Source organism: Melozone crissalis, unplaced genomic scaffold (assembly GCF_028551555.1).
Source record: "Melozone crissalis strain CALT ecotype California unplaced genomic scaffold, PUWL_Pcris_2 ptg000023l_1, whole genome shotgun sequence".
NCBI classification, from domain to species: Eukaryota; Metazoa; Chordata; class Aves; order Passeriformes; family Passerellidae; genus Melozone; species Melozone crissalis.
In genome coordinates, this window is record NW_026535801.1 from 8,987,189 (window position 1) to 9,058,885 (window position 71,697).

Here is a 71,697-nt window from a genome sequence, read left to right on the forward strand (position 1 = left end):
TTAATTGTGCCTTTCCACACCTAGGAGTAAGGATGCCTTTGATCTAGTCCTTCTCAGAGCACTGTCCTTCATTGTCCCTTGTGTGACAAAGGGTTAATTGTCACACGTGCCTCTGGCAGTGGGTGCATCCTCTGCTCCTCTTCGTTCACTGGGCTGTGCATCAGTGCACTCCAGGCTTCCAGGGCTGGGGGAGGAAGCCCAGGGGTAATCTCCTTTTGGGAACAGCTTGCTGGTGCTTTGGGAAGGGGTGAGGGGTGGCACAGGTGCCAGGGGTGCATGGCATCACATCAAGCCATGGCTCTGGGCATGGGGAGCCTCTGCAGCGTGGCCCGAGCGCAAGGGAAGCGCAGGAGGATGAAGCGGTCCGACAGGAAAGGTAGGGCTTTAATTGCTGCACTTAAATGCTGGAACAAAAGACTTGGTGGTGGTGTTGTAAATGTAGTTTTCAGGTGAAGTTTGAACCTCTTTGCTAAGTGCAGCTTCAGTGTTTGCACTTTAGATTCATAAGAAATCCAGTTTGTCGGAAATACTCTGAGCAAATCCATTTCCCAATGTCTTATTTCACTTGACACTCAAAGTTTGGAAGGAGAGGACTTTTGAACAAATATGGAACTTGCTAAAACTGCAACTTTCTGACTTAGGCTGTTTTCTAACAGTTCTGTGTCATCTCTCAGGTTAATGGGATTTTTTCCATATATGCAATTTGCTGAATGTAAAGTGTTGTTAGTTGCTCAATTTCTCTTTCAAGACATATTTAGGTTTTTTCTCAGTAATGAGAATAAACCAAGATAACTCTTAAGGTCTTTCACAACTCTTTTTTGCATGCAGTCAATACCTAGGATATTCAGACAGAAGAAAAACAGGTTATCTCTAAGTTCTCGTGTGCTGTGTACTTGCTATAGCTAACATTTACCTAAAAATCTCTCAAGTAGTCTCCTGTGGAAATAAAGGCAAATTCTGTTGTGTTTGCTGCTGCATTTTTAAGTACTTCTGATGTTCTTTCTATCTTTGGAAATACTCTACAGGAATGAAAGACTTTAAAACCAGGAGAGGATTAATAGTTTACTTTTTCCTGGCTCCAGTTAAATTAGCATACATGTAGATACTGTTTTCCTGTTTGACATGGCTGGCTTTTAATGCATCTAGGAAAAGAAAGGTTTTTTTAGTCAGAACGTTTCAGGGTGTGCCATGCAGATTCCCCTGGCTTCAGTGAGTGAATTTAGAGGAGAGTTGGGTGCAGGTTTGTTGCTCTGTGTTATGAACAAAACAAACATGCAGTCAAACCCTCAATTTACTTTACCAGTATACCTGGGAGAAAACAGTCCCTGTAGCCATGGAGCTGGCTTCTCCCACAGTCCCATTCCACACATAACCTGCTGTAAATACACTGACCCAAATCCCTTTGGATTTATGGCACTGATTCCTTATTGCTGTTCTTGAAAGCTTTGGTAATCTCTGAACAGCAATTAAACTTTTGCCTTTACTCTTAGATTTTTTTTGCCCAAATAAAAGTTTTTTCCAGTGCTGAGAGTGTTACTGTAGTTGTATCCCTTATCCCATAGCAGGATTTTAGGAATGAAACTCAGGAGTTTATCATACCTACCTTGGTGTCCAAGCTTCAGTGAAGTCCTTTTGGAAGGTGTCCTTGCTCAGATGCCTCTGACCATTACCCAACCTCGTGAGGTGTCTTTTTGTCTGTAGGACCTGAGATGTTCCTGGATGTCTTTTACTAAATGGGTTATTTACAGGCAGGGAATGTGTTTATTTATGCAGTTTTGCTGCTTGAATAAAAGTTTGTAAGGTCAAAGAAGCCAGAAATGCTGTTCCTTTTTCAAAGTGAAATGATAACTGAATCACTAATGACTGCAGAATAATCAAGCATGCCTTGGCAAGAGAGGAAGCTTTTTTTGTAGTGAGCAGCCTGGGCTCAGAGTCCATTTGGTGAAAACATCTCCCCTGTCTTTCTGAGGGCATACATAGGTCCTATTTTATATGGAAGGATTTGAACAACCTTTTTTCTTATTATCAAATACTCTACCTTTGAGAGCCAGGTGGAAAAAAAAAGAAACCCATGGATTACAGTGGGAGGAAGTTTGGAAGATAGATGTGTGTACTGAGTTCATTCTGTCTGCCCAGCTCAGTATTGTCCCTTACACATTATTCACAGAATTGTAGAAAGTTAAGGATTGGAATGAACCTTACAGATCATGCAGTACCAACTGTGGGCAGGGGCACCTCCAACTACACCAGGTTACTCAAGGTCTTATCCAGCCTGGCTTTGAACAGTGCTGGGGTTGGGACATCCACATCATTTCATACTCTTTAAATACCTGATTCATTCTCTTCCAAGTATTTTTGATTTGCAGTGGGTGGTTGTTAGAAGTTAATTGTAATGGAAATCAGTTACTTGTATGAAACACACTGAGTCTTGTAGTGCTAGAGTAAGGGAGGCTTAGCTTTGGGAAGTGGTGGAATCACTATCCCTGGAATTGCTCAGGAAACAAACAGACATGGCATTTCATGCTTTGGTTCAGTGGACATGCTCATATTCAGTTACAGGGTGGACTTGATCTTGAAGATCTTGAAGTTAGTGGTTCTGTGACTCTGCTGTTCTTTACCAGAGAGATCTGCTGGTGTAGTTGTGGGGACTGGAGGGAGGAGTGAGTGCTGCTAACTGGACTCATGCATTTTTTTATAAAGAAAAGATTAGAAAAAAAAGTGATCATTATTTATATGCCAGGAGTAGTCTAACTCTTAAACACACGTGGTTAAAGCTTAAAACAGAGTGTTAGTGTCATTTGGCTGCAGTAACACTGTAGGATTGCATCTCTTAGGTGCCTTAGGGCTCTTCTGTCAACTATCTTTGGCTGTTTATCTTCCTTGATGCTTTCAGAATCTGTTTCAGCACAGTTACTGAAATGATTAAAAAAATGCAAGTAGAGTATCTGTTTGCCTCTGCTTTTAGCGGGCAGGAGCTTGCCTTTTCTCTCCTTCAGGCTGTGGGTGAGGTGCTGAGCCCAGGCTGATAACCCAGCTCCTCAGGAGGGTTTGTGCATGGTGTGGAAGTGTGCGGCAGCTCTACAGCTTTTTTCACTTCTATCTTGGCTCAGAGAGCTCACTGATCTCCTTGGTAGAAGTTAAACCAGCAATTTGTCAAGTCCTTAATCCTTGAGTACAGAGTGGTGCTGCAGGAGTAACTGGAGCTGGTGTGATGTGCTAATTGAGGTGATAATTATTTACAAGTCCTGTTGATTACAGTCAGCTAATTTCCTCTTGTTACAGTGGAGTGTGCTGATGTTGTGTAATGCAAACTGTCTCAGGGGTTATAAGTAGGTGGGGTGACATCAGGTGTGTGTTCAGTCTCAGTGGGGTTTCACATGGCTCTATCCTTGTCCCTGTGCTCTTCAACATCTTCATAAACAGCCTGGAGGCAGGAATCAAAGGAATGCTAAATAAGTTTGCTGCCAGTACTAAATTGGAAGGAGCTGTTATCTGCCTCGAGGGCAGAGGGGCCCTATAGAGACACCTTAATGATTTTTAGGGGTGGACAGTCCCCAGTCATAGGAAGTTTAATAGCAAGGGCAAGTGCTGGATTCTGAGTGTGTATAGACCAGGCCATGAGAGGAATGAGAGGCTGGAGAGCAGTGCTGTGGAAAGGGACCTGTGGGGTCCTGTTTGATGGCAAGTTGAGCAGGAGTCAGCAGTTCCCTGGCAGCCAGGAGGGACATCAGGCACAGCATCCCCAGCTAGGCAAGAGAGGAGATGGTCCCACTTTGCTCTGGGCTGGCATGGCCTCACCTTGAGTCCCGGGGACAGGTTTGAGCACTACATTGTAAAAAAGACATGAAGCTGTTAGAGATTGTCCAGAGGGCTCTGTGAACAAAGTGAAGAGTCTGGAGGGGAAGCCATAGGAGGAGCAGCTGAGAGCACTTGACTTGTTCAGCCTGGAGGAGACTGTGGGGAGATCTCATTGTGGTCTTCATCATCCCACTCTGGCCTTTGGCAGATTGGGGCTGCTTATTTCAGTCACTGATGAACATTGCAGTTTTAGGAGGGATCAGCTGGGTAAATCCCATTTTGGTCAGGATTTACCCAAACAGCCCAATGCTAAGCCAGGGCCTGGGCTGTTGATTTTAAAGGATGTTTTAAACTTATTAACAATAAGTTTTAAACCTAGTAAGTTGGTACCTTAAAGCCTAAATATCCCCCTCCCTGTTTTGCAGATAGAAGCCGTCTCCGCCAGCCAAGAAACCAGCAAAGATATTTCACAATGGATGTAGATGATGAAGAAAACATGAGTAAGATGTGTTTATTTTACACAGTAATAAACTCTCTAATAATTTCTTAAAGTCATTTTTTTCTCTCAAGCACAGGGGCAATTGCAAGGAAACCTCAGGTGCAGAAATGAAGATACTTTAAAATTCAGTGAAGAAGAGTGAATTAGAGCTTTTGCATTAACAGTGTTTTTAATGTGCTCATATAGTTATACCTTCTGTATTATACTTTATACCTTGTATTTTTTCCTACAGCAGGTGACTAATCAAAATATTTTCCTGCCTTGAACCAGCAGTGAAGGAGGGAGGGATAATATCAGTAGTGCTCATGCCAAGGGTAAAGTACCAGTAGGGAGTGAGAGGTGAGGTGAAGGAGATGGAGTTGAAGAGTACAATATAAAGAAGGGAGAGCAGAAAAGGAGAAAGGAAAAAGCGAGATGGAGCTGGAAAAGCTCTATGCAGGTCTCACATGGGCTGATGATTCTCTTTAGATGGTGATGGTCCCAACCCTGAGCTACTGAATTATTGAAGTGATTTTAAAACACAAAAATAGTCAAAGTGATCATCTTGGTGTGTACTTGATGCAGCCAAGTGTGTGAGACTGCTAACTCTGGGGTATAATTAAGATCCAATAACTTATGAGAAAAGTATTCTTCTTGAACTGTTCTGAAATATTTTTACTGTTATTTGCTTTTCAGCTGTCTGTTTTTCCTGTGACTCACAGAATTGTTCTGTTGCTTCTATGCTGTGCCTGACTGTAAATAATTGTACATTATGTTATAACAAATGTGCTTCTTTTTCCCCCAAGTGGCAGTGGCTAAAGAGTGCATCTGGCAAAGGTGACAAAGCCCAGCACTGGCTTTGGAGCAGAAGAATTGTAGTTCAGTCTGGAGAAGTTAGAGGAATTTTATAAGGAGATGAGAAAGTTAGATCATTATGTTAAAATAAACCAATCAAACCTAAAACAAACATCCTCCCCCCAAAAAAACCCAAAACCAAAGGGAAAAATATTACCTGAAATAGAATGAATCTTTTTTCTTTACTGAAACAGTGAACTCAACTGCAATATGCTTGGTGTAATTTTCTTTTCCCTGATAAGAAATTACTTCACATGGATATTTTAACTGCTTCTAAAGGTGCCTTCCCTATAGAGGCCTTCAGAAAGTGTAATTGGAAAATTTTCATCATTTTTTTTGATAAAACATCCCTTTCCTCTATAATGGTGTAGCTGAGCATGAATAGAAGGTGCCTTCTTGAGCTGGAGAAATATAATCTCTTTATAGGGGCATTCTTTAATTCTGTGTCATTAAGAAAAACACTAATTTTTTTGTCTGCTTCTGGTTTTTTTGTGTGTTAGTGCATCAGTATGGGAAGCCATTCAAGGAATTTGTTATTTTGTCAGGAGCTTGGCTCCATGGAACTGTTTAGGGAATGCATTTGTATGACTTCAGTTTTGAGATGTCAGAACCTTGGCTGAGCCCAGTTTATATCAAGTGCAAGATGACCTTCATTTGTGTGCCCACACAAACATCATGAATTGGAAATGTTAAATCATCTGATTTGGAGAGGTCAGAAATCAAAGTTTAAATTCTTAAGTTCTTTGCTTTGATTTTTGCAGAGATATATTTTTTAACTTTTTATATCTCTTTACTTTTATATCTCTTAAAATTTTGAAGTGGCATGTTAGAAATTGCCTATTTAATTTTTTATTATTTTATGTAACTGCTTTTGGGGAAAGGTTCTTGAAGGAAAGGAAGGTGGGCTATGCACTCTTTGTAGCCTGTGATTGCATAACAAGAATTCTTCTGCAGAACCAGAATTAACATGATTTTTTTTTTGGGTTCAGATGAAATATAAGACAGTGATGATGTCTTACGTTAATAAATTAATATCCCTGAGAAAACAGTGTTTCAGACTTCAATTTTTACTGTTTTCCTTCTTTAACCTTTGGTCATAGAGACGCTACAAGATATTTGGGGAAAGAGATGGTTATTTAGAATGTTTTTATTTGGTTTTGTTGCTTTGCATGGCTGGTGTGTCTGCAGCACTCTGGACACTTAAACACAAGCATGTGACTCTCCTGACCTTTATCTTTGATGTATTTGCTCCTTTTTTTAAAGGGTGCTCTGAAGAGAGCATGTGTGTTTTGCTTCTTGTTTTTGAATGGAAAAAATGGCTTATTTAGAATTTCCCCAGGCCACTAAATGAGAACAGCAATGTAAGAGGTAGCTAGAATCATCTTTTGGTTCAGCTAAGAGTTAAGTTTAATTAATTGTGTTCCAGATCAGGCAGAGCAGAGGGAGTGTTGCCTCTCAGCAAGCTGGAATGGAAGATCCCAAATGGATAAAGCATCTTAATGGCAGACACCTTTTAATTACAGGGAATAAACCCAAAAATAAACCAGAGCATCACCACAGAAGATTTATTTCTTTACTGGCATGAAAAATTCCCCATGCCTTTTTCCTGCTTCAAATGTCCTTGAGTTTGTAAGTGAAATCTGAAGGGCAGGACTGTCCTTCTGCTGAAATTGTTGGTGTCAGCTATGATTTTTACAGAGGTGGCCTCCACAGATGTAAGTCAGATACCTAGTTGAAGCTGCCAGTTATTTTTAATGACTAGAAAATATACCAATCTCATGAAAAATATCCAGTTTTAAAATCATGGGTTGTATAAATGTTTAAGAAAACAGGATCTCAGTCATTAAGTGTTTATGTATGTACTAATGCTGCTTTAAAGCCTTAAATACACAGGAGATGTGATGGACTTCAAAGGGCTCTCTAAAGCATTCATTCCTTGAAGAATTAAATTTAAAGAATGGAAATATTAGAGATTTCTGTAAAATCATGCACAACATGGGGTGTTTAATATTAGAACATCAGACTTTAAAAAATAGCAAATAAACCCCAGTAGATGCAGTCAGACTAGCAGGTGGAGGATCAAAGAGAGAAATGGGAGATGTTTTCATTTGTGATGAAGTGGTGAAGCACCTTGCTCAGGACATGGTGGATACCACAGGTTTATGGGGTCTTTCAAAGCCATTAGAAGACTTTTTTGGGGGGAAAAAAGCTCATGTGGCTCCCTGCCATGATCTCTGGGAGAGGCCAGAGCTGTGAAGCTGCTCTGGGCAGGGTCACTTATGTGTCCTTATACTGGTGTGATGCCCTCTCCTGGGGTCTGTTGGTGGCCCTGTCACCTGTGGGGAACTGGGCAAGGTGAGGAAGAGCCAGGAGGGCCATTCCTGACTTCCCTGGAAGGGTGGCATGCCTGGAAAAGGCATCCAGGGAGATGAGTTGGAGGAGTTACTCCATGTAACTCCAAGATGGGAGGTGACCTCTCTGATTCAACAGGTTATATTTTGACTAATCTTCCCAAGCCCTCAGGTAATTAGCCCCAACCTGGGCTGGGCAGGTTGACCAAAAGGACCAAAAGCACACCTTCACCCTTGAGAGAGGGAGGGACCTTTCCTTGCAGTGTTGCAGCTCTGTGGGTTGAAACAAGCACAGGTCCTTTTGGTTTGCACAGAAAGTCTTTCACTTTCCATCACAAATTTGGATTTGGATCAGCTCCACAGTTACCTCCTTTCCTGGTCTCTTGGTTTGACTCAGGATCAGCTCCCTGTGTTCTTCCTCTCCAAGTTTCTTCCACCCTGCAGGTTCTCCAAAGCTAACAAAGCCTAGTAGCTCTCAGGCAAGGAGTAGTTTTCTTCCCTTCTCTCTTAATAATTCCAGGTAAGCCTGCAAGTTTATTTCCTGCTCCCTCCAAGTCCCTCCTCTCTGTCAGGAGATTGTTTCCCCTGCTTGATGGAGTTCCTCCAGCTGACATGCTTACATGGAAAAGCTTTTAATGTTCAGCTGAAGTCTGTTCAACTCCTATTTTCCTCCACAGGCACTGGTAGTGGTTTTCATACGAAAAGAAGTGAAACCAGAGACCATTAATTAGTGTTAAGTCAGTGATTTCTGTATTTCTGTTTACCCTGAAAGTCTTGGTGGTTGATAACAAAGATGTGGTGCCACCAGTAAGGGCAGTGTTTTAAATTAGAAACCCACTGTAAGGAAAGATTTAAAAATTTCTTCTCTTGTCCTTAGACTCCTCTACCATAAATACCTATTTTTATAAAGAGTATATGCATGAGCACTGTGTAGTGAAAGTTGTGGCCTTATAGCCTTCATTCTCTAGGCAATATGTATATTGCTGAACAAGAGATACTAGATTAAATGTACAAGATTTCTAGCAAAGAAATGCTTCAGAATTTTGATTCTTGACAGAATTTAATTGACTTAATTGCATAATCAGTACTGTACAATTCTTTGTTGTGCTGCTGTGATTTAACAAAATGTGTTCCTGTTTTGGCTTTTTCTTTTCATCTTTTTTTTTTCCCCTTCCTTTTTTTCTCTTTGAGCACCGAAAGGAGTAACCTATCGAGCTTTTGCTGGAGGATGTTATAAATGAAAATTTAGTAACCATTCCATCAGCTTTGTAACTTGGGTGAAGTGATGTGTGCATGGTAGGGGATTTTTAGGGAAGCCTGAAAGCATGACTGGAATTTATCACTGAGAGAGAGCTTCCACCTGGTTTGCTCTAATTTCAATGACCATTTACCACCTTGAGTCAATGTAGTTATAATACAGATATATTGAAGTTTTGGAACAGGAGAATTAAAAATAATTGGTCTATTACATTTGCCTTTTCATTCACAAATGCCAGTAGAAAACACCAATAGTTAATTTCCTTAGTTTCTTTATCAGGGTGAAGATGAGGTCTTTGAACTTAGAGCAAATTCAATTCCTTATATATATCTCTGACATATTACCCCAGCTTATATTTTTTGAAAACAAATCATTACATTATTATTATATTGTCTTCCCTGTACTCCCATTAAAATATTCTCACAATGAGTGTGCAGCTTTTGTCACACTTCTATTCTACATGGCCTTAGAGAGGATCTCTAGTGATTTTTGGGTTTGTAACTCCATGACAGCAGTTTCCTTGACAAGGAATTATGCTTGTAAATGATGAATTAGAGATTGTTTAAATAGAAGGCTGTGTGGAAATATATGGTTTTGTGGTCCTGCTGGCACAGTGGGCAGCTGTAGTTCCTGAGAAAATTGGGATGAGATGAGATGAAATCAATGTTTAGAAAAGACATAAAAAACTCACTGAATTTGAAAAGTATGGAATAGCTAAAGAGAAATAAAAGCATTCAAACACTCTTCAGTCATGGTACCTACGAAAGAGCTGCCTAATTTTTCATTGCTCTGAACAAAGGTTTTATTTATGTAGTTTTTCAGTTTAAGCAACTAAAATTACTGTGGGGGAAAAAATGACATGACTAAACTGATGATGGAATAGAATTAAATATCTGGCTCAGAGTTGTGGTCTTAGGCATCCATTTTTACTTTGCTAGTGGTAGTTGTTTGTTTTGTGAGCACATGTTGCTATCGCTTATATTGTTGATTTAAAGTATTTTGGAGGCTAAATATAACTTAGAAGTAAAAGTTTTGTTGTAGCATAATTAAAATGAAAAAAAAGTTGTAGTGATTTTTTGCTGTGCAGTTGTATCAGGTGTGTGGTTTGAAGACTGAGTGTGTTATTTCTTGAATTATTGAGAGGTTGTGTTACATTATCATCATCTCCAGTTGCATTGCCAAAAGTATTTAACCTGCGAGCACACATCACTTAACCAGTTACAAAGAGAGATAAAGGAATCTATAAATTTTGCATTTACAAGATCCTGCACCGAAGGCATTGTAAGTTACTCTTTCTGGGCACCGCAGGTTCGAGCAGCACCGACATTAAAGAAAACCGCAATGTGGACAACGTTCCCCCCAAGGACAGCGCCGGGCAGGGCCTTGGCGAGGGGACCCCGCTCTCCAACGGCGGCGGCAGCAGCAGCAGGAAGAGGCCTCTGGAGGAGGGCAACAATGGCCACTCCAAATTCCGCCCCAAGAAGAGGAAGAAAACGCCCGGCCCCGTTCTGCCAAAGAACGCCCTGATGCAGCTTAACGAGATCAAACCCGGTTTACAATACAAACTGCTCTCGCAGACGGGGCCGGTGCACGCCCCCATGTTTGTGATGGCGGTGGAAGTCAACGGGCAGGTGTTCGAGGGGTCTGGCCCGACAAAAAAGAAAGCCAAGCTCCACGCCGCCGAAAAGGCGCTGCGCTCCTTCGTGCAGTTCCCCAACGCCTCGGAGGCCCACCTGGCCATGGGCAGGACTCTGTCGGTCAACACGGACTTCACGTCCGACCAGGCCGATTTCCCCGACACCCTCTTCAACGGCTTCGAGACGCCCGTCCCTTCCGACGCTCCCTTCTACCTGGGCTCCAACGGGGACGGCTCCTTCGGCTCGGCCGGCGACTACGGGCTGCCGTCGTGCGCCGTGGCCAGCGGCCTGTCCCAGTCCCCCCTGCCCCCTGCCTCCCCCTACCCCACGGCCAGCGGCAAGAACCCCGTCATGATCCTCAACGAGCTGCGCCCCGGGCTCAAGTACGAGTTCCTGTCGGAGAGCGGAGAGAGCCACGCCAAGAACTTTGTCATGGCCGTGGCCGTGGACGGACAGACTTTCGAAGGGTCGGGAAGGAACAAAAAGCTGGCGAAAGCTCGGGCTGCTCAGTCAGCCCTGGCTTCCCTGTTCAACATGCAGCTGGACCAGACTCCATCTCGGCAGCCCATTCCCAGCGAGGGGCTCCAGTTACACTTGCCACAGGTGAGAAACCCTTTGGGTGTTTGTGTTGTGTTGTGATAGCTTTGGCTAACGACCAAGAGAAGTCAGATTGTGTATTGAATCAGTTTGAACAGCATTTCTGCTTCTGTAGATATGTGTGTCTATATATATGTATGTATATCTGCATTATGTGATTTATACAATTACAGCTTCTGACAATTTGTGTTCTCTTGCACAGAGCAGAGGCTTTGTTTCTGATGTTTTCAGCCTTGATTCTGTTGTGTAAGAGAGCACCAGTGCCAGCTTGAATTACAGTTTGTGCTGAGGAGAGATTGAATCACATCTTGCTCGTCTCAGGCTGCAAGACTTAGATGGGTTTCAAGTGAGAATCACTGCTTTAAGTGAAGTTATTATTTGGTACAATAGTTTTTAGCAGAGAAGAAAATCATTCTCTCCTGCAAACACAAATTGTTGTGAGTCAAGGTCAGATTTAGTGAGGCTGTTGCAACTGCCACTGATTTCCGTGTGCATGTATCCAGGATGTGTGCTTAAATGGCTCTCCTCTGAAGGGTTGTGCTCTAGGCAAATGAATTAATATGCATATGGAAGTTACTTAGGCAAGTAAATATAGCCAAGAAATAATTTAATTCAAATAGTTAATGAACTATTTGAGGGCAAGTATCCAACATACCAGACACAAATCAGAAATTTGAAGTCACTAGAATGGAGTAATTTTGAGGTTTTTAAATGCTGAAAAATTCTTCCTCTTTTCTTGTCTTTGTTTCTTCCCAGTCTAACTACACTAATAATTGTTTGACTGCTTTCTACTGCATCTCTTGGTTCTTTTTAATGATACCATATGCCCATCTTATTTAAAATATTTGTCTGTGAATTCTTTTGCAACTTTCTGTTTATTACGAGAATTTCAGGGCTTTGACCTTTTTTATCTCAAAACCACTGTTCTAGATTTCATTAAAATTCTAACATAGTCTTCTACTTTGATAATGTGGGGTCAAAGAGTATAAGTAAATGTGACTATTTTGAGTATGTGGTTTTTGCAAAATATATGGACATTATGCATGTTTTACAACTTCCTATATGGTTTCATTTTAATGTTGCACAATTATGTGTTACTGATAAATATCTTCTTCATTTTCAAATCCAGGATCACGCTGCTTTGGGTAGTTACAATTTCTGCAGTAGATTCAGTGATTTTAGACTGTGTTCTCTGCTATTAAAAGTAGATTTGACCCCAGACACCAAAAAAATTTCACTGCTAGTAATTCATGTGTTTTTAGTTCTTGCATCAGTAAAATGGTGAAAACTGAAACTGGAAGAGGAAAGTGTGAAAAACCCAAGCTGAGCTGGGAAAAAGATGGTACATAGGTGCTGCCTCACTTAGACCCTATTTCAAGTAATTTTTTTTTTCAGGGGCTTTTGATCAGCTTGTCATCAGGATGTCATCAAGCACTTCACTGTGTTGCTTTGCTTTGAATTATAATTAGCTGTTAGTGAATTACATTAGGTCTTTTGCATATTAGTGATTTTGGTCTGGTATGTATTTAATGATTTAGGCATTTGTGCTGTTTTTAGGTCCTGCTTGGTTTATCTTCTTTTGGAAGTCTGTGAGTTGTTTAATTACTTTAGACATTGTTTACTGTGTAAAAAAAAATGTTAGGTTCAGAGATAATCCTGAAGTGAGTGAAATCACAAAAACTGAGGAGTGCAGGAATGATGCAAATGAGGATAGGTTTTGATACAACCAGTGGAAAAAATAAAATATTGATGAGGTTGGAAAAAATGAAAGGTAGAAATATGTGAGGGGAGGAGAAAACCAAATACCAAGTGCTTAGGGGAAATAAAAGTACAGTGTGGTTTTGCCAGTGAAGATGGAATTGACTGTTGGGTGGCAGGTCCAAACCTGCCTGTAGCTCATTTGTGGTGAGAAGAATGGAGTTGAGATGTTCCCTGAGATGGTGATGGTGGTGGGTGTGGCTGGATGTCTGTCTGTGACCCCAGCAGAGCTGCAGGTGCCCCAAAGAGAGTTAAATGCACAAACAAAGGTGCAAAGTATCAAATGGTACAGAAGGGTTGCTGTAATCAAAAATTGATTGTTGTGAAATGGATGTGAGAATAATCTTATGGTCTGTACAGGGGTTATTGAGGTGCTGGTGCTGTGGTTGAGTTCAGGCTTGTCTGCTTGCTCTCAGGGATGAGGGAAGGTTCCCTGCAGTCAGGAACATCTCTGTGCTGGAAAAGTGAGTTAAACCCAGGAACACACTCAGTGTGTGCCTCGGAGTGGGTAGAAATGTCCCAGTGAGAAACTCAGCAGTTGTGCATTTAATGCACCTTGGCAGTGGGTGTGCTGGTGTTGAACAGATTGTCACACTTGCATTAGAGGGGTTTGCCTCTCCAAAACAAAGGAAATATTTTTATGGTTAGCTCTGCTTTGTGAACTGATCAAAAAAAATCAAGGAATAACAAAATAGTTTGGGTTGTAAGAAACCTTAAAGATTATCTTATTCCCACTGCCTGCCATGGGCACAGACACCTTCCACTGTCCCAGGATGCTCCAAGCTCTGTCCAACCTGCCCTTGAACTCTTCCAGGGATGGGGCAGCCACAGCCTCTCAGTGCCATGGCCTCACCACCCTCACAGGGAAGAATTTCTTCCCAGTATCCCATCTAAAGCTGCCCTTTGTCAATGGGAAGCCATTCCCCCATCTCCTTCACTCCAGGCCCTTGCCTCAAGTCCCTCTCCAGCTCTCCTGGAGCCCCTTTATGCACTGGAAGGGCCTCTTAAGGTCCCCCAGAGCCTTCTCTCCTCCAGGTGAACACCCCAGCTCTCCCAGCCTGGCTCCAGAGCAGAGGGGCTCCAACCTTGGAACATCTTGGTGGCCTTCTCTGGAGGGGTCTCACACCTCTCTCAAGGATGGCATGGTGCTGTCCCTAAAAGAAGTTCACAGGCCAGTACCAAATGCTTTGGAGTAAAACTGAGAGAAGAACACATTGGTAGCAGTAATTCCCAGTAAATGCTTCAAAGCTGCAGCAGTCCAGGCTGCTGGGGTCACTCAGGGACAGTTTCCATCAGACACTGGGATCCTGCTGCTTGGAGGGATCACCTCTTCAGGACACTAATGGCTTATGTTAGAAAGCTGATATGGAGGTTTTCCTGATGTTATTTCCTCAAACTGTTTACTTAAAAAGGTAACTGATTAGTCAAGGTGTGCAGAGAGCTGGAAATTGAAGTCGTACACATGGAAGTTTAAAAGCATTTCTTTAAATTAGAAAGCTTGACTGTGGTGAGAGAAAGCAAGTTGAGGTGCACAAATGAGCAATGTAGTTGCAAATGAGATCAGTTTGAAAAACATCACTAGAGAGAGTGTTTTTAATCATTCACCTAACTCAATTTCTTCTTTCTGTAGTTGTGGACAGACATTGAAACAAAATGTTAAGCAGGAGAAATGGGGTGAGAAGCAGTTCTGAATGGCTACTTCTACTTGATGTGGTTTTTTAGTCCTGGTTCCATGTGGGGCACGGGGAAGTATGAAAAATTATTCAAATTTATAAAAGACAAATAGTTATGAGCATGATTGGAGATCTGGGAAAGCTGCTTCTGGAGAGGTACTGAGGAGTTCTAGGCAGTTCATGGCCGTGGATTGCTGAGTGTATACAGAAGAATAAGGAGATGGATTCAAATCTGGGAAAAAGATACTTTGAATATAGTTATGGGAATATCATACATTATATGTTAGAATAATTGCTGTGGAGTTGGAAGAAATATACAAGATACATCAGCATAAACAGCGACAGACTCTACAACCAGGCAGAAGTTTCTTTAAATCATTACAGGAAACTTCTCTGAATTGTGTGTGCTGGTCACTGTTAAAAAAGGAGGACCTTGATTTTACCCACAGTGAGAAGTTTACATGAGCCATAAACTGTGAAGATAAGCAAAAAAACTAAAACAAACCAAGGGAGAGCATTTCTGCTTGAGAAGGGTCCCTGGAGATCCAAGAAGAGCACAAAGGACTGAGATGTTTTGGATCAGTTCCTATGAGAGCTGTGTGCTCTTGCTGCTGCCTCTCCCACCATTCAGGGCATCACCAGCATTCATCTTGGGCAGTCTCCAGGGCCTTCCAAGGTCTTCTTCAGCTCCAGATTGACCTGAACTTCATCAGCTCCAGGATATTTTTCAAATGTGAAGGATCAGGGTGGTTCTGCTACAGCATTGCTGCAACATCTGTATTTAACCAAACCCTGTGTGTGTGTGTGTGTATGGAAAAGGAGTGGATTTACTGTAAATTCATCAGAGAAGGGAGCAACGCACCCAAAATAATTTGGAGCTCACATGCCTGACTGAGCCAACTGTCAGCTATTTTGGGTCTTTCCTTTTTTGAATTACTCAGCTTGGAATAATGATTTAATGCAGAAGCGGGGGTAGAGAAACTGTGTGTGTCAGATGTTAGGGCATTCACAGGGAAGGTGAGACATGAGTTCAGTTTCTGTTCCAATTAACATTTATTTATATCAAAGGCAGTAGAGCAGAATGTGATGTGAAAGATCCCTACTCAGCTTCAAGTCCATGGTTTTGAGATGGGGACAGCAGGATGTCATTTCTGGCCAGTAAGTCTTGTTCCTGGTGCTGCCTTATTCCCTTCTCTTCCCTGCCCTTAACTATGGCAATGTAATAACCTGCCTGGGAGAGAGGGATAATTTTTGTGATTTCTTGGGGAAGTGTTCTTACCAAAGACCAAAATCTCAGTGCCTACATCTATAGGCATTTAACAGTGTTTATTCCTCATTGCCCAGCTGTTGTCACACAATTTGTGTATCAAATAGAAATAGGAAAACTTTAACATACCTGCCTGTTTTTTGGCAGTGATTTTTTTTCCTGCTCTCCAGTTCATCCTGGATTGGATCTCCAAGATTCATTTTGTATTGCTTGACTTCTGCTTAGTCCTTCTCATGAGTCCTCCCCAGTGTCCCGCTCCAAGTTCATCCAAGCATTTTTAGGTTTCTTTGCCAACAGCTTAGCTGCAGGCTCTGTGAGATGCAGCTCCTGTTCTGCTGTGCCAACTTCCATCCTCCTGGAGGAACTCACTGCGTGCTCCTTTTTGTACCAACACCACAGTTTACTCTGCTTTTCCTGTTATGTGAAAAAAGCAGCTTCTTCTGGAACAAGCTCATGGATGCAGCCTGTATGCAGGCTCACTACCCAGCTGCTGCTCAGGGAGCCTTTTGTCAGTGGCATTAGCAAAGTGGCCTGGGATTTCTTCCCAGAAACACAGGACAGTTTCAGTTCCCAGAGTTGGGGGAGACTCCTCCAGGTACCAATCACCACTTCTTTAGAAAAGGTGAATCACATGGTTTATTCCTGGATGCCAAGCCTTTTCCAGCAGGTTTGAAGCCTCTATTAAACATAGAATCATAGCATAGTTTGGGTTGGAAGTGACCTGAAGCATTTCCTATCTAGAATAGTTTGTTTCTGTAGTATTCCATCACAGTGTCATTCAGCATGATTTTACTCTGTGCTGTCCAGCACATCACAGTGTAGGGCAGAGTAGAAAATGCATGGATTACAGAAGTGAGAGCATGAAACTTGCAACTGGGAAGCAAATATCCATCACTACACAGTGAGGCTAGGGATAAAACACTGCAATGGGGAATCTGTCTTGGCTATACAGTGATCTGCCCTCATGGCTGCAGGGAGCTTAATTTAGGCCTTTTGTGTATTAATTTTCCATTTCTAATACCAGAGTGATTAAAAACCACTCAATTTTTTGCCTTTTCTTTTGTGTATTTACCTTAAAGTTCAGCTTTCTGCATTAGGTAAGTACTAGGACAATTAAATGCTGATTTTAGCTGTGTGGTTGTGGTGCTGGCAGAACATGGGCTAACCCAATTTTGGGTCCAGCAACAAAAAGACTGTGTTTGAAAATCAGTGCCTGACCAGACATGTTCATGATCTCTGAGCTAGATTGTGTTCCTGAAAAATATATGGAGTTTGAGTTGCAGTCCATTCAAATGTTTCAAGAAAATTGGTGTTTGCAATGTCAGGAGTCATCTGATTCCACAAGTTGAGCAATTGCAAAACATGGATGAGGCTGGTGCAGCTGGGACCTGACTGCTGGTCAGTGTTTTCTGTCAGGCTCTGGTGAGAGCTGCTGAGCTCTGTGATCATGACACCCAAGCTTTAGTTATTTCTTGGCTACTAAAGCTTTTCCAAAAGAAAGTTAACACTGAGAGCATGTCCACAGCATTTCTAGGCTGATTGGTTCTCCTCAGCCTTGTTAAGGAAATGAGGATCAATGGGGCTGGTGGTCTTCAAACATTTTTCTTCTCTTATTTCTGTTTTGTTTTTTTCTTTCCCCTTTTTCCCTTTGGGCATCTAAGATATCTGTCTCAGAATGGTTTGGGTTGGAAGGGAGCTTAAAGCTCATCCAGTCCCACCCCCTGCCATGGGCAGGGACACTTTCCACCAGACCAGGTTGCTCCAAGCCTTGTCCAGCTTGGCCTGGAGCACTTCCAGCAATGGGGCAGCCACAGCTTGGCTGTTCCAGTGCCTCACTCAACATGTGAATGGCACTGGTGGGTGTGACACAATGCCTGCGTTCTGTGGCATGTGCAGCTGTGGGCCAGGTGTGCACACCTAGGACATCTCAGATACTGCTGGTTATCAATGCGTGGTTGCCTTGGCTTCAGCTTCTTTTCAGGTGAAAATTCAATAATTTGGTCTTGACTCATTTTTTCCTAGCAGTTACAGTTGCAGTTGCCTTGAAAACAGCAGGTGAGATTAGCTGCAGTGCTGAACTGGATTGTCTGTCAACAGGAGCAGTACTGCTATTTCAAAGTTCTCCTTCCTTTTGGAAGTTAGCCCCACTTACAGCCTGACTTAAAGTTCAAGTTTTCCTGAAAGACAGAAATCTTTCCTAATTTTGAGATAGCTTATTTGGGGTTATACACTGATATTTTCTATTCCTAACTTTGTAGAGGTCTTGTAAAAATAGGAAGCATTACACTAGGGTTGAAAACAAAATTGTCCTTATTTATATAATACTTAGATAAGGAATAAGATTGTTATAAATGGTTCATTTGAGGGGCATGGAGTTTTATTTCAATCTTATTGTCAGGTTCAATGGTGAGGATACAGAAATGATGTGTTTTGAAGTTTGAGCATGAGAGAAATAGATTTATCTGTCTATCCAGTTCTTCTCCCAAGCCTCAAATGTTCATCAGGATCATGGGCATTAGGTGCTTCAGTGCTTTGCTTAGCACTGTCTGACCTTGTTTTGGTAGACATGGAGCACTCAAACCTCTGCTTCCACTTGCAAGGGACACCTCAATGTCAATTTTTAAAGTGAACAATAAAAACTCACTTCATTTGCCTGTCCAGTTCTTTAAAAGTGGAAAACTTTATAACCTAATGCTCCTGTAACTTTAAAATTATGTTTTTAATGTGCATTTCTGTGTGGTCCTACAGGTGTTAGCTGATGCTGTTGCACGCTTGGTTGTAGATAAATTCAGTGATTTGACAGAAAATTTCTCATCTCCACATGCACGTAGAAAAGTCCTTGCTGGGATTGTCATGACAACAGGTAAATTAAAAAAAAAGTAATATCTTGAATGCTTAAATATGAGAGCTCTGTTTGCATCTAGTAAACTCTTTTCAGTCAAGCAGTATTGAAATGTATTTTTACTGTTTAATCTTGAAGGTGGACTAAATATAGTAATGAAATCTCAAGTACTTACAGGAAAATTAGACCTGCAAATACTTCTTTTTCCACAGTTCCTGTCCTCTGCCCGAGACATCTGAGTAGCTCACAAAATTCAGGTTTTAAAGTTAATCATGAAGCTCTGGGAAAATAAATAAAATTCCCCATTGGTATTCCTGATTTGGGCACATTATGTAAGAATTACACTTCTTTTCAAGGTTTTAAGATTTTGCACTTGTTATTCTTGCTACATTTTATTCTTAGTGCTCTGTGTTAGTCATTTTAGCAAAAATATCTGAAGAGAGCAGTTTATGTTTTGGCAGATGGCAGGGGTGTGCACGTGTCAGCAGTGGTGTCGTGGCTGACACGAGATCTCTGCTTGTCCAGATCACCCAAAACAGTGAAGTTCTGCCCTAAACTCATCTGTGGCCATGCTGCTGCTGATTTTCCTCACATTGAGGTTTCTCTTGGTCTTCAGTCCATGTGAACCCTTGGTGGAATGTTCATTTTGGGGCTGTCCCCTCTGTGTCCCCTCCTGATCTCTTGCCTTCCCACTCACACAGGCTTTTGGGAGGTTTGGGAAGCCTAGATGCTCCTCAATCTCTGTTGAGCAACAGCCACACCTCCATCTGCTAATAACACTGTTTTAGTCCCAAATACATGAGGAACACGCTGTAGTTTTGTTTATTTTGTTTTGTGACATATATTTGTGTTCTGTGATATTTAACAGGTTTTTATGCTATTTACAGCCTTGTATGTGCAATTCCAAGAAGAGTCATGTGCCAAAGAATTAAGACTTAACTAAACATGTGGATGCCTTTTGATTAACTGAAGAAATAGTTTTACATAGAATAAGAAAATACCTTGCCATGAACATGTGTCTGGGGAACACCTGGAATTCAATGATTCCATGGCACAGCCTTGTGTTACAGCTTGGTGCTTCTTCTCTGGCCCTTTGGGCAGGAGGGCCCAGCTGGGTTCAGGTTCATTTTAACTTTTTGGGGTTTTTTTTTAACCCTGAGTGTTTTGCTAAGTGCCATTTTGACCCATCTTTCTTAGTCCTTCATCCAGCTGGGTTTTTTGAGTGATAAAGGCAGTTCTCTGCTTAGAGAACACCCACCCAACATACTTTTGCATGGAATGGTTTAATACCAAGAACTACACATTATACTGGTAATCTTTACAGTGATTTAAGCATTTATATTTATTTTTCCCCTAGTCTTGCCTTTCCTGTATCTGGCACAATACCTTTCCATAACATTTTGCTGCCTTAATAAACCAGAGTCCTTCAGATTTCTGTGAATATCTGCACAGGTGACCAGAAGGGAAAGCTGCAAGTTTTAGCTGCCTGAATCTCAGGAAAAAAGCATTTTGGATCTCAGGCTTTAATTATTCTTCTTGAAGCAGCACTTTCTACCTGCAGGTTTTCAATTTTTAACTTGTCTGAGCTCCAGCATGAAAAGAGTAGTTCTCATAAAACCACTGATGGTGCTGGTGCAGGGAGGTATGGCTGAGTGAAGCTTTTGTTTGTAAATAAATTATGAGAAGAGAAAACATTTCTTTTTTTTTTAAAAGAAGCAAACCACCAAGAAAAAAAGCCTTGTTTGTTTGGGTTTTGCAAGAAGATCACTGAGTGCTTTATTTGTGATGTTAATTGCTTCTCCTTTGTGAAATTTTGTTTTGCAGGTACAGATGTGAAAGATGCCCTGGTAATAAGTGTTTCTACAGGAACAAAATGCATCAATGGTGAATACATGAGTGATCGTGGTCTTGCATTAAATGATTGCCATGCAGAAATCATAGCTCGGCGGTGTCTGCTGAAATTTCTGTACACACAACTTGAGCTTTACCTAAGGTGAGCTGGAGGGGAAAAGATGCTGAGCTGATCCCACAGAGCTGAAAAGGTGTCTGTGGGAAACATCTGTCTTCATCATTTCTGTGTAAAGCACTTGTCCTGTTTCATTAGGATGTTGAATTTGGAACTCGTGCCCTTTGCCCTGAAGTTTGAGTAGCTCAAAACATTTATTCAGTGAGGTGTCAATCATGAGAGGGGAGGACAAGGAAAATAATTGGCAATCATTTTGTAAATTGTAAATGTGTAAATCAGAATAATATGAAGTGAGCTAAAGGTTGCTGATGTTTCATTTAAGTGTCTGAAAGCTCTTGACATCTGTGATTGCCACAGACTCTTTTTTCCTGTCTCGATGGTCCTTTAATTTTGTTAATTGTCAAAACTGTTAGATTTATATAATAGAAATTTCAGCCATCCTGTGTTTGTTTTTAATGCCTGTTCAGTCTGCCCAGCTTATGTCTATTTCCATGTTAATGTCAGTTTTGATTCCAGCTTTCTTCTCTGTTTCAGCAATAAAGAAGATCAGCAAAAATCCATTTTCATCAGGTCAGAGCAAGGCGGGTTTAAGCTGAAGGAGAATGTGCAGTTCCACCTCTATATCAGCACATCTCCTTGTGGTGATGCTCGGATTTTCTCACCCCATGAGGCAGCACAAGAGGGTATGGCAGCAGTCCTCCTCTTCCACCCAAGGGAGCTTAAATTATTCTTGGGGCATGTACAAGTGGCACGGTTAAAATTTAGGTGTCTTCTTTCCTTTTAGCATAGAAGTGTGTTAGACAAAGATCTCTTCCAAAAAATTCTGAGCTGTTCTTCCTCTGTGGTAGAAGTTCAGTATAGAGTGATGAGCCCTGTGGTCTTGAAGAGGCTGATGCTAACTGAGATAAGCCAGTGAGTCAGCAAGTATTCCTACAGAACTAACCATCCCCTTTCCCTGTTTCCATCCTTAACAGCAGTTCTCTGCCTGCCCCTTCCACAGTCTGCCCATTAACTTCATTTTAACTCTGTAACACACAGAATAGAGCTCCAGAGCTGCCTGCTTCCTACTGCTCCTTTGGTGAAAGCTTGGTTTAACTGCAGGTGTGTTTTGGAAGGCAGTATTTGTGAGAGGTGTCTGATGCTGTAGCTGAGTTGCCAAGAGCAGTAGGAACTGTGGTGCAAACCAGCAGTAACTGCAGGCAGAGCCCTCAAGTCAGTCCTTCTTATTGTGATTCTAATGTCAAACCCTTGGAGAAGGTTCCTCAGCTGATGCTCAGTGTTTTTTGTCCTTCAGACCAAGGGGACAGACATCCAAACCGCAAAGCCAGAGGCCAGCTCCGGACCAAAATCGAGTCTGGGGAAGGAACCATCCCTGTGCGCTCCACCACCACCATCCAGACGTGGGATGGGGTACTGCAAGGGGAGAGGCTGCTCACCATGTCCTGCAGTGACAAGATAGCCAGGTGAGACTCTGAATGCTTGGGTTTGTTGCTGTTATTGCTGGAGGAGGGCATGGGACAAGGGGGAATGGCTTTAAGCTGAAGCAGGGCTGGGTTGGGTGGGATATTGGAAAGAAATTCTTTGCTGTGAGAGTGCTGAGGCACTGCACAGGGTGCCCAGAGAAGCTGTGGCTGCCCCATCCCTGGAAGTGCTCAAGGCCAAGGCTGGATGAGGCTTGGAGCAACCTGGACTAAGGGAAGGTGTCCCTGCCTGTGGCAGAGGGGTGGAATAAGAGAAATCTTTAAGGTGCTTCCAATCCAAAACCATCCTGTGGTTCCGAGGAGGCGTGCTTGGTACCCACAGCGAACGTGCAGGGAATTGATGGGCTTATCTCACTGCTTGGATATAGTGTGAGGGTGGCTGTCACCCCTGTGATAAAGCTCTGATTCTTCACCTGCAGTTGATGTCAGAGGCAAGGTGTAGCCACTCTGTACCATTCCAGCCACATCAAGTCATGACAGCTTTGCTTTGTATTTCTGTCACTGGGGAATAGCAGAGGAATGGTTTAGACTTTTTTCCCCTTAAAGTAGTATAGCACTAGGAAAACAGTACAATAAGTCTATTGCATTACTTATACTTAGATGACTTCCTCTGGTGATATATGCCTTTGCCCCATCATTGGAAATGTTCAAAGTCAGGTTGGATGGAGCTTGGAGCAGCCTGGTCTAATTGAAAGTGTCCCTGCCCATCCACAAGGATGGAAGAGGATAAGCTTTAAAGTCCCTTCCAACCCAAACCATTTCAGGATATGAAAGATTCCTACATTTTCCATGAATAGTTTAGATTTTTATTATTTTTTTATGGTGAAAAGTGTCCCTGTTAAAAAAATCCTAATTGATGGGCACTTCCAGTTTTCACTCTAGAATTGTAATTATAGTTTACATATTTTATTGAACTATTTCGTTTCCAGAACAATATTTTAATTTATATTTCATCAAATTCCTTTTTTGGAATTTTTCCAAATTCCTTTGTTCTTTTTGACAAAGATTGAAAGATTTTTCTTGTTTGTTTTCAAAATCATAAATGGACAAAAAAAATCAGCAGTAGCTTTGACAAGCATTGGAAGGATGGGAGAGTTGCAACATCATAATTTTTTTAAATGAGTCTGCATGTTTGCAGTCTTTGTGCTCTTGCAAAGTAGATGAGGAATGCCAAATTTTTCAGCTAATGATACTTTGGTTATTTTCACTGATATGTATGCTATATCTATTTTAATTAAAAGAGCTTTGCTGTTTTCTCAAGTCACTGTTAGCCTGATTTAAAGTTTAATAAAGATATTAAGTTGGAACTATTCTTGTGAACTGCATATGCCAAATGAAAAATAGAGGAGGAAGGTTATATAATGGTTTTGTTCCTTTAGTCTTGTCTCAAGTAATCAGCATCTCTACTGAAGAAAGACATTTTATTTTACCTTAAATACCCCTAACATAATTGAATAGGGCCTTTCAGAAGCTAGGACAGGCAGCTGGGGAAAGGTAATTCTACAAAAACGACATTTTGGCTTCCTTTATAATATTTTCAGTAAAATTCACCAAATAAATCCCCAGGTTTCATGCCAGGGGCTTTTCCCAACCATGTTCTTTTATCACATTGTCATTGCAAATATATTTAAAAAAAGCCAGTTGTTGGGCTAGAACACATTTGACTCTTTTGTTGATTTTGTGTGATGCAGAACAGAATCCATCTCTCGCTTCCATAGCTAGCTGTCACCTCTCCTTGGGGCTAATGGGAATAATTTTGTTTGTGCCAGTGAAGGAAGCAAATAGAACCCCTTGACACAGAACAAAGACTTTATGACGGGTAAGGAGGCCCAAATTTTCCTTTTCTTTTTTTTTTTTTTTTTTAAACATTGCCCTGACATGTTTTATCCATTGACATTTGAAAGAATGCCTTGCTCCATAGCGTCCATTAGTCCTCCAGAATGCCTCAGACCCTGGAATTTCCACTGAGCTTTCCCAAAGGTTCACAAGTCACAGCCTGGGAAAGATGTGGATGAATTTGGGGGGTGGGACTGCAGTTATATCAAACCACTTGTGCCTCATCTGTGTGGATTATCTGGATAATCCAAGTTGTTGTTTCCAGCTTTTGGGTGCTTTGCTGCAGTGTGCTGCTCAGCACCCTTCTAGACCTGGTAGGAACATCCAAGAAAAGTTCTGAGAAATATTTGAGGGCCATGAGTGTAATCCCACTTGGACTGGAAGCATTAAAACAGGATTTTATTTTCATTAAAACAGGATACTCTTTTCCTAATTGTACTCTTGTCCTGGTGTGTTAGAGCTTGGTGGCTCTGCACTAAGGTGTTAGGGTGGTTTCTAACCAGAGTTAACATTAATATACATGCATTTGTTTTAAATTATCCTGGCCTACTGCCATGCTACTTCACAATGTTGACTTTGGTAATTTTTCTTTTGATGTGTTTTTCTGCCCATATTTTTGGTTTCACATCATTACTTACCTTCTCAGTAAACATTCCAGCTAATGGCTGATGTCCTGCTGAGAAGCACAAAATTCCTTATCACAGTTTCTTAGAAAAGCTCTAGGAGCTGAGAAAAACTTTTCTCAGTTGAGTTGTTAAAAGGGAAGTCATTGTTTCTCTTCTACTTTAAAGAAGAGAAAATATTTTTCTGATAAATTTTTGTGTAAAAAAACATCACACACCCATCCACTGGCCTTTTGTGCTCATTCAGACATTTGGGAAATCCAAACAGACCTTTGTAACTCAATCTTTCTCTTTTTTCCCCAAAAGTGAGCATTTCTCCTTGCCAGTTCTTAACCCAGTGGCAGTAGCTGATGTGAATTGCAGTGCATGGTGGCTTTGTGGCACTGGGGTGAAATACCTGAGGGCAGGTGGTGAGAAATGACTACTCAAGGTGTAACATTATGGAACCTCTCAGCTAAGCTCACATGTGTTACAATTTGGTTTAAACCAAGAACAAAGAAAACTAAGTCTCTGTGTGTAAAAGGGGCAGAACTTTGAATGTTCAAAAAATACCCCCAAAATGTGGTTAAAACCAAACGAGGTTAGATCTTGGTGCCAGAAAATTGATATGTTTTATTTAGTAGTAAAAGTGGCAAAGCGAAAGAAAGAGGAAAGAAAGAAATAGAGAAAGAAGTGTGTATGGGGTGTAGGAGAGAGTGACAGGGGTTAGGTAGGAGTGTATCACCCTTCTGAGGGTCCCAGTGATGCCTCATTGCTCCCCTCCATCTGGTCCTGGTGGTGAGGGTCCCCTGCAGCCCTGAGAGGTGCAGAATGCAGTGGATGAATGTCAGGTTTGGGCAGGTGGGCATGCCCAGGTGCCTCCCTTGCAGGGGGCCAGTTGGACACTGTTCCTTGCAGGACTCTGGATGTGCTGCAGCATGTGCAGTACTCTGGTGCAGGGTCTGGGGACCCCTCTGGGGGGCCTTTGATGGGCCACGACACCCCTCAGCTGTCCTGCAGCTTCTCCTGGGGTGAAGGGCTCCACAGCTGAGCTCTGCACAGCAGAGGATGGCGTTGCTGCCTCTGAGCAGAGGCTTTTTCACCACACAGCCAAACCTCTCCTCCCTCCTGCCTTGGGTGCAGGGTGTGTGCCAGCCTGGCAGCTGATGGCCCCAGGGCTGTGCCCTCCACCCCCAAGCTGTGCTGAGCTTGATCCCTCTCTGGATGTATTCTTCACCCCCCAGCCCACACCTGAGTCACTTCATCTTATCAACATGCACTCCAGGCCCCCATTCAGGGTTCTGGTGGTTTTCTCTGCAGCTTGTACACAGTTTTGCTGTAACAGGCAAAGGTCCTTCATGAAGATGTTGAAGTCATAAACTATAACACTTCAATCTCCAACAACATGCAGGCAGCAAATCCAGGCAATGCCAGAAAAGCTGGGACAAGTCAGAGCTGTGTGGTTGCCTGCCTCAGTGCAGCTACAAGGGGAGGAACTTTTTCGTATCTGCAACTGCAAATCTAAAATGTTGTTTGTGAAAAGAGCTGCTGTCAAAGACCAGAGACTTCCTGCACTTAGGGTTTGTAGTGTGGGCTCCTGACCCAGCCAGTTGATTTAAAAGAAGCTCTCACTCCTTGTGAAGATACTGCTGCCTGTTTACAATTCTGGCTCTTGAAGAGCAGTGGTCACAGAGAATTAATCTCTTTAGGAGACAAAGAGAAATCAGGTTTCAAGTTGTGCCTTCTGCATACCAGAAGGAAAAGTGGTTTCTGGGATAGTCCTACATGTTCCACAGTGACACCTTCTCTCACTTGCCATCAGCTGCAAGTAAAAACTTGTGATAAATTAAGTGCCAACTAAATAATTTTCATTTTTCCACAGTTATTGTTGTTGATAAATAATATTGATATGGAAGCTCTTTGAACTGTAAACACTTGTCAGGTTTTGCCTTTGTTTGAGTAGTTGCAGGACTTTTATTTTCCTGAGATGAATTTTGGCACCAGTTCCATTGGACACCATTGTGGCTCACACATAGTGAGTCCCCTGCCCTATGCTCCTCTCTGCATGAAAATCAGTAACTAAAATGTTTGATATTAAATCAAGTTCTATGACTTACTCCTGTTAGGCCTCCCTCAATTCTGCCTTTTGTCAAAAATAATGTGAATAACAGAATTTCTGTGCCTTTTGCATTTGGGAAGTTCAGAGGAGAGTTTTTACCTTGCACATTTATTTTTAACTGGTTTTATTTTTGGCAAGAGGTGCTACCAGCACGCTGTGAAAGGGCTGCTGAGAGTTAAATTTTGCTTACCTTCTCATGTGTCAAGAGCTGTGAAATCAGCTGCATTTCATGAAGAAATCCACAGACCTTTTAGGAATCCACTGTAGACACCCCTGAGCAGATAGTGGTCCAACATTGCAAGGAGGAGAAGACTCCCCTTGATTTGGTGTCAGTCTCTGATTTCTCCACCTTCTTTTTTAGTGCAGTGTGCTTGAGAACAGCAGAAAGGTTGAGGAAGTGCATCCATCCTCCAGACTGTTATGAACAAGATATACAGCAGTGCATATAGAATAAGAAAACCAGTGAGCGTGACAAATGTATAAAATTCAGATTTTTCCCACTGAGGTGCTCGTCTATAACGCATCAGGTGGGCACAGTACACAGAGTAAATAAATTCCTCTGTGTAAATGGACAGGAGTTGAACACAGCCCATGTGCATTGATCTGCAAAGGTGTTGGGATGTACTGGTTTGAAGGAGCATTTCCCAACACTGTCCTTTTACTCCAACAGTGAAAGAATCACAGTTAACTGTACCCCAGCTCAGATCAGGGCACCTCTGTTTAAATGTTAGCAGTTGGAATGTAAATCTTGTGGCTGTTTATACCCATCTAAGAGCTTGCACTTTAAATGTCATTACTTTAAGGTAAAGTTTTTGGAGGTTGTCAGAGAAAATTCTTGTAGTAACTTAAAACCAGAACACTCAGAACATGTTAAATACTGTCATAAGACAATTTTTTTTGCTTACCTTAGACAAGCATTGCGAGTGTTTCCAGTGAGAAGGTGTTCATTGGGAGAGTTTCCCTGGGTGTTCTTTCCCATCTGTAACTCTGCTTTACATGCCTTACTTTAGGCATTTCAGTATCTATGTATGTGATGCAGCATTCCTGTGTTCTGCTCATGCTCATTCTTTAGCACCCAGGTTTGTGTTTGTAAGCTTTAGGTCACTTCACTTAACTCTTCTCTGATGCTATTTTGAATGTGAAGGAAAAAAAAAATCAATCGTTTAAATGCTCCACTGGAAAGACAACACTGACTTGAAGTTTCCTGCAGTGCATTTTTCTGCTCTGCACTGCATGGTTTGTAGTGAAATAGAGCATTTGGCCCCTTAATTCCAAAAGAAATGTTGCTTTCAGTAAAGGTTAATGCTATTTTGGCAGCAGTTGTTGGTGTGAGTTCTGACAGTCTGTGTTTGTAAGCTGGAGGATGAGGCAGTTTTACCACTTCTGGAGGTGATGCCTGTGGCCTTTTGAAAACTGATGTGTGGTGGTGGTTCCTTCTCAGTTTATATTCATAAAAGTTGTTGGAGTGTACATGCTGATGGAAGTGAGATATTACTGTTTGACAGAAGTACAGGATAAAAAAGGAACAAGAAGAAAGAAGGAAAGGACTGCAGGGAGACTTTCACTCTGCTGTGATCTGCAGCACACAACCATAAATCTGCCAGGGAGAGGCTTGAGGGATCTGGGGGAGCTCAGCCTGAAGGAAAGGAGGCTCAGGGGTGGTTTTCTTGCTCTCCACACCTCCCTGGTGGGCGAGCAGAGGTAGCTGAGGGCTGGTCTCAAGGGACAGGACCAGAGGAAATGGCCTCAAGCTGTGCCAGGTGAGGTTCAGGTTGGATATTGGGGAAATGTTTGGCCAGGCACTGGAACAGGGTGCCCAAAGAAGTGGTGGAGTGTCCCTGGAAGTGTCCAGAAGGTGTGCGGGTGTGGCACATGGGAACAGAGGTGAACAGGATGGTGCTGGACAGGGTTAGTGGTTGGACTTGATGATTTTAGAGGCCTTGTCCAGCCTTAGTGATTCTGTGGTTCTTTTGGGTTTCATGTTTGTCTCTGCACTATAACCAGTTCCTGATACAAGAATACATTTCTGTAGAGTAGCAGATGTTCTTCTATTATAACATGAAATTTACAGCTAGTTTTATAAACCTGATCACCACCCAACCCTGCCTGCTGAATATGAAGAGTTTTGGTTGGTGAGTGGTTTGTGCAGTGCTTGCACAGGCCCCTGCTCTGAGCCCAGCATGAGTGTGTGCTGGGGGCCAGAGGGGATTCAGCACAGCCCAGAAAAACAGTTCATACATAATATCACTTCATACAGTCCTCTCTGCAGAGCCTTGCTCAGCTCTCCTCACTCCTTGTCCTCCTCTAACCAGAACTTCACAAGACAAATGTCAGCTTTCATTTTCTGCATCACAGAAGGTCACCAGCTGTGGGAGGAAGCAGCAAAACACGAGCTCTGGAAATACTGAAATCAGAAGTAAGGAAAAGGGTCTGGCTGAGGGATTATTTATGAAGTAAGGGCTTGCCAGAGGAGTGCTTTGGCCTATTTTAAAATGTCTGTCATCACTTGAGCACTGATCATGTAATGTAAAATGGGATGTGCCTTGTCTTTGCAATGCTCAGTCTTGAACTCTCTTTCCAGATATTTTTTCCATAGTATTACCTGTGTCTGTAGCAGTCAGAAAGGCATATTGGTCTTGGGAAGCAACAGTTTTCACTTGATATCTTTACTCTGACACTTGGTTGCTGATTGTGTTCTCAGTCTTTTAAAAAATATGCCTTTATTCCATGTAAAATACACCTCATATATTAGCACAGTATTTTTATTCACTTATTAAGGCCAGGTTTTTAATGATGGGTGAGTAAATGAATGAATATTGCCTCCATTTTCATCATCACTAAAGATATGCAAAGAAATTGTTTCTTTGGATTATAATCTTTGTTTTACCATATTTATATTTTTTAAAAATAAGCACATTGCAAGTCCTGAAGTGTAGTTCAGTTACTGCAGTAGTGAAACAGTTGTGGTGTGGAGTTTCCGAGCCTAAAAGGATGCTGATGTGTATCCTGCCCAGCACAAGCTGCAGGAAACACTGTGAGCAGCATCAGAATTCCCTGTTTCCCTAGGAGAACCTTGCAGCCTGGTATAGCATGGGCTTTTTAATAAGGGCAACCATTCTGTGCTCCTCTGTTTGATTCAAGCACCAAAGGAAACTTTTCCTGCTGCTTGTGTCTGGCTTTTGCAGTTGGACTCCAGCTCCAGGTTGGACAGGGCTTGGAGCAGCCTGGGGTAGTGGAAGGTGTCCCTGCCCATGGCAGTGTTTAAACTAGATTATGTTTAAGGTCCCTTCCAAGCCAGACCATTCTGAGATTCCACGACTGAGTTATGCTATTTTCATAGTGCCTCAGTATTCCTCAGAGCAAGGTAGTGAAAATCCTCTGCAGGAGATGTTGAGGTTTTCAAAAGTATTTTATGTGACAGTTACAGAGATGTTGAGAGCCAAAACTTTGTCAAATGAGCACAATTTAAAAAAAAAATTATCACAATCAGGATTTTGCTCCTAGACATTCTATATCCCAGACGTTATCCAGTGTAAATCCCAGTGCTCAGACAGGGATTTATGTTTGGAATCTGTCTAGTATCTAAAAGGAGCAAGGACTGTGTGCATTCTTTGCGTGTTTTCAGTTTTCATATTCAATTTTGTCCCTGCCCATGGCTATGGCAAGCCAGTGCACATGCCCTTTCTGTCCAGCAGGGTGTTGCCATTGGGCCAGGGTTTGAAGGACAGGCTTTTCCTTGTGGTGGTGAGATATGGAGGTCTTGCAGAGAATCCTTCTTGTGCTCTGGGAAGGATTCTTCTTGTGCTCTTCTCCCTGCCAGGTGTCTTCTGCCAGTATCAGCTGCTGTTTCTGGTGGAGAATATCACCATTGAATGATCCTGTCCACCTCTGGCTTTCGAGTGCTGGAAAATGCATCACCAGGCATGCTAGCAGGGGTACAAGTTACAGAGTGCTCCTGTTTTAGGTCATTTTACTCAGGATTACACTGAGTGTCCCCTAAGCTGATCTCTGAAATTCTGGCAGGTGTCACAGCTTATCTACCATGGTCATGTGCTGGTCAGGAGGAAGGGTTGAAAGTCTGGTCCATTGTGATTAACTGCTGTTATGTCTGGCAGATGTTACTTGTTTCATTAAAAAGAAAGTGTTTTTTTGTTTTTTGTTTTGTTTTGTTTTTCCCTCCCTCTTAGGTGGAACGTATTGGGTATTCAAGGAGCCTTACTTAGCCTCTTTGTGGAGCCAATTTACTTCTCTAGCATCATCTTGGGGAGTTTATATCATGGGGATCATCTATCCAGAGCCGTTTACCAGAGGATAGCAGAGATAGAAGATCTACCACCTCTTTATACACTCAACAGACCTTTACTTAGTGGCAAGTATCTAATGGAGAAGGCCGTGCCGGTAACTAAGTCTGTTCCAGTAGCTTTGTGATTTTGTAGTTCTCAAAACCTTGCAAACTGTGTGCTGTGAGTAAACTGCTTGCTGCTTGCAATAGAGAAGCTGTGGTCAAAATACAATACAGACAACCAGTCAGAAATACCATAGCAAGGACCTTTAAAAATTGGAAAGAGCTGGGGGATGAAAGTTGGGGTGAGTTTTCACACCATGCCTTTCTGGAGCATGCCCAGGGAGATGTGAGCAGAGTTGAGGGCTTAGGGAAATTTCCTCCCACCTGTGGAATAGTGTGTTAGCATTCCCTGTCACTTCTCCTGCACTGCACATTTTTGTTGAGTGGTCCCTTCATCTCTCAGTATGCCAACGTGATTCACAATTCAGAATGGACAGAGATAACACCTCACCTGTCTTAAATTGTAAAATGGCTTGTTACAGTAATGCTCTGAAAGCTTTAAAACTGAAATCTCATCCTCCCTCTCACTCATTGTGTTTATTGCTTTGTTCTGTAGAGGTTAGCTTTTGGCATGTGTTTATTTTCCAGGGAAGAAAAAGCAGCTCATAATTTTAAGGCATGTTTAAAGCTTGACATGAATTTTTAAAAAGATTTAGGGAGGGAGTGGGGAAAAGAGCATTGTGAACAATGAGGATTTCTTTAGGTAAGAAAGATAATTTTTGGTAAGGATTCTCTGAACTAGGATGTATAAAAATGTTAAATAATGTATTTGTCCTTATATTAGCAAGTAAGTAACAGTTGCAGCACTCTGTACCAAATATCTAATAGTTTTATGGGCATAGTAGCTGGTGTATGGATTGTTTCTGCCTGATTTTGGGGAGTTTTTATCAGTCCTTCAAGACAGCAGGTTTGTGGCAGGGTGAGAAGCATTTTTGTTATCCTTTTCACAGTATGTAACAGTACCTTGTCGTCTTGAAAATCATCTTTCTGCAATGGTGCTATCATCTATTTCCCATGAAAGAGAACCATCTGTTTAAACAGTTGAGCCAGGACTTGCTGTGCAGCAGAGAGAGTCTGGAAATGTTCTCAGCTGTGGAGTTTTCACAAAAATACACATCTCAAAAATGTACAGCAAGGTTCTTTAAGAGCTTGGGCAGAGAACTATGTTGATGAATTTTCTTTTACTGGTTCAGTCTTGAAAGCTGATTTTCTGACCTCTGCTGTTGGATTCATCTGGAGCATTTGTGTAGCTGCCCATGTGCTCTTGGTTTCACATATTTTTCAGTGTATTTTTACCTAGAAGAAGCATGGCAGAAATACCTGTCTCCAGTTGCATGTTCTTTCTTGTATCACACACACACCCCTCTGAGATTTATTTCCACCAGGGGAATGAACTAGAACAGAAATACCTGTGTTGCCCCACTGTCCTGCCTGTTTAGCTGAGAGAGCACTGTGAAAACAGGTTTTCTTCCTTTAATAAAGCAAATTTTATGTCTGCTGGGGCACCTGCAGTAAGTCAAAATTATTTTGAGATACTGTTTATACTGCTAAAAACTGTCTTTTTATAATCTTTGTTGCTTTATAGGAGACTTTTATGTGGCCCTTTTGGCAGCAGATTGAATCCTAGAATCATTAAGGTTGTAAAAGACCCCCAGATCATTGAATGCAACCATGAGCCCAGAAATGCCCTGTCCAGCACTAACACATCCCCATATATTCAGTTCCAGTGGGGGACAGGCATACCAGAGCAGATGTTTTTCACCTGAGGGATGCAGGAAATCTGTCTGTTCATAGAAAACTCCATCCTGTGCTGACTCTTGGCAGCCTTGGTTTCAAGATTCAGCTTTTGAGGGCAGTTGAGCTCTCCCCTGAGAGGTGGCTTGAAGAGAAGACAGGTTTGAATCTTGTAAATTTGTAGAATAATCTGAAAAAAAATTGATTTCTCAGTCAGAGTGAGGATGGTTGGATAAATCAGCCAATATCAAGTTGCCCATCTGCAGGGTGACCTGCACAAACTCTTTTTGAGGGGGAGCCACTGTGGCAGGTGGGCATGCAGGAGTTCACCTGGGCTGAAGCCTGAGTCAGGTTTGAGAGGTCTTTGTGTTTACACATCCTTAACACATCATTCAGTTGTTCATTCCTGGTTCCATTTTTTTTAAATGCTTTCAACTTTTTGCCATCTACAGCCTCCGTGAGAAAGGGGGACTGTGGAATGTGCCAAGGTTTGTGCAGGGGAATTTCCTTTCTGCTAATTTCCTCAATTAGATGTTCCTCACTGCTCTGTGAGATCCAGGCCATAAGCAGTGGTCATGATACTCAGTGTTCTGTACCTCTCAAATATTCCTTCCTACATAAATCCTGGTTTTTGCAAGCTGAAGTGTTTTAGTCTGCTTTGTTGTTCCTTGCACAGAGACCCTTTCACATTTTTGTGATCATTTTTGTGCTAGTAGGGCAGTAGCTGAAATTCAGGATAAAGCAGCAATACTAGTCCATGTAGTGGCATATATTCTGTTCACTTCCCTCATCCTTCACTGATAATTCCTGACCTTCACTTTGATTACTGTTGGTGACTGGCCTGACCTTTTGGTAGAACTGAATATTAGAAACTAAAATCTCATTCCTGAATTCTAATATAGAGCTCCAAGTCCAGCACTCCTTGTGAAAGATTGCTTTGGGTTTTTTCTTAATATGTGTTGCTTTATACTTATCTGTCAAGAATTTAATCTCTCTTTTTATTGCCTAGACACCCAGTATGGCAGGTTTTTTCTGCAACTTTTTTGCTGTTGCTCCTCTTATTGCTGTTTAAAAATAATTTAGTATCATCAATGATCCTACCTCAGTTTTCTTCCCCCCCACATCCCAGGTCTGCCCTGAGCTGGAGGCTCTCCCAGCTGTGTTCACTCTTCCCAAAGAGATCATTTTTATCCAAGTGTTAGTGAATTTGTTTTTAAGGTAGACAAAAATAAATCCCCCAGCAGAACTTCTGGTGATTTTTTTATTTGCCTGTTCCCTTGGTACCTTATCCTCCTGTTCACTTTGGTGTTTTTCAGCTCCCTGTGTCCTTTTTCTTGAAGCTTGTTTTAGCTCTCTCCTCAAAGAACTGTCAAACTTTATTATTTATATAAGCAGTGGCACCAAGAGCTGTGACCTTTGCTTTTGTTTATTATATCCCTTTGTAATAATACTCAGCAATAAGTTCTGAGCAAGCTTCTCTAAATAGCTTTAGTTCTATGAGTTTTGAAAGAAGAGTAAAATATTTGATTTTCTATCCTAAATTTCTGTTTCTAATCTAAGCATATTGTGCTGTATTCATGTCTAGATTTTCATGGGGAAGATAGGACCCACCTCAAGTTTTATCAAATGCTTTGATTTTGAGATGACTTTTATTCCCTGCCCCTGCTATTTGTGATCCACCATCACAGACTTCTTTGGCATCTTTCCAGGTTTCTTGCATACAAATAAGCAGCTGAATGGGTTGTTATTAATTAAATCTATTTGAAATTCTAAATCTGGGTTGGTTTTGGTGGTTTTTAAAAAAAAAATCATCAAAAACCAAGGAATAGAATAATATAATTGCAGTAGAAGTGTAGTGCATGCTGGATATTCAGCTTTCTCATATTTATTTGGTTTGCTTGTGGGACTGGTGGTGGTATCACAAGTGTTTTGGAGTACTTGATGACTTCTGTCTGATCCCTGTACTTCTTTAATAGTGTATGGAAGGAAAGAAAAAGTAGTAGTATAGATGTCATTTAAGAAAAAAAAGACAAAAAATTGTCATGTGGCATCAATTTCTTAGCACTTTTGCCTCAGTACTTTTGGTAAAAGCAACTTTTGTGCCAATTCTCATTTTTTCAGCTTATATTTTAAGAAAATGGGGAATAGTAGGTTATTTTCTGTTATTATTCAGTTAATTATTTCTCATCAGTCATAGTGACAAGATTAATCTGAACCAAGGCTAAAAATACAACAACTTCTGTGGTTTATATTTCAACTCTTTCTTTGTTTATTAAATGAGGAATTGATGATAGGAAGCAAATTGAATTTTGCTGGGTCATTCTGACCTTGCCCACTCTCAGTGCTGGGCCAGAGGTGCCATGAGACTGAGCCGGCTGAGCCAGTCCTGCTCCCAGGTGTCCAGCTTTATTGGGTTGTGTTCCAGATATCAGCCAGAAATGCACCCTGCTGTGTTGCTCATGTTCAATTTCCACAAATTCTTTAGATTTTATTAAGCGTAGGACCTGGCCTAACAGTGAAATAGGTTCTTGGTGGGAGCTGCCTTAAAGTAAAAATGGGATTTATATTTACTAGAAAGAACAAATTGCCCTGGTGCTTTGTTCTCTCCTGGTGAGGTGGCTGAGACATCTTAAATAGAGTTTTGCCACCCCTGCAATGTCTGAGCAGTTACACATGCATGGCAGCAGCTACTGTGACCTTCATTTTGTACAGTCCATCTTTGGGGTATTGTGGGGAATACATCCTGCCCTGGGCAGGCAGCCAGACTTGATTTGCACTTGGGTTGGATTGTGGTGGCTTTGCTTCTCCATCCCTGCAAGTAGAGCCAAAGTTGGAAAGTGTCACATAATTTAACACCTGAGCAAAGTGATTTGAGTCCTGTTTGGAACCCTGTGGTTCCCTGTCTCTGGGCTCAGTGTGCAGCACTGGGCCTGTGGAGTAGGGAGACAGCTGGAACACGGTGGATTTGTGCTGGAAGACCCAAATGTCTGCCAGCTCTGGCTTTGTGGAGGGTGCTGAGCATGAGGCTCGCTTTCAGTGGAATCACAGGATGGTTTGTGTTGGAAGGGACTGTAAAGCACATCTCATTCCACCCCCTGCCATGGGCAGGGACACCTTCCACTATCCTAGGTTGCTCCAAGCCCCATCCAACCTGGCCATGAACATTTCCAGGGTTTATGGCTTCACATCCATTTGGGAGTGAGGTGAACCCCATGAACTCCTGCCACAGAGCTCTCCATGACCCCCACTGCCAAGGGGGCTGCTTCTTCCAGCAGTGCACACTTGCCCTGCTGGGAGGGACAGAACTAGAGACCACTTTAACCAGAATGACAGTGAGATGTCACTCTGTGAGTGACTGAGAAATCTGCAAGAGAAAACCCTCAAAATAAAAGATCTGCTTCTAAGTTTGTTCGCCCTCCAACCCAAAACCAAAAGCCAAGCATTTGTTCTTATTATCATCATTAAACACCACTTTTCTTTCAGGTATCAGCAACGCCGAGGCCCGCCAGCCAGGGAAAGCCCCCAACTTCAGTGTGAACTGGACAGTGGGTGACTCAGGCCTGGAGGTCATTAATGCCACCACGGGCAAGGACGAGATGGGGCGCGCGTCGCGCCTCTGCAAGCACGCCTTCTACAGCCGCTGGATGCGCATCCACGCCAAGGTACGGCCCCAGGGCACCCTGACACTGCTCAGGGCTGAGGGGAACACCTCCGTGGGCTTTGGGCACTCAGAAAAGCGCTGTGCCTCTGGCTTCCTCAGCCTGTTACAAGCTGAGCCTCCTGCTGGAGCCACACAATCGTTAGGGCTGGAAAAGACCCCTAAGATGGTCAAGTCCAGCCATCAACGCAGCGCCACCACCATGTTCATGTTCAACCATGCCCTCTAGCACCACATCCACATCAAATGTTATTGGAACACTTCCAGGGATGGTGAACCCACTGCTTCCTTGGGCAGCCTGTTGCAATGCTTTACAACCCTTTCAGTGAATTTTTTTTCCCCTAATATCTAATGAAATCCCTAATATATAATTCTCTAATGAATTCCCTAATATCTCAGCCTGTTTTAAGCTGAGCCTTGTGTTTTCCCTAATATCTAATGAATTCCCTAGTATCTCTGTTTTAAGCTGAGCCACAGAATCACTAAGGCTGGAAAAGACCCTTAAGATTGTCAAGTCCAGCCATCAACGCAGCACCACCACCATGTTCACTTTAAACCATGCCCTCCAGCACCACATCACCGGGGATGGTGACCTCACTGCTTCCCTGGGCAGCCTGTTCCAATGCTTTACAACTCTTTCAGTGAATTTTTTTCCCTAATATCTAATGAAATCCCCAATATCTAATTCTCTAATATCTAATTCCCTAATAGCTAATGAATCCTAGTATCTCAGCCTGTTTCAAACTGAGCCTCGTGTTTTCCCTAATATCTAATTCCCCAATATCTAATGAATTCCCTAATATATAATTCCCTAATATCTAATGAATTCCCTAGTATCTCTGTTTTAAGCTGAGCTACAGAATCACTAAGGCTGGAAAAGACCCTTAAGATGGTCAAATCCAGCCATCAGTGTAGCACTACGACCATGTTCACATTAAACCATGCCCTCTACACCACACCCTTTTCAGTGATTTTTTTCCCCCTAATATCTAATGAAATCCCTAATATGTAATTCCCTAGTACCTCAGCCTTTTTTAAGCAGAGCCTCATGTTTTCACTAATATCTAATGAATTCCCTAGTATCTAATGGATTCCCTAATATCTAATTCCCTAATATCTAATTAATTCCCTAGTATCTCAGCTTGTTTTTAGCTGAGCCTCATGTTAGAGCCACAGAATCATTAAGGCTGGGAAAGACTCTTAAGATGGTCAAGTCCAGCCATCAACACAGCACCAACACCATGTTCACGTTAAACCATGTCCTGCAGCACCACATCCCCAGGGATGGTGAACCCTCTACTTCCCTGGGCAGCCTGTTCCAGTGCTTTATAACCCTTTCAGTGGATTTTTTTTCCCTAATACCTAGTGAAATCTCTAATATCTAATTCTCTAATATCTAATTCCCTCATATCTAAAGAATTCTCTAATATCTCAGCCTGTTTTAAGCTGAGTCTCGTGTTTTCCCTAATATCTAATGAATTCCATAATATCTAATTCCCTAATATCTAATGAATTCCCTAGTATCTCTGTTTTAAGCTGAGCCACAGAATCACTAAGGCTTGAAAAGACCCTTAAGATGGTCAAGTCCTGCCATCAATGCAGCACCACCACCATGTTCACATTAAACCATGCCCTCTACACCACGCCTTTTTCAGTGATGTTTTCCCCCTAATATCTAATGAAATCCCTAATATCTAATTCCCCAGTATCTAATGAATTCCCTAGTACCTAAGGGAATTCAGTAACTTTTTTAAGCTGAGCTTCTTGTTTTCACTAATATCTAATGAATTCCCTAGTATCTCAGCTTGTTTTAAGCTGAGCCACAGAATCATTAAGGCTGGATAAGACCCTTAAGATGGTCAAGTCCAGCCATCAATGCAGCACCACCACCATGTTCACATTAAACCATGCCCTCTACACCACATCCACATGTTGTTGGAACATATCCAGGGTTGGTGAGCCCACTGCTTCCCTGGGCAGCCTGATCCAATGCTTTACAACCCTTCCAATGAATTTTTTTTTCCCTAATATCTTATCTAAACCTCTGGTGCAACTTGAGGCCAGGTAGCTGCTGCCTCATGCAGTAACAGAGAAGAGCAATGTGTTTGTTAACTTAGTTTTTAATGTGATGCTGTCTGGTCCAAAATGCATATTCCTTGGTTTATAGCTGAGTAAGCAAAGGATGCTGTTTCCTTTGAGCTTGCATTTGCATTTTAATTTATTTGGAAGGATAATCCCATTTTCACTGCTGAAGTTTCACTCTTTACTCTCAGAAAGAAAACTGAGTAATTATGCCTGTGGCTTTTTGGCCTCAAGGTTTTGTTTGATGGATCTTTACCTTGTTTTAATATTAGCTGTTTAAATACTCACTCTGGTGCTGTTTGGCCTAATGGGGTCTTGTCTCTCTCCTTGTCTTGTCTCTGCACCCCACAGCTTTCCTCCAGCTTGCGCTCCAAGATCCTCAAGCCCAACCTGTACCACGACACCAAGCAAGGAGCCACGGAGTACCAAACTGCTAAAGAGTGTTTGTTTAAAGCATTCCTGAAGGCAGGACTGGGAGCCTGGGTGGAGAAGCCCATAGAACAGGATCAGTTTTCCCTCACAGTCTGATTCACAAACTGCACATCACTGGGGAAGGGGAGTTGTTCTGGAGATTCCTGGTGTCCAGCGTTGCTTTCTGGCATCTCCACAGCCGTCAAAACATCCTTCTGCTCTTTGGAGTTGGGTTTCTTTGGGTTTTCTTTGAAACTTCACAGTAGCTGTTTCTGTTTTGCCTAAGTATTGAAACTCAATGATGATGCAACACATAATTGTATATTTTGTTATAGGAAAGTAATTTCTGGTGTATTTCTAGAAATACTTTTACTGTAGAAAACTTGCAGTAAGGCTGTCCTTACTGTATACAATGACTCATTTTTTCTGGGTTAAAATAATTTCTTTTTTAATTCAATGTCATCAAGTGCATGAAGAAATTAATAGTTTCTCTAGGTTTTACACCACACTTTTAGGAAGTAGCTTAATTTTTAAAAAAGAAAATAGGTGACAAAGCTGATTCTACTCCTCTGTTAACTTGTTTTTCAACTGCAGATATTTTTAGTACATAGACCACAGAGGCGGAATGGAGTCTGGACAGCTAGTTTTTTTCCCAATTCCTTGCTCTTTAAAACCAGCTGCTGAAAATTTCATGTCTTTGATGTATGTATTTATTAGTCTGTGAGCCAGTTTTTAACATGCAGCTTTTTATTCTGTTTTTAAAAATACATTTACCTCCCATTTGTACCCATTGTGAAGTCTTCATTTTTTTTACCATTGTAAACTGGAAACATCAAAATAATTATTTGTAAGTTAAGAAGTTTAGTCTATCACATGCAGAAGCCTGTTTAGAAGTAGATGATTTGTGTATCCCAGGAACTCATCTGAATACAATCTTAACTGTAACAGCAATGTAACAGCTTTTAAAAAATCTGCTCATTTTAAGGGCACCAAGCCTGAGTTGCCAAAACCAGTGACTACTTGTTGGGTATTAATTGCTCTCCTCTAGAAACTCTTGTAACAGAGAAACCAATACTTAAAAGTTATTTCCTGTGAGTTATATCTGCTTTCAGCCAAATTGTTGTGTCTGAGATTCCCTTTTGCCTTTGGGCTTTACATATGTGATGGGCATCATGAAGCTAATTAGGTAAGTTGCCCTCAAACGTGTGTCCATCTGTTTTGACTGGTCCTTTAAAAAGTGTTTTTTCTGGAGGTGTGGACACTTGTGCTTTATGTAAAAATGTAAGATGGAAGCAAGATAATGAGGTTTGACTAACTGCTGTGTAGAAGGAGCACCTCAGCCCCAGCACCCCTGGGGTCAGCAGGTCCTTGGGGTGCTGAAGGCTTTGGCCAGAAGTGGGTTTATACCAATCATGAATCCTAAGGCATTTCTCCTTGAGTAGGAGCCTGTTCTCAGCTTTGAAGACCTGAAAATCACTTGTGCATGAGTTGGAGTCTCTGGGTTCATGTCCTGGGAGGAAGACACTGAGGTGCAGACAGTGCATTGGGGTGCTGCTGTGGAAAACAGCAAGCATTCCTCTGGGAAGACAAGAGAGGCTGTGACCCAAGGGTCTCCTCAGGGAATTGATGCTTCTGGAGGTTACTGCCTTTTCCAGATGCTGGGGAGGATGCTGCAATAGAAGAGCTGGATTAATTCACCTTTGTGGTGGCTTCAGTCTCCTCATTCAGCTTCTCATTAAAGCTGAGAGCACTCCCATGGCCCCTGCAGGCCAGCAAGGCTCTTGGAGACATCATCCAACCCAGGTGCAGACTGACCTCTTCCAAAACAGAAAGGAATTCAGTTATATGTGGTCAGATTGTGCAAGCTCTGGGGCACCAATCTTGGGATTGACCTTGTCTTGGTCACGCTGCAGAAATTCTGTTTGGAGCTGTAACTGGGTGTGTGAACATGTTTATTTTTCTGAGGCAAAGGTGGTCAAGCTGTGTGTGTTTCCTTGGAGTCATTGCTGCTCTCAGGTGAAATACACATTTTTAGGGGACTCATTCAAAAGTTGGCATCTCTCTGATTTTTTTCGAGGACTAGGAAAGTAGTAGCTCAAACTAATTTTTTTAATTAAGTCAGAAATATGAACAAAATATTTAAATAGTATTATAGACCTAGATTTTTAGCTGTTGGAATGAACTATTAACATTAAACTATAATGGAAATATATTCCATGCCATAATCTTTTGACAAAGGAGTTGTGCCAGGTTATTTGTGAGGAAGAGTTCTCTCGTTGGTAATTCTGGGATTTTAAAAATAAGCTGTCCAGGGTAGTCTGCAATCCATGTCTGTCTTGTGGGAGTCAATAAAAACTGCTTGGCTTCCTTCAATCCCTTGTTCCTTCTTGTGCAGCTCACAGTGGAAGGAAGTAAGGGGAGCTCCCTGGAAATCAGTGTTACTGGGCAAGGAAGGGATGGCCATGTAGGTAATCTCAAGTGGCTGCAAAAAAGATCAGACAGCTCAGCTTCTGGCAGCTGCCAGGTTTTGTAGGAAACCAGCTTTTGGAGGCTGAGGGCTCTGGAAAACCTGGGCTGGGTAGGTGGGAGCTGGCCTGCACAGGGAGGCTGTACTGCTGCTCTGGGACATGCTTCTATTCCTTTATTTTTATTTTTCCCTTATATTTGATTGAATATTTATATAATTATTTTGATTGAATATTTACATAATTATAATTGAGTATTTGTCTCAGGATCTTCAAAGGACTTAGAGTAACAACTTTAATGTTGATGAATACTTGAAATTGAATTTAAGGTGTTTTTTTCTCCAGATGGCAGTCTGGCTTGTAGTAAAGTTTTATAGGTTAGGTAAATAGATAATTTTAAATATAGATGTTTAAAAGAAATGAAATATATATATGTATATGTTCTGCAGGATCATTTTAAGAAAATCTGGGCCTAAAGGTTAACACTTGAAATCTTGTTTATGGCTGTACTCAGGACTGGTAATAACTGTAGATTGTTTACTGATTGTGTGAGTGTTGTTGTGTAGGAGCTTGTTAGCAGTCGGGGTGTCCAGCTGGCTCTGCCCCTGCAGCACCTGGTGATGGGAACAGGGACTCTGCTGCCTTAGGGATGTACAGCAGAGGGGTTTCTGTACAGCTGGCAATTCCCATTTTCTCCTTGTCTTGGAGAAATCTTTTCATGGCTGGTCACTGCACAGGCAGCTCCGGAGTGGAAGGTTTTCGTGTGCAGTTGTTCTAAATGTAAGAGAACTAGCAGCTGAAAGGCTCTCAGGGTCAGGGAACTGGGGTTGCTTTTCATCAGTCCAGCTCTGGAGATGGGCTGGGAGAGCTGCAATGTCTGTGCAGCCACAGTTTGGGTGATTGGGAGTGGGGCTCATCCCTAATTTGCTGCAGCTGTGCAGGACAGGTGAATGCTGTTGAAGGGAACGAGCCATGGAGTGCCCAGGGGCACTGACCAACCACCAAAGGGAACAGAGGGCACACAGGTGCAGGGCATTGACAGGAGGGGATAAAAGGCTGGGCTGAAGAATAGAAGGGCAGATGCTTGCAGCCTGCTGAAGGGGTGAGGTGTTACTGTGTGTGGGCAGGTGCCTGAAGCCTTCTGAAGGGGTAAGGTGTTGCTCTGAAGCTTTCTGATATTGTGGGGTGATACTCTGTGTGTGGTGGCTGTCTCACTGTGACATTGCTGTGGCATATGCTGAGACAGGGCTGTTCACCAAAAGACAATCCCTGGGGAGGCTTTAGAGCACTTTCCAGTGCCTAGAGGGGCTCCAGGAGAGATGGAGAGCACCTGGAGTGCCAGGGTAAACAGGCATGGCTATAAACTAATGGAGGTTAGATTTTGACTGGATATTGGGAAGAATTTTTTCCCTGTGAGGGTGGGCAGGCTCTAGCACAGGGTGCTCAGACAAGCTGCCCCATCCCTGGAAGTGTTCAAGGTCAGATTGGATGGGGCTTGGAGCAAACTGGGATAGTGAGAGATGTCTCTATCCTTGGTGAGGGGATGGAACTGGATGAGCTGTAAGGTTCTTCCAAACCATTCCATGATTTGATGATGCCCAAGAGTGCATGTAGCCAAGGAAAACCCCACAACTCACTGTGCTCTCACTGCAAGTGTGCTCAAGTGAAAGCTGTTGGTTCTGAGTGTTTGGGAGCATGAGGCAGAGCCTGTGTCAGGGAGTAGTGCTGCCTTTGGAAACCAAGCTCTGGTTTTAGAAGAATTGCTAGCTAGGAATTGAGAATGTGTTCTAAGAACTGCCTAGTCATGGTCACCACATAAGTAAAATGTTGAGTTTTTTAGATATCAGTAGTTTTCAAAATAGTTTTATGTCCATTCCCTAAATTATTGTTTGGAAGGCTCATGCTTGTAGAGAAGCTGCACTTTAAATTCTTTCCAATTTCATCATCATTAACTGTCCACTGTGAAAATTATCCCAAAGTTTACTGAAAAGGAAGGAGAGCTGCAATTCAGGTGGAGAGTCAGAACCAAAATCTGTCATGTTATTTAAAACCTAAAACTCCACAGAAATAAAACGTATAAAATATAACTGTTCTGTCTCAGAATCACTGCCTGGGTTTTGTTTGGTTTCTTTGTCCATTTTTTAATTTGTTTTCTAGTACAAAGTGTTTTCAGTTGAGCTTCAATGTTTCCACCTGGACTTTGTGTGCTCCTGTTGGCAGAGGAGGTTGTGTTTATCCTGGGGCTGGAGCTAGCAGAGGCACAGAGCTTTTTGTGTGTCCATCTGAGGCTTTTGAGGCTCCTTGGGCGTGCTGCTCTTCCTTTGTGCAAACAGCTGGAGGATTTGCAGCAATTCTGGGTTGATGCCTGTAGGAGAAGTTGTGTGGGTCTCTGGGCAGGCAGGCTTGGTGTTTGGAGCTGCAGGATGGGAGGTTCATCCCTAGGCAGGTGTTTGTCCCTAAAATGGGATGGACTCTGGCAGTTTTCCCTCCTCAGTGCATCCACTGGCATTGTGTGCTCGAGCCCCTACAGGGATTCCCATAAAACTGCTTTTCCTGGGAATAATGCAAACCAATCATCAGGGGCTGCAGGAACTGAGCTGGGGCTGGAGTCCTGGAGCTGGCAGGGCTGTGGGGCCCAGGGAGGGCACACATTCCTTGTTGGATCCTGTCCACGTACTGTGTTTTTCTGCACCTTTCAGCCAAAGGCCTGTCCCACTACCTGCTAATGAATGGGTAATTAATTGCACCAACAGCATTTGTGTTTGCAGCAATGAGTTTTGTGGGTAGCTGTGCTTTGTTTTCTTCAGTCATTCCAGAAGAGAGGAATTGAGAAATCTGCTGTGTTTGCAGCCACCTCAGCAGATGGAGCAGTTTAATAATACCTGTTCTCTGGAGGGGAAGCTCCACAGTTGGTGTCACTGCTGTGTTTTTATGTTTGTAATATCTTCATCACTATCATACCAGTATCATTTCTGTTGCAGTTTGGCTGAGATGTCCTCAACAGGTTTAAGATGCAATGTGTGTGTGTGTGAATATGTATTTATACATCCCTGTGTATAATATTGCTGTATATTATTTGCATTGAGCAGTTACTCTTCCCTGTGTGACAGTGCAAACACATCAGCTTTACCTGCCTGGTGTAAGGTTATTAAAGAACACTTTCAGATGCTGTCCTTGACACTTTCTCCATTCATAACCCCAAATTTGAAGAGGAGACCTTGTTATACCTCTGGTTTGTCACTTTCCTTCCAGCATTTCTGTCCTCCTCCCAGTGTCACTGCTGAAGCACAACCCCTTGGTCGATTATTTTAAGTAATGACTGTTTTGCATACTACCTTGCTTTGTTTAAGTAATGTTTGTACAGAGATTTCAAAATATAAAGAGCTATATAATTGCTAAGTTTCATTATTATTTTTTTTCATATCAGTGTTGCTAGTGACAGCAAAACAATGAGTGAAATGTCACAAAATACTGGGCATGTCCTAAAGATGGTGGTTTTGGTTATGTCCTGAAGAGCTGCTAAGAGCATGGGAGAGGGGAGGGCAAGTGACAGGTCTGTGACTCCAGTGTGGACACATGGCCTGTGGCAGGGTCTGAGAAGGGCTGTGCCGCCTCTGGTGTGTTTTAAAACTGGCGTTTTGCACCCAAATCCCAAGTGGGATCCCCAAACCTGTAGGTGCTCACCTGAGTTATCACCCCAGCACGTGTCTGGGTTTGGATCCTGAGCTGGTGAGCCCTGTGGGTGCCAGCACTGCCACTGCCCAAGGAGGGGACACAGCTTGGGACACCTTGGGACACTGCTCCCCAGTGCTGGGACAGCAGGAGCCCCAACACCTGATGGTCACCTTCAGCAGCACCTGTCCCAGCAGAGCAGGAAGGTCTGCTCCAAACGTGCTACCCTTGGATCCTGCTCAGGAATGCCTGTGGAGAATCCTGGTCTCAGTTATCAGTCAGAAATGCCAGCTCAGATCCAGGGCTGCAGCACTGCCTGAGGAGGGGCAGGGAGCCACAGACACGTGGCCCCTCTGGATCTGTCACCCTGGAAGCAGGGGCACCAACTTACCTTGCATAGAAGAAATAGAGATTAAAAAAGAGTCAGATCCAAGAGGGTTCTGCTCCAGAACTGCTCCACAGCTGCTTGTGGGACTATCATGGATAATAGCCTTCAGACTGATATTTGCTGACCCATCATCTGGTTTATCAGATCAGTTCCTGGTTGGAAGGAGGGGTAAGATGGGAGATTCCTGCATGGGTGATGCACCTGTTTAGGAAATACCCCTTGTAAGCTCCAATGATCCTTGTGGGTCCCTTCAACTTGGAATATTCTGTGATTCTGTGTCCTTTCCCAGGAACAACAGCAAGGAATGTTCTAAAGGACGCTCCATCAGTGTGAAAGTGGTTTCTGGCTTGATGGGTTTAGGCTGGATTTGATGACTTCAGAGGCCTTTTCCAACCTGACTGCACCTGTGGTACTGACACTGAGCCCTTGCACAGCCACAGTTTGGAGGATGCTGGATAAGGGCACCACATCCAGAGGCAGCAGTGCCAAGAGCAGCTCCTGGCTGAGGCATGTTCCCCCAGGCTGTGGCACAGCCAGGTGACAAAGCCCACCAGGGTTAGTTGTCCCAGGGTCAGCTGTTGGTGCTTGGTACAGAGCAGTGATCTCCAGAGGCAGCACAGGGAGGGTGCAGGAGCTCTTCCCCTGCAGGTCAAGTTGTGTTTATTCTGTTTTGCTTGGAAATCTGTAATTTGTAGCAGATGGGAAGATTATGGGAGAGCTGAGCAGTGAATTATTGGAAGCACTATTGGAAGCCTGTGGGTACCGAGGTAAGTTTTAATGGATATTTTGTCACTCTGTCACAACCTCATGTGAAAGTTGGGCTCTGAATTTCAGTTCCAAGGCTTTGCAAATGGCCAGAATCTCTGCAGTTTGCCCTGCCACAGTGGTAACACAGAGGTAGGACCTGCTGGTGCTGCTGCTGATTCCGCTCTTCCCATTGAGAGATCAGCCCAGACACGAGCACTTCAGCTGCTGAAAATGCCAATTATCTCCCTCCCAGAGCCTGTGCTGAAGTGGGATCTGCAAACCAGGAGATTTGCATGTCAGGCCAAGTGCAGAATTTCTGAGGACATGGCCTGTGCCTGGAGTGATGGCCCAGCCGATGCTCACTCTGAGTTGTTCAAACAAAGATCTGCAACAGCAGCAAGCACAGAGCTCCTTCAGCTGGCACACAGCAGTGACTGTGTGCTTTTGGAAAACAAACCAATGGAGTCCCAGCCATGAGAGGCCAACATTTGAAGAAGACAGCTTGGCAGCATTTCTGCTGCAGCCACTGGCACTTCTGCCATGGGGCAAACAGCTTTGGAGCAGGTTTGTTGAAGCTCACACCAGTAAGGTGGGAAGCTGTGAGCTGGCCCCAAAAGGGACCCAAGGGATGCCAATAAGAGGTAAATGCTTTTAGTGGGGCTGTGCCCACAGGGATCACACTACAGTGGTGACCATCACACTCTGAGAGTACAGCACAGGGTGAGATGTGTGGCTGCACAGGCACCTCTCAATTCACTGAAGCCTCTGCTTGCACAGCCCCACAGCACTGAGCCTTCCTAGGACACAGCAGGGCTGTACTCCTCTTCTTGCAGGAAAATAAAAGGATATTCATCCCCCTCTCTTCAGTGCCTCAGGTGCATGGCTGGAAATAGTGAAATCTCTCATGAGCCACAGAGGGGTGAGCCTCAAGAGACATTGTCCTCCTTGGATGGCTGTGCAGGCAGCCAGGCTGCTTTTTAAGGGAAATGTGCTTTTTCCATGGCTGTATCAAGCACTGCAGTGGCAATTTTCTGGCAGCTGTCACTTGTGGATGTTTGTACCACACAACAACAAAAGATGAACCATCCAAAAAGGTGGGATTCAGCAGCAGCCCTGAGGGGGAGCTGGGACCACTCAACAAGACTGTAGCAGGACAAATGTTGTTTGTATTTCACACCAGACTCTGATGAGAGGGACCAATTTGACTTTTATTTATGTCTCAACATGTTAAGACTCTATTTTGTAACATGGGATGGAAAATTACTCTAGGGGCTGTGCTGAAAGCCCTGACATGTGCCATGTGTTAAGGAGGGGAGCCCTGTCCCAGGGAGGTTTCACCTGACAGCCAGCCAGGGCAGACAAAGCTTCCACAATTTTCCCTTCTCTCTTTGCTACTCCCTCTTCTGCAGAGACATTTATCAATGGCAAATTCTCAGATATAGAGACTTCTCAGGTTCTCAGATACGATACTGCCACATTTGTGCTTTATTTTCACCTGAGGAATGTCAAAAAGAATCCTCCCTGACTGCTCTTCCAGCAGGCCAGGACACCTGATGGAAAGATGATGATGATCTTATCAGCCTCTGTTCCTTCAGCGTCCCAACAAAGCCACCCACTCCCCTGCAGGTGCAGAGTGAGAAACAGAAGGCCCTGATGCTGTGCAAGTGCTGCTCAGCAACAGCAAGGCATTGCTCTCTTGTCAACACTGCTGTGGGCTCAAATCTGCAAAGCAGCTACTGTGAACAAATATAAACTCTTCCAGCCAAACTCAGTGCCACCTGTGTGTTCCAGTTCCTCTTGGTGACGAGCTTGTCCTTCAATGTGGGTGTAAATCTAGAATTGCAGCATTTTAAGAGCAGAATCCAGCATTTGTCCTTGCTAGAGATTTCACTTGGTTGGTGATTTCTGGAGTGCACTGACCCATCAAGATCTCTCTGTAATGATCTCTCTATCCCTATGGGAATGAATTGTTCCTTCTAATCTGTTACTATTGGGCTAATACTGAGCCTAGGGAGCACATTCAGGCTGCCAGCTGAATTTTACCTCAATCTCCTGCAGCTGCTTTGAGTCTGTTTGTGACAGTCCCAGCTAACAGCTGGGAAGCTGGAGTTATCCATAAAGGTTAGGATCCAGAGATTTTCCTGAATAACCTATGGAATAACAACGCCGTGGTGCTCTTTTGATGGATCCTGCCAACTTATGAGGCAAAAATTATTTTCCTCACTGATTAAGGTGAATCCTGCTGGGCACAAACAGCCCTGGCATTGCACAGATGTGGTCCAAACCCACAAAAAGTTGCCATTCTCAGAGCCAGATTTGGATAAACTGCTTCCACTCTTCCTGTTGGTGTCATTCTCTGCAGCTAGAAAGATAGAAAAGAACAGCACTTCCCCTCCTGAAGCCTTTAAAAAATCTCTCCACACCCTTGGGCTTCTCCTTGGGGCTTTGCTGGTACACACAGAAAACTTACAGCCAATAATAATCCCAAGGTCCTATGAGGCTGTGGAGGTTTCCTGGTTATGTCTTATCCTGAACCCCAAGGAGGTAGAAAAATTCCCTAAAAGGAGAATTTGGCCAACAGCTGGGCCCTTTTCCCCCCAAAAAGGCCAGGTGGTGGTTTTTTGTGGTTTTTTCTTATTTTTTTTATTTTTAATTTTTTTTTAATTTCATGGAGATTGTTATTAATTACCCGAATGTAGAGGGTCCATGTGTTGACAAGTGTACACGTGTGAATAATCTCTGCAGTGCTTGGAAGCTCTTCAAGCCAACCTTTTTCCAGGATAGCTAATGGTGGCAGGTAGAATTGTATTTAAAAATCCAGTTTTTACAGTTTGACAGTGTGACTGCTGCTTTGCAGGAAGGATTCTCTTCTGCCTGTGGCTGGATGTGATTTAATTTAACAATTAAAACCAAATTAAGGGCTTCAGCTGGTGCTGGGAGCATGCTCAGGAAAGGCAGTTCTGATTTTCCTTACATGGGGTTTCTTGTGAGACTGCCCATGACATTTTTTTGTAGTATTTTGGCTTCAGTTTGAAAGGAATCTTGTGAATATTTATTTTCTGTTGTCTGTTTCACAATCACGTTCCTCAGGTATCTCATTCTTTGGTATATAGATATGTGCAGGTTTTAATTTGAAAAAGGGATTGTTCAATTGTTTCAACGGTGATTTCCCTACTATTTAAGTGATTATTTGGGTAAAATCTTGGGGTTTATTTATTATTTTCCCCTTCCATCTCTCCTCAGTTCAGCTTTCTGGTCACTTTCAAAGGGTGTGACATTTATTTTGGTAATTCACTTTCACTAACAGAGAGGACAGAATATTACAGTGACCCGTGTGTGCCTCTCATTTTTAAATTATTGGCTTTTACCTCCACCGTGTGGCAGCTCTTCAGAACTGCTTTTGCACAGAAGTCGAAAAAAGGACACAGATGAGTTTACTAAATAGGTTAATTCAGGCTTCTAAATATTGCTTCAATGAGGTCATTCTTAACATTCTCAAACATTCTTAAATTATCACCGGCGTTCACTCATCTCCATTTTGAGATGGGTACATTGACCAAATGATATTTCAGCAGAATATGCCATAATATAATTTTTTTTGGTATAAACATAATTATCTATTTTCTGACAGTCTATGTGCATGTGTAAAAATACAAAGCTTGCATAATTTTCCTTTAATTCACAGATGAGCCTTCAAAAAGTGCTGCTTAACTGTATTTAGGCACACTAGGGTGATCAGGTATTAAGTAAGGGAAAATAAAATCAGCTAGTCCAGAGAAAATTTGGATTTGGGAACTGGTTTATTGCATTTCAGACTGCAGGTAAGAAGGCTCAGAATTAAACATCTAAGAATAAAAACTTTATAAAATGCTTTTTGCCTTTATTAAGGAATGCTTTGATTCAGGTATGTTGTTGAGCAATGTCTATGAGCTGTGCTTCTACCAACAAAGTAGAAGTCCACTTTTGCACAAGTAAAACTTGTGTTGGAATCAGGCTGAGAAACTCTGAATTCTGGTGTCCTCTATGGCAGCACATATCTTGGTTTCTCAAGTTTGTCGGCTTTGTAAGTGGAAATAAATTAATTAATAAATAAGTTGATTCAGCTTCAATAAAAGAATTTATTGCTGATGTATTCAGGTGCAGTTAAAGTGACCCCAAAATTCTGATCTCTGTGGTTTGTGGGTTTTGTTCATTCCAGTTCTTGGCCCGAAGAACTGGAGTCTCTCTTGTGCTTAGGAGCAGCAGGAAAGTGAGAAATTGTTCTGAACAGACTTTGTTTCATGGTTTCAATTGTTTATTGCATCAGGTTTTGGTATAGTTCACTGCAGAAATCTGTTTATGAGCAGATTTATCATTTGTTGCAAGGATGAAATAACGTTTTAGTATGAAAAACTGAGAATTTTTCAATTTTTTTTTCTTTTCTGTTGTGGATCTCAGCCATCTAATTTTTAGGTGCTGGTGAGTGTTAAATAGTGTTAAATACTGTAACACTTAAATAGTGTTAACACTTAAATAGTGTTGTTCTTTTGCCAAAACTCCTGTATAGCTGACTTGAAAGAATTACAGTTACAAAGTTGTCTGTAACAACGGAAAAACCACTGTAAAATCAAATTTTAAAGCTGTTTAGATCTTTCAATATATTAATAACATATATTATTAATTCAACTAGAGTAATTTTTGTCTCCTGCTCAAAAATAGTTATCAATCCAGACTGCAATAGAAGTCAGCCATTGCAAGAGCATCTTTCTAAAAATTAATCTTGTTCATGAATATGAGCATAATGAAGAATTTAAAATGTACTTTTAATTATGTTGTTATGGAGACAGCTAGCCTAATAGACACACAATGATTAACTGGAAAATGGGTGTTTTAGTGCAGTGGGTGACAGTTTTCACTCTCCCTTCAGCTGGTGATGGTCAAATTTAGATATTTCTGGTCATCTTCCTAGCTGAGCCTTGAAATATTTGGGGTTTTTTTCCCCAGATCTAAGCAGAGTTGACACTGGGAAAGGTCCTGCAAGGTAGAAAATCATAAATTATCCAAACTGGAAGGGTTCCATAAGGATCACAGCTCCCAACTCCTGTCACCACTATGGCACTGGTACCTGTTTTAACTCACTCCTATTTGTACTGTGGTGGTGGCATTCTGTGCCCTAGGAGATAAACCCAAGTTTATTTAGGAGAATTAAAGCTGTAATAACAAACCATTGTGATGCAGGAGCAGCTGTGTAGATGCTTTTATTTCTAGGATGTTTTTGTGGCATCTGGCTCTGGGTGGGCATTTAATGAACATTGATAAATTATTTTTGTGTGTGTGAGAGTCAGGGAGTCATTGGTGCAATGCACAGTGTGACAAAGACCAGGTCAAGTACAACTAATCCAAAATGAAGAGTAAAATCTGCAAGAAACCAAGAATAGCCTGAAAAAGTGATTGGGAAACTTCCCAAGCATCACCAAACTACTGCAAAATGCAAACAAGTGTTGGAAGATTTTGTTCTGATTTATCTCCTGCTGTCTGAGATGTGTTTGGAAAGTTCGTGCCCTTCTAAAAGAAAGTTTTGTTTAAAGAACAAAATGTCTGCTGAGGAAGGTGGAATGGAAAAGAAAACCCTCTCCCTCCAAATTATTGTAAGTCTGAAAATGATGGGCCTTCCAGGCAAAAATGAAGGAAAAGGAACAACGGTTCTTTATTTAGGATATCTCTGTGTGTGTATTTATATAACACAGAACAGAACAAACAACGACACACTAACAGAAGTTTCCCACCTGCCAAGCATCTTTTCAAGCGAAATTCACTGAGAGAGAGACCTACCCCAAAGCAGTTTAAAATTCTGACTTAAATTTAGCTTTGACATATAACAAGGGGGCACTCAGGTCTGAACCTTGACACCTTGCATGGCAAAAATGAGGTTGCATAAATTTATTTGCTTTCAGCCTTATCACTGCGTATGAAAGAGAGAGAAATGGCTCAAGAACATTTTCTCAGCATTCTTCCAGTGCCTTTTTTTTTTTTTGTGCTGTTAAAGTAACATGATCAAAATTGCCCTCTCTGTTTCTTTGCCCTGAGCTGGAAGCTCATGGGATGTGTTTGACAGGGCAATGCCTAATTTTTTTTTTTTTTTTTTTTTTTTGCATATATAGACTTCAATTTTCAGGTAGGGACTAATGATTGACCAGATTATTTGATATGAACTCCATATATACATCTATATTGTTTTTTTCTCTGCTGCAAAGAGCCAAAAAATCAATATACTTCACTTATAAGTCTAATTGTTCTTTTCTGAAGCCTTACAGTATTTTATTTCATAATCTGTGGGTTTAATTTTCTCAAACTTTTGTTTGAAATCAGCGAGAATCTTAAAATTGAAATCTCCAGCTATGAAATGACAGGACTAAAATAGCTGGTGAGTTTGACAGAGTGTAAAATGAATTCAGGTACCTCCTCTCTTATTTGCTGAAGGATGTCTTCAGTAGGAATATTCAAAATCTGAAAACTTAAACCTTCCAAATCCCATGTGGAGGATATGACCTTGTGGAGCACAGAATGATTTGTTCCAGCACTTGTTGTCACACTGGTTTTGGGGTGCCACTCTGGTCACAGTGCCTGTGGTGAGCACTGCAGAGACTCTGGGAGGAGGCACTGCCCTGCAGGGCTGGAAATGTGGGACTGATGGAGACTGGGCCCTTCCTTTTACAGACATGGGAATGGTTGGGCTGAAAGGTCAAGGGACTGGAGCCAGGGCGGTGCCTCAGGTTTTGGCTTTTATGTTTTTCAGATTCTGTGCTGCTTTAGTGTGTAGTTCTGAGCTTCATTTAGGGGATGGTGAGCTCTCTTGACAGAGTAGGGAGACAAAACAATTCCTTCTCTAGCTGGGGACCAAGGACAAATGATCCAAATCTCAGGCCCAAGAGCACAAACAATGTGGAATGAAGAGAGAAAAACAAGGAGGGTGGGACTGCATAACCTAAAGCTGTAATTGGACAATTAACTCCAATATGCAAATGGACCAGAACTTATAAAAGTGAGAGACCCCGTGACCAGGTGTCCATTTTGTGCCATTTTGGTTCATCTTGGGTGCAGCCCTGGCTGGGCTCTTGTGCTGCCCAAGGTGGATCCATTGAGGCCTTTTAATAAATCCCTGCTTTATTCTTTATTTCCATCTAGCCTCTGTTCCAGGTCAGCCTGCACAAGAGTTACAGGGTGGATCTAGAGTGACACATGTGGATCAATCTCTGGTTTAGCACTGCAACAAAAAATATTCTTCCCTTCTAGCTAATATCACTATGGAACAAGCAAATTTATTTTATTTGAAGAGAGCTTGGTGTTGGGCAGTTTCTGCTATAAAACGGTGCCAGTGCACCTTTTCTTTGGGGCACAGATACACAGAGGTGGAGGTGCCTGCTCCCCTCCTTTGTGCTCCCCCTGATTTTGCAAACAGCAGCCCAAGTGTGTTGAGAGGGGTGGAAATAATGTTTTACCTTATCCTTTTCAATTGAGACAGCACCAAGAGTTGTACACAAGCGTTGTCACTCCAGTGCAGCCGGGTTTGTGTCATAACAGCAAAGATGAGAATAGAAACAGCGAAGAGGAGAATAGAAATAGCAAAGAAGGGGCTGGTGAGTTATGGGGTGGCAGCAGGTATTACATACATGAAAGTTGAGTCCCAGTCTCCTGCAGAAGAAATAGAAAAAGAGAGCAAAGAAATATTTTATTACACAGAGGAGACAGGGTGAAATCCTCCTGCATCTGAAGTGTCAACTGCACACTGCAGCTTCTCTCGGTGAGGGGAAGAGAAGCTTGGTTTTTCCCTCCCAACAGAGGTCCTGTCAGATTGAGATTTAAATGCTCAGCTACTCTACAAAAACCAGATCTATCCTAATACATGTATGAAAAATCTATTTTTTATTTAAAAAAAACTCCCAACTTCGGTAGGAATGTTTTGGTGGATTGTGATTTTGGTGACAAATAGAAGCAATACACCAAAATCTCTCTTTTTTTTCCCTTTTTTTCCCTCCTCAGGTTTTAATAATATGTATAAATTACTATATAAATATTTTTTCTTCCCAAGGATAAGGACTGTAAGCTTAAAATTATCACCTTGGTGGAAGGAGTATGGCCTGTAGAAAATCCAGGTGTGCATCTCTGCCACCAAAGCCTTTGCAGGGCTTGGCATACTGTCCCAGGTATTGATCCAAATGTGTTTGCCTGGAATGTTAAAAGTGATGGCTGCAGGTGGGATGTCACAGGGTCTCTGCTCAGGCAGGGTGGTTTCAAACACGGAGCCCTGCAGAAGGGTCTCAGGATGAGAAAGAACTTTCTGAGAGGTGAAAAAGACACCAGAGGTTGGGGTAATCTCACCAACTGAGTGCCGGCTCACATATTTTTCCCCCTGGCATTTTCTGGTCACAAACATGAGCTTTGCTTCTGCCCACTACAGTATGAGTGGAACAAAGGGTGTCACTTGGTATCCAATGGTCACTCCAAAAAATTCTGATTAGATTTAGGTGCTATTGAAAGTGGTCATATTAGGTTGATTTGGACTGCAGGTCCTAGGTGACTGAGAAGAGATGAAGAGTCAGATCCAGCTAAAACATTCTTTCTAAAAATAAATTTAAAAAAATTAAATATTAAAAAGTTGGCTTGGGAATGATAATTAGGATATTTGTTTTGTTGAAACTAAGTTTTTTATGCTGTTGGGCTTAATAATGTAAGCTATGTGTATATCCTTTAGTCTCCTTATCTCTCTATCCTTAGACTCCTTTAGTCATCACTTCAGTGATGCCATTTAGGTTTTTATTTTCTTTCATGAGATTTTGGCAGTTTAAACTTTTTTTTTTCCTTCTGCATTTCCTTCTACAAAACCCTAAATCAGAGCAACAGGGTATCTCAAGTTGGTTCACAAAATGGATGCCAAGCTGCAATGGATGCAACTGAAAAAAACAAGGAATAGTTGTTTTGTTTTTATTTTATGACGAAAATAAAAAACCCTCCGGTTTTTCTATTAGAAAAATCAACAAAATTTCTCAGTATTGCTCGTGTTGAAATAGAAAATTCAACATGTTGTTTTAAAATGAGAAACCTACATTTGGCCCAAATGAGAACCTGGGTAATGGGTTAATTAATAATTTATGTTAATTACAACTTGTAACCCCTTGCCTACCAGACGCAGTTTTGCTGGGGACAAATGAAGTGGGGCTGACCTAATTAGTGTCTCACGTTGTCCCTTGTCGCATGATGGGGTTGATCAGCTCATTCCTTAATTGCTTGTCCTGCTGGTGCTGCAGAGAGAATCCTTCTATTCATGGAAATGCAGAGTACATTTATAAAAATAGAATGTTCACTTATTGAGTTCTAAAACATTTCAGTGTTCAAGAGAATAGAAAAACCTATAATTCAAAATGTGGTTTGTGTTCTGTTGCCTTGTTTCTGCCTTCACCAGTTTGCAAATACTGAGTTGGGCTGATTTGATGCAGGGGCCTTAGTTCCAGTGCTTCATAGTCATTTCATTGAGGACTTTCTTTTAATATATTCTTGTACTAACAAATTAAATCTTTAGGTTATTTTGTCTATTAGTACTATTTTAAAGGAACTGTTGGGTACTGCTTATGTATTTCTTTAGTTTTGCTTTGGACTTGTAGTGTGGAACAGACTGACAACAGTCACAGATAATACTTTTTATTATTATTAGATGCTTTATTATTATTAATGTGTAATTTCTTAGGATATCCCCATTTAGCAAATTATTCAGGGATATGCTGCTTTGAGATGACAGGTTTAAATAATATGGACTTTAGTGTAGGCTTCACAGCAGGCCTGGAGCTTACTTTGGGCATCAGTGTCTTGCTGGATAGAAAAAACCACCAGAGAATATCACAATATAATCTTTTGATAACAAGAAAATTATGTAAAAGGTAGAAAAGGTAGATATGAAGGTTTTAAATTTTTTTGGTGCATATTGTGCTACCTGTACTGGTATTACAAAACCTGCATATGCTTGCATACACTCATGTGCAGAATTAACCTGTCCTTTTGTGGTTTTCAGATGTGAAAACTTGTTTGTAAATATGCAAAATAATGCATATGAAGCAGAGATTTTATCACAGTTGTGACTGTGTTCACAGGGGTCTGAGGATGAGGGAGGAGATGAGGATCTGACTCCGTTTCAGAAGGCTTGATTTATTATTTTATGATATTTATTATATTAAACTATACTAAAAGAATAGAAGAAAGGATTTCATCAGAAGGCTAGCTAAGAATAGAAAAAGAATGATAACAAAGGTTTGTGGCTTGGTTCTCTGTCTGAGCCAGCTGACTGTGATTGGCCATTAATTAGAAACAACCACATGAGACCAATCACAGATGCACCTGTTGCATTTCACAGCAGCAGATAATCACTGTTTGCATTTTGTTCCTGAGGCCTCTCAGCTTCTCAGGAGGAAAAATCCCAAGGAAAGCATTTTTCATAAAAGATGTCTGTGACATACAGTCTTGAGTGAAAATCAGCATAAAAGTCGTTTATGTTGAGTTTCAGGTCTGTTTCATTTTTTTTTCATGTCTGCAATCTGAGTACAAGGTTGTTACACCTAAAGGGCACGGAACAGGGTCTGTTTTCAGGGTAACTCTTTTTAAAATGCACCCAGCACTGTTTTAAGCTAACAAGGTTAGCCGGTAGAAGCAAACTCTGTCATATCATTAGCTCTTTAAGATCCATTAGTTCCAGCATTTGGGATCAGAATGGAAATCCTCACCAGGGTTATTTTCTGCAGTGCTGTCTCTCCTGGTGCTGACTCTGCCATTCTCCTCCAAGGGCTGCAGGGCTGGCATGGGTGGCAAACACATAATTCCCATTCCATGTGCAGAGCCAGGAGCCAGGGAAACAGCCTGACTAAATGCCTGGATCTCAACCAGTGGTGCGGCACACTGATGCAGGTCCTGAGAGTGAAAACTGTTGCTGTGCATTCATCAGCTGGAAACACTGTGAGCTTCAGGAATCAATATTTATAAAAAGAAACCGAGTATTCATCAGGTTTACAGCACACAGCTGTTCATTAGTGTGTGTGTGACAGCTTAAGTGGCTGTTGTCAACAGTTGCCCACTTAGAAAAGTGGCAGCCCTCAATTGGGGTGTTGAAACAAAATGATCTCTAAACAAATCTTGTGCATTTCTTAAAATAGGATGTGAAATTGAAATCTCTGCAATGTATTTTGTGAGGTGGGAAACAATTCAAACAATTTGTTATCTATAACAGATCAGTATAGCATAAAAAAAAATTAAGATTTTTAGATCTTATTTTTGGAAGACCAACTTGTTCTTGTGCTTACCAGCAAAGTTCTGGCCCTACATGAATCTTATGGTTATACCAACAGTGTTTGACAAAAATAGTCATGATATATTGTTGGTTTGGGGCACTGTATAAATTATGAATGGGATGAGATTGTTAGGAATGTGTTTTGAGTTGCTTTATTTTTTAGCATTAGTTTTATTACATGGTTATGATAATGGGAAGATGTTATTAACTTACATTTTTAGGTAGCAGATTAAGAATTTCATGTTACAACTTACTTTATAAGTTTTTTTGACTAATTACACAAAGCAAAAGCATATTGACAGTAGTTTTATTTAACTACTATAACCAAGTGTATTTTTGGTTAAAACAATGCTTGCTTATTTTGAATGCAATATCTGCTTGTAAGCCTTAAAACACAATGTACAGAGCTACATTATTAAGCTTAGAACTTCCTCATATCTCACTAGATAAACTTTTCCGCAGTTTAGGGAGTCATTCTAGAGAAGCTTTAATACACAGACCATTGCTCTAATTGTCCTTACTTTTCTACATTTTACATATTTTTTCTGCTGACCAATCTCATGGCTGCTGCTTAGCTCTAACCACAGTTCTGCTGTCTCTCAGGCCTGCTTTTTGCAGCTGTCCCAAACCCCTCTGATTTTATAGATTCCTGCAATGATATAAAGGGAGTAACATTAGAAAAAGTAATATGTGTCAAATGTAAAATGAAGGCAAAGAAAAGAAGAAAGTTTAATTTCCAGCAGTTGCAGCAATATTTATTTCCTGAAATACTCTTTGCTCAAACACTCACAGTGTTTTTTAAACAGAGCAAAAAGTTCATCCCCCACTGAAACTAATCATGGGTGAACCACAGACTACTGTGGGGTTTGACCCCTGCAGTTCTCAGACACTGATTTCTGTGGGGAAATCACATCTGCAAACTCTGAAAGTGAAAATTCACTGTGTTTTTTCCTGGATAGCTTTGTGAATAACTATTGAAATCCAGGATGGATTTGTGATTGCAAAGCATTCTCTAAAGCAGAGTGTGGGGGGAAGTGAATGGAAAAAGTCTGGTAACTTCGGTAAAAGTTGAAGCATCATAAAGAATTCCTTGAACAAAGATTTATCCATCCACTTTAATGTAAACCTGCTTGTGTGCGGGTGAAATCAGCCTCACAGCTATTCAAGTTCTCTCACACTTAGCATTCTCTCACTCGACAGTGCAACTTCAAGTTGTTTGTAACTAATTCCAGAGCTGAGAAATACTTTGCTTACATGGAGAGAGAGCATGCATAAATAGTGTGTATGTCTTTTTTGAAGAAGATAGAGCAATTAAAATCATTATAATTTATGCACATAATTATGAGTGTATAATTTATGTGTAGACAGGGGAGGAAAATTCCTTTAATGGGGGAGTAGGGCTGAGAAAACTGAGAGGTGAGCTACTGATGTGAGAGATGACTGCAAATTTCAATTTCATGCTTTCCCTTTTCACATTCCTTGTTGCTATTTTATGAGCCTGCTTCTGAGGAGAAGTTAGTCCTGACCCAGACCTCTTTAGAGAAAAAGCCTGAAAATTAGAGTGGAAGTGTGATGACCTGTGTGGGGAAAGAATTCGAAATGTTCTGTGTGTACAGTGCATCCTCTCATATCCCGTGGCTTCATAGTATCACAGGGGTTGCTTGGCTTTCTTTTTTTTCTGATTTATTTTTAAAACTGGGTGATGTAATTTCAGACCAAATTGTAATTGCCAACCAAATAGATAAATTCATGAGATCAAAAGATTTTACCGTGGCCCTGTGAGGGTGTTGCTGTCCTGGAAGTTTCTAGACACAACTGGAAACACTACTGATATAAAGCTCTCATGCAGGTCCGTAAATTTCCCTGTAAGCCTTTATTAAACTGGAGGAAAGGGTGACCTGCTTGATAAATAAGGACTGCACTGTGCTGAGCAGCCTGGAAACAGGTCAAGGAATGCTGTAGCTGTTGTCTTGTAACAAATTAAAATACTGCCCTTCAGCACTTTTGGTGCTCATCTGTAGCCCAGAAAAAGAGCAGTGCAACAAAAACTCTCATCCCATCCTGTGGCTTTTGTTCTTTCTTAGATTTTTTTTTATTTTTCCGAAGCAGCTATCCCGCTTTCCAGGGTCTATCAAACAACACAAAAATGTATTTTAGGTAAAGTGACAATCCATACGTCATGAGCAAAGTGTCTGAGTTAGGAAAATCAAGAGATGGATGTTTTTCATGTCCAACATTACTTGTCTTTAGGTCAGGACTATGGGTCATGAAGATAAGTATTTATTATGCTTCTTGGTTATCAAGTAACTTTGTTTTGAGAGAAGGGAATTGTTTTTGCTGTAGCTGTTGTGTAAAGGGCACTGAGTATCCCAGAGCCTTAGGTGCAATAAATACATGTACAGGCAACCAGACCATGAATGTATTTTACCCTTTATCTGTGGGAATAGTAAACAGGGACTGCGTGGCATCTAAACACCTAAATTACTCTTTTGTGCCACTGGAATTTTTTTTTTCTTTAATGAAACATTAATTCACTTGGCATTTTTATGAGCAGCCACGGCTTTCTTTCTAGTGAAGCAAAATCTTACAGTGCTGCACTTTGCCACCTTTTTTCCTTGCTATTTTTGAAATGTCCTAATTGCTTTGAAAAGGAATTTACTTCCCATTCCACTTCTCTTGCCAGCTTGGGTAAAAATGGCTTGGTTGTATACAAAAAATAAAACATATCAGAAAAAAAAGAAAGCAAAAAAAATTATATTAACATGCAAGTTAGAGAGTGATACAACTGAGGGATCAGAGGCTGTTGTCAGAACTGTAAAAACAGCTGTACTGAGTTACATATATTATAATATTGTGTTATAAAAACAGCATAGTTTAAAGTATGAAAGGAAAGCAGAGTGGATGAAACTGGAGGATTTCATCTGTGCTACTCGAGGCAGATCTGTAGCACTGGATGAAATGGATGGTAATTTTTAATAAATATCCCTTTGAGGTACTCCTTGAAAATGTGACCAACTTGCCAGCAGAGCTGTGAGGGAGAGCTGTGGAAACCAGAAATATCCACTAAAGGCAGCTGGGGCACAGGGAACAAATGGATTTATTCCCAAAGGAATAAATTTGAACAAGTGAATAAATTTGAACAAGTCCCTTAGATTTGCTTTAGGACTTTGGGTTAGGATCTGATTCTGTAAAATTCAGAGCAGATTTAGGAGTGCTGGTAAAACTCAGCCCCTGCATGAAGTCTGTGTCTGTATCACCTTTCGGCAGCTTGCAAAGAGTTCTGCAGCTTGTGTTGTGAATCCTAAACCCCTCAGCCTCCTTCCTGCTTTTCTTTGAGAAAGAATTAAAGATTTAGTTGGGTTTTATGAGTGTTGCTGGTTGTTGCATTGCACTGTGATGCTGTGCTTGCCAAAGACAGAATGCCTGAGCTTCTGGAATGTGGCAATAGTGACCTTCAGGATGCTTTTGGGAGGACCAAAATCTTGCAGTGATGGATGCCAGGAATTATGAGAAGTAAAAAGTTGTACTGGTATGACTGTTGCTTGTAGAGTAAAATTCTCATTTTGTTGCAATGTGAGCCACAAAATGGAGGTGCTCAGTGTACCCATTTTAACTTTCTCTTGTATCATTAGTAAGAAACAGAATATGGCACATATAAATAGCCAGGGAACACCAAGGGGTAGCAAGAGCTGTATGGATATTTTTCACAACTGAGATGCAATTCATGCTGTGTACTTTCTGTCTAGTTTATCTGGAGGAAAACAAATCCACCTCCTACAAACTTGGAATGTACTTGGGTAGATGCAATCCCACAGCCATTCTTTCCAAAGCTTATTTTCCCATTTTGTGCATATGAACACAAATCCAGATGCCTGCTCTGCAGAAACATGGGTGCAGAAAACCAATTTTAATTAAACTTTAATAAAGTTTTAAATAAATGACTGTTATAAAGCATTCTCATTAAAGCTTGACAGCAGATGATTTAATTATCTCCTTGGGTTAGGAGTAGCTAGTTTATAACAAAGCCAGGAAAAACAATCATCTTTAAAACTGAGGTTATCCAGTCCTTTTGTTTGCTTGTTTGATGAAGATTAATCAATTCACCCCCTGTTCTGCTCTGCAAACATGGAGGCTACAAAAGCCCCTCCATCTAAGCCAAAAACATCCTTGCTCTTCCTGCAATGGGATCTGCCAGGAGTTGCCAGGGGAGCTCCTTCCATGAACACTCCCCCAGCACTCTGCATTGGGCACAGGAAGGGATAGCAGCTGGTGAAAGCACCGAGCACCTTTCCCTCACAACTTTAATAACACACTAATTTAATAATTTAGTCACTAATTTAATAATTGGAATAAAATTTTAATAAACTGTGTGGCAAAACCTAGGGTTCTGGTTTTGAAATATGATATATTTTAGCATAAACTCACCTTGAAGATGATGGAACCTTCCTCAGTTTTTAGCTTTGGGTTCTGTATCTCCTTCAAAGTACAACTTAATGTCTAAATTTTCAAGAACCATGCAGCCCAAATCCAATAGTTATAGTTGGATAGTTTTTCTCTAGGCTAATTAAATAAATAAGAGCTTGGGAGTTGATTGTTTTTTGGGCAGCATGAAGGCCTTGATGTGTTTTTTTTTATTTTTTATGGATAGCTGGGTCAGGGATCTATACTCATTCAATCTGTGACTCTTCTCCACGTTTCATCTTTGCTGTCCTATGAAAATGCTCTTAAGGAACTGTAATAATCTGTGGCAAAACCTAGGGTTCTGGTTTTGAAATATGATATATTTTAGCATAAATTCACCTTGAACCTTCCTCAGTTTTTAGCTTTGGGTTGTCAGAGTATCTTCTTCGCAGTACAACCTAATTTCTAAGTTTTATCAATCAGTAGTAGCCCATTGAGCTAATTGTTTGCTTGCTTGTGTGTTTGGAAACAGCAAAATTAAGAGAGAAATGAACAGAGGCAGGCTGCATTCTTAACAGAGTCCCAGAAATAAGAGTAATTTTCTGTGTGTTGAACGAGCCTGCAGCCAAAGCCTCTTTTGTCTCAAAGTGACATATTAGTCTCTGAGTTCCTTGGAAAAGAGGAAAATTACTGGCCACTGGGGCCATTTATTTTTATTTCTAGGTGTTTAAGGGAAAAGAAACGCAGGCTGTTGCCTCACTCTACTGCCCCTCCTCTTCCTTATTCAGAGAACAAATCCCCATGGTGTTATTTTAAGAATGCTGCTCTGAATTTTGTTGCCCTTCCAGTTAAAATAAAATATCATTTTTTGTAGCTGCAAAGGAATTGGGTGTATAGAACCCCATGAAATAATGGGTTTGTGGTTGAGTATCTCCCTTAGCTGTTTCTCTATTACGCTCAGGGACTCAGCTGCATATAAAAGAGCAGAAATTCATACCTAGGTTATTCTTTGACCAAATTTCCTCCCTTCGGTACAACAAGTAGATATGATTCATGTTGGGTAATAGAGCAATGGATAAGAAGATATTAAACTCTAAATTTTTGGTTATCAAAATGCATGAGCGGCACAGAGGGGATGGGGTGGAGGGGTGTAAAGACGTAAAGGAGTGAATTAACCTGGCTTGCACAATGTAGTGGCAAAGCTGGACTAAACCTGGAGATCCAGTGGAAGGATTTAGGACTCATTCTCACACAGTGGGCAGCTGCAGCAGTTTGAGGTGTTGCTGGCCTTTGGCAGAGTGTGAAAGGAAAGTGAATTCTGAGATGGGTAAATTTGTGATTGTCTCCTAGACCAGGGTACTTCTGTTTTGGGGTGTATTTGCTGGGGATGATCTTGCAGAACTATTCCCTCAAGCTGGGGTTTGAGTCCTTCTCTCTGGCAAGTCATAAGCTGCTTATGGGGTTCCTAAGCATCTTGCTCTTACAAACTTCTAGGTATTGTAGGCTTGAAACAGTCACAGAGTGTGACAGTGTTCACAGGGGTTCTTGGATGAGGGAAGAGATGAGAATGTTGACTCCATGTTTCAGAAGGCTGATTTATTATTTTGTGATATATATTACATTAAAACTGTACTAAAAAAATAAAAGAAAGGATTTCCTCAGAAGGTTAGCTAGGAATAGAAAAAGAAAGAATGATAACAAAGGTTTGTGTCTCAGACTCTCTGTCTGAGCCAGCTGGACTGTGATTGGCCATTAATTAAAAACAACCACATGAGACCAATCACAGATCCACCTGTTGCATTCTACAGCAGCAGATAACCAATGTTTACATTTTGTTTCTGAGGCCTCTCAGCTTCTCAGGAGGAAAAATCCTAAGGAAAGGATTTTTCATAAAAGATGTCTGTGACAACAGAGCAGTGCAGCTTCTTAGAGGAGTTAATTTTCTGCTTTGCTACAAGAGGACCAGAATAACTTTGTGCAAGACAATTTTGTGCATGTTAAAGAGAATACTGTAATGTCATAGTGTGGATATAACATACTCTAAAGTCTAGTAGGAAAGCAGAGGAGGTGAAACTTGGGAATTTCATCTGTGCCACTCAAGGCAGCTCAACCTGCCAAGAGTGTGGCAATGCCCACGTGCCCTGGTGATGAAACAGGGTCCAAACCTGTGTTCACTCAGCACTTGGTACATCTCCTCTGGTAACCACTTTGAGATTTCTGTCATTATTTCAATGGCCTTTGCATGCCTTTGAGTATATTTTATTTTTCTTTGGAAGAATTCAGTTGATGAGCAGTATTTTCTCTTCTGCTGAGAATGCCAGTTCTGTGTTTCAAACCATAACTATTTAATATATGTATTGTAGATATTTGTGTATATTATGTCTATATAAAAGTCCAGTAGAGAAATACAGCTAAATGGAGCCCTATTAAAGCAGATGAAGAATGAAATCTGTGTTTAAATGGGTCTGCTTTGCATGTACTGCGGCCTCTGGGAGCTGGCTTCCCTCCCAGTCTGTGCTGATCACACTCCAAGCACCTTACTGAGTGCTCTGAGATTTTATATGCATATATATGAACATAAAAAGTCTAGAAAGTCTGGAAATCCATGCAGGAATTGCTTCCAACCCCTTGGCAAGCAGCCAGAGCAAGTGTGAGAGAAAATGAGAATTTTTTTGTGTTTTTTTTTTTTTTCCCATTGAGCTCGGGCAGTGTTTGGTACCTGGGTCTCTCCTGGGTACTCAGGGATGCACTTGCATGCAGTGGAGCTGTAATTCCATGTGTTTCCCCATTATCCTTAACTCTAAATTTGTCTCCCAGACCAGTTCTGCATGCTGAGAGTCCAGGGGGCTTTTTACACCTATGTCCATGATGATGTCTCTTGTAATGAAATATAATGCTTACAATCTTTAATGGTTTTGTTTTAGAGCATGATGTCTGTCAGGGGCAGGAGCAGTGAGCCCAGCTCTCCAGCCTCCCAGCTGAGCACTTAACAAGCCCAAACTGATGTTTTATCAGCTCAGAGAAGCCAAAACCACTTTGTATTTTATTCTTAGAAGAAGTTGTTATTATTTGTACTTATTTTTGTCATTTTTATTCTTTCTGGCTCTGATTTCAACGTGCATCGTGTTGGTGTTTGGTGTGCACCTGTGAATCCAGATATACACAGAAAGTGGGAATGGCTTGATTTTCTATCCAGTTTATTTAGTAGAGGTCCTGAACTAGCTGACTGAGTGCTGTGCAGCTTTGGTTGGATGTTCAAGGCCCTTCTTTGTGCTTTCAGCAGCAGCAGCAGGGGCTCAGCCTCTGGACACCTCTCCATGTGTGCTGCCAGTGTCAGGACTGAATTATGGAGAACCCAATTAGGATCCATCCCCAACAAAATCTCCACTGAGACAAAGCAGTTGGCAGAGCAGTCTTGTTTCTGCTTACAGAGGTGTTTCTTAATAAGCTTCAGCAGGTCTAGGAACGATTTGGTCACTGGAGAGTTTCTCAAGGAGGCCCTTTAAAGATTGTGGAGACTGGAGTTTTCAGGGTGATTTTCATGCCTGCCTTGCCTGCGTGAGGCAGGGTGAGCCAGGATTTCAGTTTTCTCCTTGTTTTAAGTCTCTTTCTCTGCCTGTGAGCTTGGTGCAACTGAAGGAGGAGGGGAGGAGAGGGCAAAGACACTCAGCAGAAATCAGTCAAGTACAATAAAAACACAGAAAAGTCCTAGAGCTGGTTTTTCTGCTGAGATTGGAGGGAGGAAAGGATGTTATAGTGTCAGTAGGGCATCAGAGCTGTTGCAGAGTGCAGTCATCCCTGGGTTTTGAATTCCCAAACAGATTTTTACAATAGTGTGATATTTCAGTTTGACTTCAGCCATTTTAATCTCTAACAAGGAGGAGGAATCCAGGGCAGCAGTGTCAGGAGAGCTGCAGGAGATTATTTTCAGTGACATCTGCTACAATAGCCTGGAATTGCCAGGCAGGGTGCTCTTCTCCCTGCTCAGAACCCTTCTCACCAAGAGCAAATGGAATGTAGTTTTCAGGTCTATTGTCCCTGAAAAATGGTGTGAGATGCCTCTTCACACTGTGCAATCATTCCCCTGGCCAGCACTGTGCAGAGATTGTGACTTTGATAGCTGTGGCTTTGATCCAAGAGTGGCTTCCCCAGAGCCCAGAAGGGAATTCCAGGGTGCTGGAGCAAAATTGATTTTATCTGAGCCACAAACTGTCGTAGACATCATTTGTGAAAAATCCTTTCCTTAGGATTTTTCCTCCTGAGAAGCCTCAGGAACAAAATATAAACATTGATTATCTGCTGCTGTGGAATGCAACAGGTGGGTCTGTGATTGGCCCATGTTGGTTGTTTCTAATTAATGGCCAATCACAGTCAGCTGGCTTGGACTCTGTCCAAGCCACAAGCCTTTGTTATAATTTCTTCTTTTTCTATTCTTAGCTAGCCTTCTGAGGAAATCCTTTCTTCTATCCTTTTAGTATAGTTTAATACAATATATATAATAAAACAATAAATGAAGCCTTCTGAAACATGGAGTCAGATCCTCATCTCTTCCCTCATCCTCAGACCCCTGTGAACACGGTCACAACCAATCTCTGGCTTAGGGACAAGACAGAAAAAATAGAAACAAGAACTTGCATGAAATCCCAACTATTACTGCTTCATTTGTAGCCTCAGTTGCTGTGATGCCTAAATTATTTTACAGGGAAATTCAATCGTTATGATGTGGTCTTTGGGAGGTCTTAAACTGATTTTTCTGCTCTTCATCCTCAGTAATTGTGTGCACTCCTACCCTGGTCCTCAAAAGCCCAAAGTAAAATGTAAAATCTCTGAATATAGGAATTACTTTCTTCATGTCTTTACAGACTTGCTGACAGAACATTCAGGGATAGAAAAGACACAAAATGAACAAGCAGGTAACAGGCAATTTTTTATGGAATTCCAAGTGCAATTGTTCCTTCTGTCAGCAGAAAAGTTGTATATGAAAAGAACTGCTAACCCAAATGGAAGAGCAGACAAATTTAAATGTAAAAGTATCCTACTCTGCTTCCCCTTCTTCTGCTGGCCCCAAAATAAGATTTTTGGGCATTTTGGATAGATTGATGTAGTGTGTCACTGTGTCAGGACTTGGAGTTTCAAGCCAGATATGGTTTTGTGGTTAAAACCAGCATCAAAATACGGGCTAGAAATCAGATTTATTTTTTTTTTTTTGTGCTAAAACAAACAAGCCTTCAAGACAGTAGGGGTTTTACTCCTGAAGGCAGGATATACATCCATGTGTCATTTAGGATTCACATTGAGGATCTTGTGGAGATTCATGTTACCTGCAGGGTTTGAGCATTTTATTTTATTTTATTTTATTTTATTTTATTTTATTTTATTTTTAGGATTTTTTTCGGTACTAAAAATGTATATAAACTCTCCTAAGCCTGCTGTGGAACTTGTAAAATAGTTTCCCAAACAGCTGGATATGAAGAATTTCAGATTTTAAAACCCTTTTTGACACAGTGCTGCTGTATGAGCTCAGGGATGGAAGAGCCTGTACCTGTGGGCAGTGTTGGCTTTTCCAGAACTTGCTTTATCAAGTGCCCAGAAGATGGTGCCATGGTGTTGGTTTTGGCCACAGAAGTGCTGAGATCTTGAGGTTTCCTTTGGGTTTGAATTAAATCAAGTAATTTTATATGCTCTGATCAGAAGCTAGCATTTTAAGAAATGGATTTTTTACAATAATTGCAGAGGTAATGTGTATTTTTGCTGAAGAAAGCAGCCGGATTTGATACACATGGCTGAAACACCTTCAACGTCCTTAGAAACAGAACCAGTTTTTTAGGGAAGACACGACTTTGCTTAATCCCTGTTCATGGAGAAATGCAGTCACTGTCACTCATGGCTCTGTATTTCCACTTGAAAATGATTAATTATGATTAATTAGAAGCTGATTTTAGGAAAGATAGGTGCACAAGTCAGTTTGTTCTTGGTGTTGCCCATCTCATACAAAATCAAAAGGTTCATTTGGTGCTGGAAATTTCAGGCTGACATAGCCCTTTTGGGTAGGAGAAAGTTGAATATATCCCCTTTACAACTCTTAGGCAAAACCCCTAACCAATCAAGCAAATAATGTGTGTGTGTGTGTGTATATATATGTTTATGTGTTGGGATCACAATTAGCAGAAAACACAGCTAAAAAAACAGCGACAAAAAACATCACTACTGGAGCAGTCAAAAGGTGATACAAATCATTTTTGCTTCCCTGACCCCCTTAAAATGTGCCTGCCCATTTGTCAAAACTTCTGGGAAGCTGTGATGTTGGAAAATGCGTGCTGAGGAACGGAGAGGAGCTGTGTAGCCCTGCAGAGACTTGAATCCTTTGCAGCAGATGCTGCCTCTGTGTTCTCTTTTACTCCTTTTCTGAGTAAGCTGCACAAATTTAGCTTGAGAGCCAGGAGCAGTGAGTAAGGAGAAAATCATGTCATCTTTGGAGACAAGATTCAAACAGTATCTAGAGGAACACATACAAATTCCTCCCAGGGTTTGTTTTTTATGATTTGCTCATAGTGTTTAAAAAGACCATTCAATTTCTTGCCAACCTCCTTTCAGTAAAGGAGAAGTCCTCATAGAACTTGAAGACCTCAACAATGGAGATGCCCCAAAAGTGCAATAGGTTTTATTGTAATCATGAAACCGCAGTCTATAAATATTAAAAATCGCCTAAAATTGTGTTCCAGTGGGCTGCTACAGAATGTGTGATGGGTTTGGGGTTTGGATTGCTCTCCTTCAGCCTTTAAGGCCCTCACCACCTCCAAGTGAGGCAACCTCTTGCTTGTGATACAAGGGGTTAATTTGCAGCCTAACATCAGCTGGCCTTTCACTGAGAGGCAGTGTCAGATTTGCTGGCTGATGTGCTTTCTGGAAGTTTAGCTTCCCTGCTAAACTGGCTCTGATTAATAAAATATATGAAGGCAAAGGAAAAATTAGTCCTCCCTAGCTGAGTTTGTTTTTTTGTACTTTTGACTAATTTACATGTGCAAGACCTTAAAGACCTGTTTTTTTCAGATTGTTATGCTTGCAATTTAAGCCTTCAGGCACAGAACTGGTCTAAACTGGGAGCTTTGTAGTTGCTTTGGCACAAGGCTTTGTTTAAACCAATCATCTCTGGTGAGGGACAGAGTGCTACAAGTGTACAGTTGAATGACTTTTAGGATGGACAGGTTGAATTTCTGGTGGATTTTCAGGCTAAGCTTTTCCACAGTTGTGGAAGGCCAAGAGGCATTAATCCATAATGCTGGAATTTTTGAATTGAAAATACTTAAAAATTCAATTCAATACTTTGAATTGAAAATACTTTAAAAATTATGAAAATACTTTAAAACCCCCCATCTTCCTCTTGTGCTGTGTAGGTTAATAAGGAATATAAAGGTGATGGCTCACTTGGCATTCAGTGCACACAAGGGTTTGTGCCTAACTGGGCTGCCTGGTGTCTGGATGAGCCTGCCCTCCTTCCTTCCTTGATCCTTGGGAGCCAATTCTCTCTTTCCTTGCCATTTTGCCCCTTGGTTGGCAGCCCCTGGGCCAGCACAACTCTGGGATGCCGTTGCTGCAGATTCCTCTTTTGGGAAAGATCACTCAGGGAATTTTATTCCGTGTTCTTCCGTGGAATTGGAGCACGCTGTGTTTGGGGCAGTCAGCACAGACCAATTAGTTTGCACAGCCCTGCTTTTCTACTCCTCCACCAAGATTGCAGCAAGCATTCCTGCTTTTTAAGCCCACTGGATGTTTATGGACTCCTCTAGTGCACAGGATCTTTTCCCACACTTTGAGCAAGGCAAAAGGCACTTGCTGTTTGACCCACAGTGCAGCAATCATGGATCAGTGACTGCAGAGATTGATTAAAGTTAGTTAGGAAGAGTGAAATCAAGCCAGAGGCTCGCAGAGTTGTCCTACTTATTTGATACTCCTCTAATACTAAGAAATCAAGTCTTTTAATCTCACATATTAAAGCCTGAGGCATTACTAAATTAATCAGATTATTTACTTATTTGATTTTCCTGGTTAGGAGCAGCACAGCTGATGTATCTGTTGAGAAAAGGAGAGGGAGAGGTGTATGCAGCCCACTATTTCCTGATAAAATGCATGCACTAGTTGTGTACACAGCATCTTATGTTTGTAGTTATAAGCCTGTCACTGCCATTCAAGCTCAACTTTCTACTCCATCCCAGTTATGGTTAGGAAAGCATATTCACTATAAAGAAGAAGTAACTTAAGAGATAATGGAATACCAGGGGTTTAAGTATATTTCAAATCTATTGAGCAAAGCTGAAGCAGTGAACAAAAGTCATCGTTGTGCATTATTCTTTATCCTTTCACTTTTAATGGTCTGATTTGAATTTTGAATGCTTTGGCTAAGCAGCACTGCTGCAGGACTCAGTAGGACCCCTTCTGTCTCTTTTATTTAAATAAATCTGAACTGTCACAGACATCTTTTAGGAACTATCCTTTCCTTTTCCTCCTGAGAAGCTAAGGGGCCTCAGGAACAAAATGCAAACAATGATTATCTGCTGCTGTAGAATGAAACAGGTGCATCTGTGATTAGTCCATGTTGGTTGTTTCTAATTAATGGCCAATCACAGCCCAGCTGGTTCAGACTCTGTCTGAGCCACAAGCCTTTGTTATCATTCTTCCCTATTCTATTCTTAGCTAGCCTTCTGATGAAATCCTTTCTTCTATTCTTTTAGTCTAGTTTTAATATAATATATATCATAAAAAAATAAATCAAGCCTTCTGAAACATGGAGTCAAATCCTCATCTCTTCCCTCAACCTGAGACCCCTGTGAATATTGTCACACTGAACTAATTTTTCAGGGTAAATACGCTAAGATTTCTCTTTCTGAAACTCTATTTTTTTATATACCTGATTCATTTCAACTGAAATATCTACTGTATTCCAGAAGTCCTCCTCCCTTTTCCTTCTTTCCCAGGCAACAGGAAACTGGCATTCACCATAAATTTTAGAGCAGTGAGTTATTAATGACCTCTGCAGGTTTTTCACAGGTTGCTCCCTTGGCTCAGGGCCTTTTCCTTGCTGTCATTTTCATAGCCTTCACCACAGGTGGCTCATTGACTCTCCCAGAACTGGAGCAGGGATGGGATGGGCAGTGGTCTCACAAGCCGGGTCATGCTTGAGACTGTCCTCTCCTGCATGTCCTGAAGCCACTACAGAACCTGGCACAAACAAAGCAGAGAAGATTTATTGAGGAGGCTTTTTTTTACAGTTAGGGCTACACAGATTATAGCAATTGTCATAATGAATTTAGTGTAATATGGAATAGAGGGAAAAGGGCAAGTATTTAATCAAATAGCATTGAGTCCCAAAGGAAGGATAAAATCAGTGAGATAGAAGTTGCAGCTTGATTTTTAAAGATTTATCACCCAATTTATTCACTTTATTTCAGACAGATTAAATCTTAAAACCCAGCTATCACCATGCAAATATCAACAGGATTAAGCATAGAATCTTTGGAGACAAGTATTTAATCAGGTAATTTAGCTAACCAGCTAGAACCTTTTCTTCTGAAACATGGCTTTCACCTCCCTTATCTGCGCTGCAGATCGCTTGTGTTCAGTTTGGCCTGCATGGATAATTTCCAATATTTCAGAATGTGAAAAAAGATAAGAATGCCTGCAGAGTTCTGCTGTGGCTTGTGGAAACTGGACATCTGTATTTTAAAGAAGTACCTGCAGTGGTCCTATATGTAAAAATAACCCCTCTGTATTTGTGTCTCCTGTTAAGTGAGGTGTTGGTCTCAACTGTTCCCAGCATTTGTTGGTTTGGAAGACAGTCGACCCCTTCTTTCCAAGTTCAGGCCTCTGGTTGTTCCAGCCTGAAGAGGTAAGTAGCAAAAACATCCTGCATGAGGAATACTTACATAAAACCAGAGCCAAAGTCAGAAAGGAAAATCTTAACGCAATTGCAA

The 71,697-nt window shown here is 41.6% G+C and overlaps 1 protein-coding gene across 1 annotated transcript; it reads left to right on the plus strand.

Moving 5' to 3' along the window:
* The first annotated feature begins 4,226 nt into the window (after window positions 1-4,226).
* ADARB1 (adenosine deaminase RNA specific B1) lies at window positions 4,227-42,121 on the plus strand. The gene is made up of 9 exons (XM_054277694.1): window positions 4,227-4,298; window positions 10,049-10,980; window positions 18,421-18,535; window positions 20,339-20,507; window positions 21,015-21,163; window positions 21,775-21,943; window positions 30,706-30,887; window positions 36,081-36,259; window positions 38,689-42,121. Exons 1-9 carry the CDS (start codon window positions 4,271-4,273, stop codon window positions 38,863-38,865), a joined length of 2,100 nt encoding a protein of 699 aa, XP_054133669.1. The 5' UTR covers window positions 4,227-4,270; the 3' UTR covers window positions 38,866-42,121.
* The last annotated feature ends 29,576 nt before the right edge of the window (window positions 42,122-71,697 follow it).

What these genes read in the sequence shown, in the direction of transcription:
- ADARB1 (XM_054277694.1), top strand. Translation starts at nt 4,271, where the DNA reads ATGGATGTAGATGATGAAGAAAACATGA. An exon ending in CAACTTGAGCTTTACCTAAG is followed by an intron (nt 20,508 to 21,014) that starts GTGAGCTGGAGG and finishes TCTCTGTTTCAG; the next exon opens with CAATAAAGAAGATCAGCAAA. An exon ending in CCATGAGGCAGCACAAGAGG is followed by an intron (nt 21,164 to 21,774) that starts GTATGGCAGCAG and finishes TTTGTCCTTCAG; the next exon opens with ACCAAGGGGACAGACATCCA.